The following is a 72,089-nucleotide window of genomic DNA, read 5'->3' as shown; positions in this document are numbered from 1 at the left end:
GATTACTGCACAACGCATAAATAATGCTGCCATATAGTGCTCAAATAAAACACTGCCTAAATAATGCTATCCAGCAGAGCCGATGTAATACAGTGCTTGCGTAATACCATCCATGACACTAGAATAGAGTGCTGAGCACATAATACCGCCATACAGGGAACACACAACTGTTATCAGTGCTATCAGCGTCCCGAGTAATACCGCAGAACTGCTCAGTTTGGTTGGGGCTCTGTATCTGTTTAGGGGGTCTGGGTTTATATTAGTTCTGGGGGGGTCTGTATTTATTTAGGGGTCTTGCTTGGGGTTCTTCATTAGTTTCAGGGGTCTATGTATTTAGGGGGGTTGATATGATATTTGTATCAGTATAGGGGGTCTGGTCTGAGGTCTGTATTGGTTTAGGGATCTGTATTTATTAAGGGCGGTCTGGTTTGGGCTTTGTTGTTACTTAGGGGGGGGGGGTCTCATCTTTGGTCTGTATTAGTTTAAGGGGTCTGTATTTATGGAGCAGCTTTGATCTGGTATTAGTTAAGGGGGTCTGGTCTGGGATTTGTATTAATGTAGGGGGTTCTTTTTATTTAGGGGGTCAGTATTTATGTAGGGTGTGAGTTGGGATACAAATCAGTTTACGGGGTCTGTATTAGTTTAAGGAGTCCATTTATTTAGGTGGTCTAATCTGGGATCTGTGTTAGCTTGGGGGTCTGCATTTTGTTAGGGGTCCGAGTCTGTATTAGTTTAGCTGGCTGCCTTTTATTTAGGGGATCTGTATCAGTTTAGGGGGTCATTAATGCTTCTGGTGTTTTTTTTAGGTGTCTTCAGTTGGGGGGGGTGTCCTATATAAATAAATAGGGGAATGCTGATAAATTTTGCGCACAGCGCTCCTCGCACCGCTCCGTTCATCATTTATTGGACTCTCCCGGATGTCACTTCTCAGAAGTAGACAAGTAAGGCCGGCCTCACACGAACAGGTTGTATTCAGCATTGCATACGGATTTCTGCAGTGAAGACCTGCTATACATTGCGGAAAGTAATTGCGAATGATTGTGGAAGATCGTGGCTGTTAGTGTTTTCCCGTGCGGATGTACGCGTATGCGCAGCATATCGTCCACGTGGAAAAAGATCGTATGTAGGGAAACACCAGAGAGTAGTAGAACATCCCTCAGGTGAGCTCCCGCTCTCTCTCTCTCTCTCTCGTTCTCTCTCTCTCTCATTCTCGCTCTCTCTCTCCTAGTTTTAAGCGATTCCGCCACTTCTACGCAACGTTAATTGTGTATGGGTGATGTAATGCATGGAGGCTGCCTGCACGAAATCTGCGCTAAAATACAGTGTGCTGCCATTTTTTTTTCGTTCACAGAATATGCGATTCGTACCCGCGAGTGTGAGCGAAAATGCGAAAATACATGCCTCTCAATGCCCACATTTTACCGCAGTACTTCAGTGCGAAAGGCAACCACGAAATCCGCAATTCAAATCCGTCCGTGTGAGCCCGGCTGACGTTCTGCATTCATTACATGTCCACCCCGTGGGTCGCTGTCCGGCAGTCCTCGCCGTCCTCAGGTGTACGCAGCAGACACGCCATATACCTGCACTCAGCTCCTATATCTTATACCTCATCTGAGGAATTTCGCAGGTTAGAGAGGCGTGAAGACTTCTTCTCCAGAGGCGGATAAATCTTCCGCAGCCGGATAATCATACTAATAAGTTAGTTAAGGCCGCAGTCGTCGCTCTTCACTGCGATGGGAAACGGTGTTACGGGATGCGCAGAATGAGGACGCCATAAACTTGACATACAAGATGTCAGCTTGAATCAGGGCTCCCACCTCGGGAGGACTTCTTTCCTGCGCTGTGGGGCGTGCGCACCATTCTTGCTGCTCAGCTGTTCCCCTATTTAGTTCTGCATAAATGCCCAATCACTGTGCCCGCAGGGCATCGCCCGTAGCTGTGCGCTGTAAGCCTTCAGGCAGATGTCTTGGTGGATTGCACATCTCATAGCAAGCGCCCCGAACAACATCGCATTTTCCACTGCTGCAAAGCCATTATGAGAGAGCAATTCTGTGTGAGAGTCTTTCAGTGCTCAGTCATTACGAGTAATGGGCAGCGAAGCGGGAGAAAAAGCAAGAAAAACTCACTTTGATGCCCAGAGAACACAACGCCCGACGCCTGATACTCCCACCGCTAATCAGCCGAGCCGAGAACGAAGCGCCCTGTACAATTATATACTGGAGTCATTATATATCACCTATCATATATCACATACCGTATATTACATATCACACAGGAATGATAACAGTTACTATAAGTAATGATACATTGTTAGAAAACACACTCATTGTGAGAAACCCTCCGCCCGCAGAAGAAGTTGTAGTTTTGCTGCAGACCCCGTCCTGTGGTTTGCATCCCAGTCTGATCTGTAATGATGGGAGTTGTGGTGATTAGATGGACGGTCTTGTCACCGGAGGCCCTAACAGTGGTTCCCCCCTTGGCCTATAAGAGGCTCTCGGAGGCTCCTTGTGTGTAGTGACCTATTCTGCTTGTGTAGAGCTTGTTGGCCACTAGACGCCTCTACGACACAGAGAACAGATTTCACCCCCATACCAGAGGGGGGGCGCATTATTGGGATGTGAGAAGCTAGAGGGTCGTATCGAGAAATGTCCCCCACCGGCTCTTCTGACCAGACTGTTAGGAGGTGTTGGGACCAGTGGATGTGTGGGGGCACACAAGGTGACCGGGCTCAGGACCCCCTGACAGACCACCAGTAGAGAGGATCATCTGACCAGACTGTTAGGAGGTGTTGGGACCAGTGGATGGGGGCACACAAGATGACCAGGCTCAGGACGCCCCCTGCAGACCACCAGTAGAGAGGAGCGTCTGACCAGATTGTTAGGAGGTGTTGGGACCAGTGGATAGGGGCACACAGGGCTACCAGGTTCAGGACGCCCCCTACAGACCACCAGTAGAGAGGAGCCTCTGACCAGACTGTTAGGAGGTGTTGGGACCAGTGGATGGAGGCACACAAGGCTACCAGGTTCAGGACGCCCCCTACAGACCACCAGTAGAGAGGAGCATCTGACCAGACTGTTAGGAAATGTTGGAACCAGTGGATGTGTGAAAGCACGCAAGGTGACCAGGCTCAGGACGCCCCCTACAGACCACCAGTAGAGAGAAGCATTTGGCCAGACTGTTAGGAGGTGTTGGGACCAGTGGATGTGTGAGGGCACGCAAGGCGACCGGGCTCAGGACCCCCCCTACAGACCACCAGTAGAGAGGAGCGTCTGATTGTCCAACAAGCACCAGCAGCTCCAACTGTTTCATTGTCCTCCATCCAGAGACAGGGGGTGCTATTGTTACACCCTTGTGTCTGTCAGAACCATTTCCAGAGGCTTGGCTGAGGGACATTTAGTCTCACGACCCCCATTACACGTACAGCCTCTGACCCCCACCATCGCCTCCATTTGCAGTGATGTTGTGAACGATGAAACTGGACGCTACGGAGGGGAACCGGGTGTCTTCAGCGATGAATCCAGGTTTAGATTGGACGCTGATGACGGGCCGTGTTCGTGTCTGGAGACCTCGGGGTGAGCGCCTCAATCCTGCCTTTGCTGTGGAGCTGCACACTGCCCCCTGCTGGTGTGATGGTCTGGGGGCCATCGCATACGACAGTCTGTCCTCGCTAATAGTGGTACGAGGGACAATGACAGCTCAGCGATATGTTCAGGACATCCTGCAGCCACATGTGTTCCTCTCATGGTGGCTTCCAAGAGGCAGCAGGATGATGCTCAGCCGCATACACACACATTGTCACATTTCCATGGCTGCCCGGTCACCAGATTTATCACCAGTAGAACATGTATGGAACCATCTGGGATGCCAACTTCCACAGCCTACGAGTTTCCACGATCTAGAGGCTCAGAGTCCGACGCCTCTTTCTAGAGGATATGATGTTTTTGACAAGGAGCGCATTAAAGTCTGAGGTTTTGTTCCCACAGCAACTTCTGCCTCGAAAGACCACGACAAAATTTGGAGCTTTCTGCTGCAGATTGGCATGTGGATTTATCGCAGTGTATGCGCAAAATTAGTATTTAGAATTCTAACACGGAAAACCATCTATGTGAGCCCGCATGCATTCACATGGGCTATATTCACGCCATATCTGACCATTTACAATGTCATCACATATCACACATTACAAGAACACATCGCTTTCAGCCGATGGTCCAAGATTGAAAAAAATCGCCACATGTCCTATTTTGGGCCAATTCTGTGTCAGATTCCATTATTTCACTCACATGTAGATGCGATTTTCATGGATTTTTCTGTTTTCCTATTAAAGTCACATGATGCAGAGGGGCGATATGTTTTTCTTGGAAAACGCATCACAATCGCAGTAGAAATTGAAAGTTTCATAAGCGCGATATCCGTCCGATTTTCCCACACTCGCCCATGTGAACACACCCCAAAGAAGTGACATCACTTCTTGATGTGGAAACGCTCATTTCTGTGTCGGATTTGCACATGTGGAAATTGCTCATTAACCGGTCAAAATCCAAGTGCAGATCTGCGCCAAAACCACAGCAGAAAGCCACCAATTCTGACATGGTTTTTAGAGACGGAATTCCCCACCGCGAACTTACCCTCATATTAAATAGCCGAGGCGATTACTTTCTAGTAGTGTTTCCTCCAGTCCTCAAGGGCCCCAACAGGTCATCTCTCAGGATATCTGGTGGCAACTTCTGAGGACTGACAGTGATTCCATCAGTTGTGTGACACTGAGGAAACCCTGCAAACACGGCCTGTTGGGGGTCCTGAGGAATGGAGTTGGGAAACCCTTATCTAGCTGGGGGGCCCACTGTCAGAGCTGGGATCTGGCAGGGGCCACTCTACCGCCCCCTGTAAAGATTGCCTGTTAAAATTAATATAAGCAGATGTGTAATTGTAGCGTCCCATAGGGTGACTCCGGACACGGGGCATACACTGAGGAGCTGGAAGGGCAGAGTGGTCACTTGTCACGGTGGCACTTACCAGGCTCCCTCTCAGAGGGACACACATAGCCTCCGCCAGAGCAGTGGTGGGCCTCTTCCGGACACCCCTAGGGGAGGGATGGCCAATATAGATGGAACAGGAATACATCTTTGTCACGGGTGAAGCCACTGTTCCATTACCCACCAGAATGACCCTCGGTGGTAATAAAGAGAATTCACACACAATGTAAGGTTGAAGTACCTCAGTCCCCCCTGGGAACGGTCAGGGACTGGCAAAACGTTACTTGGAAAACTTATTATCACACAGATCAGGAACACACAGGTCAGACAGAAGATTCGAGGTCAGGGAGGAAACTCAGGATGACACCAGTCCTGCAGTCTAATTTATCTGTCAGGCACCGCTCCTGGACAGGGGACACTCCGGAGGAGGAAAGGGGTAGGGTCACTCCACAGACTCTCTGACAGAATAGTACCTCTGCACGGTGAACTTGGCCTTCTCTTCCCACATTCGCTCTCAATCTCTCTCTTTCTTTCTCTCCTCACTATTTAGTGGTTCCTGGCATTGGGATCCTCAGGAAACCTTTCCTCTTCCTCCATCACTTCACCACGAGGGTGGAAGGGGTATTAGTGTATCTTGACGCCACCGGAAGCTAGGGGTTTGACAGGAGCAATGCCCCTCTCACACCCCCAGCTACCGATAGGGTCAAGGGACCAAGGTCCTACCAGCACAGTGTGCATGGATTTCTGGCAGCAGTGCTGGCTTAGGCTGAGGCTTACTATTGTTCTTAGACTTACATAATTAGGTATAAATGTAAGGCTAAGAAGAATAGTAACCCTCAGCCTTAGGTAGCACCACTGCCACAAAGCAATGCAGACACTGCAGCGTCTGTGCTCTGTCCCGCACGCTATAAGTTATGCCTCCTAGCTGGCCGACGCCTCACCCCTCCGTCCCTGCCCCCAGCGCATGGATCTGTCCCGGGCGGCGGCTGTTAGCTGTGTTCCGCCGGCGGTAGCAGTAGTCCCTCACAGCCGCTCCCGGGAAAGTAGAGTTACTTTGCTTGTCCGTCCCAGCTCTTGATGTACCGCTGCGCATTCTGAAAGCCTGTCGCTGTGTCCTCCCTGCAGCTGAGTAGTATGTTCAAGACACCTGGGGGATGGGGGGAGCGGCTTCAGCGGCTCCACATGCAAAGCCGCTTCACAGCACTCTGCACTCCCTCATGGCGACCCCGCTGTGCCCTTCCACACACAGCGGGGTGCCGCTTTCTGGCACAGCGGAGGCAAAATGGCTTTCAGCTGCAGCGTGGAGGGAGGCTACGGAGGTGCAGGCTGGGCTGGATTGCAGATAAAACAGCTGTTATCATGCGTCAGTTGCTGGTCCTCCTGGGGCGGCGGTGTGCGGGGTCCCATGGTCGGGGCGCGTCCCCCTGGCTTGTTGTTCGGCTGCCGGGGGCGTGGGTGCCTGGCCGGCGTGCGCACCTGTGAGTGCAGCTGCCTGGGCGGAGGCTTTTGTTTAAAGGTCGGGCAGAGACTTGCAATCACTGCCAGTTATTGGTTTCCCTCAGTGTGCTAGCTAGTCTGCCTCTGTTGGTCTCCTGCTTCTCTCATCTTGTCTGCTATACTTTGCTATTATCTGCCAGGTTTTCCCATCTGCCTCAGTTCTGCTTAGTATTGCTCATGTTGGTTATTTACATCTGCCCTTTCTGTCGGTATTCTACCCTTACCATCCAGGTACGCTAGCGTCCCTTTTTCGGTCCCTAATTAATATAGGGACCGCCACCCAGTTGCCCGCCTGGGGTTAGCCAGGAGTGGAGGCAAGCAGGCAGGGACAGGGGTTGTAGGTGAGATCTAGGGCACCCGGGCTGGCGTATCACGGGTACTATACCGTAACAAGTTAATCTTACTGGGCTGCTAGGACCTGCAGACAACCCCGCTCTCCAGCCAATCAGCATCAGGGGGCGTCACCCTCCTGTCAAACTTGACTCCACCAGGACTTCCTGGTGGCGTCAAGATACAATAATACCAGTTGAAGGTACCCCCATGTGGCTGGCACTCCACTCCGCTCCTGACGGTTGAAGATGATGGACTGGACTCCGTGCCACACCTAAATCACTCATATTTATAGATTCTAGCATACCACATGACAAGACATGAATTGATACATTTGCAGACATCTCCCAGTCTCCTGCAGACATTAACCTCTTGCATGCTGCAGCTGTGCAATACGCACAACAGGAGACTAGGCACTTTGCACAGCGCCTCTACACAAAAGACATTACATGTATGACAATTATGGAGGGGCCAGGAATAGACGTTCTGGGCCACTACATAATCAGCTACCGTCCTGCTCTCCACGGCCCGACGGCCGGCTTACCTCCATTACCATCCCCCAGCACAGCCCCCTCTCTGGTTTCTTCTTTCAAGTGATAGATGGGGACGGTAATGAAGTTGCACCAGCCCCTGGGCTGTGGAGAGCAGGACGGTAGCTGATTACACATCTAATGGCAGACTCGGCGGGAAGACCCCCTTATAAAACTGCAGTATGGCGGTAAGTGGGAGCCGTGGAGGAGCCACAGAGGACACAAATTACTATAGAAAGGGCCACAGAGGGGGACAAATGACCGTGTATTAGAAGGGGGTCTCAGAGGGGACAAATTATTGTGTTGCGGCCCATAGTTAATTTCCCCCATGGGGTTCTATTCACTTCTGGGAGTTCCATGTATTATTTACTTCTGCGGCACAATGTATTATAATTTCTTGTGTCTTACCGCAGAGGGTCCCACTGAGGCTCTATCACCCATGGGACCCCATAAGCCTGGAGCCCTGCCCCTTTGATGGAGCGCCCACCCTTTTATTAGAGACCCAAGCAACCTTCAATAGAGCCCACAGACCTTTATTGGATTGTATGGCCCTTTATTATAGCCCTTGGACTCTTTATTAGAGCCCTAGGCACTGAAATAGGGGCCCCAGGTCTCACAGAATTTACGCTTCCCTGTATGTTAATTTCTCCCCGTGACCCCGGAGCATAAAATCACGTGACAAGTTTTCTGCCGATCAGTTTCAGTGTGAATCCACATTAGATGGGAAATCCAGCGATCGGAGCGACTTCCAACGAGGCCGGTCATCGGTGCTGGACTAGCCGGGGTCTCACCGCCAACCGTAGGCTGTTGTCTCATTTAACGGTGTGGAGAGTATACAGAGAATGGCGCGATCGAGGAAAACATTCAGCAAAAGGGTAATCTGCGGCAACTACAAGAAGCTTCCTGTCCGCAGGGGCCGATATTCCTGCAGGACGATTCCATCATCGAGTGGGATCTACGCCATGATGAACTGCTGGAGATCTGAAGGCCAAAGGAGTCCAACACTACTAGATGGGGGCTGACAAAGGGCCGTTCAGTGTATACCGTACCGCAGTGGTCTCTGACCGGGGACTTTGTTGCTGTTGCAAAGCTAGGATTTTGTTGATCAGTCCAGGCAAATAGTGATATTGATTGTCTGTCTGACCGATACATTGTAGATCATATTCTGTATACATGTATCCAGGCGTAGTTAGACCTCATCATGCGTCCTGCGGACCCATAGAAGTCAATGGAGACTAAATACGACCAGAAATGTGAAAAATTGGGAGAAAGATGTGGAGTCCCGCAGGATGGCAGTGGATTGTCCGAGTGCCACAAGTATAGTCCTATCTGATCACTTCAACCTCACAAATGCAACGGCTCCCATTAACAATAGTCAATAGGCAGATCAATGACCAAAGCAAACGGGTTCCATCAGTCAGCATGGACCATCGTGGCTTCTGGTTGGTCCCAAATATGGCATTCAGTGGCCCGTCTGAAGTCCGGCAGTCTGCCACCTAAGGCAGCAGCTCAAGTTGCCTCATGGAAGGGTCACCCTGTGTGTATGAGCCCTTAGGCCAGCTCAGGTAGCCATGCGTCAGGCTGAAGATACAGATTACGTCAGCATCTAAAACAACATGGCGTAAACCGTTACCCAGAATTCCCTTCATTTTCTAGAAAGCTCAAATGTAAAAAACATTCCTATTGAATATTCCACAAATAAGATGAATGTCCGAAGACGTAACGGCCATAAAACTGGTGTCCAACGTTCTCTGAGAACCTGATATGGAGTTCTTAAAGGCGCAGGCGCCCGAGAATCCTCTGCAGATATGAGGGGATTTTAGCAGAGGGAATATTTGGCTCCCTGTGACAATAGATGACCTAATTTCTACTCAGCGATGTTCAGGAAACTGACTTGATGCAGAGACATCTGTCGGGACGCTCATCTTGGTTAATATTTCCCAGGGTGATAGATGGAGGGTGCTGCGAAGAGACACAAGGTTATTATGGCAGGTTGGGGGTTGTTATATGATAACATACCGGAAAAGGAGTAACAAGGAGAGCGCCGAACCTGCAGAGGGAACAGGACAGGATATAATGTAACACAGTACACAGTGATATAATAGAGCCCCGGCCCTTTAAGAGAGCCCCAGCCCTTTACTAAATCCCTGTCCCTCTCACGATTGGCGCCCCCTGTACGGTAATTCCCCCATGACCCCGGAGTGCAGCATAGAATCACATGACAAGTTTTCCGTGGATCAGCTTCAGTGTGAATCCACCTTAGATGGGAAAATCCAGCGATCCGAGCGACTTCCAACAAGGCAGGTCATCGGTGCTGGACTAGCCGGGATATCACCGCCATGTATCATGTAACGATGTGTAGAGTATACCGAGAATGGCGCGATCGAGGAAAACATCCAGCGAAAGGAGATCCTGTGGACGGAAACAACTCATCACTGAAAGGGGTCGGAGGAGGATGTCAGGAATCGTTCTGCCCAACAGGCTGCACAGTCAGCTGAATACAACGCTGGAGCTCCAACTAACGTGTCCGAACGCACAACTCGCCGTTCCTCCGCACGGATGGTATAACAGCAGGCGACCAGTTCCAGCGCCATTGTGTCTAAGAGAAACAGGAAGACTCCAGCGGGTAAAAGAGTGCAAAACTTGTATCACTGAGCAGCGGGAAAACATCTCCTGGTCAGATGGAGCCAGATGTCTGTTGCAGATGGGAGGGTAGAATTTGCCGCAAGCAGCATGAATCGCTGACCCCTTCCTGTCAGCTGGTCAGAACATGTCAGCACCGCCATCTCAGGTTTTATCCCCACAAGGGCATATACGCCATGTTCTTTTGGCCAATATACACCGGCGGGTCCCATAGACTCCTATGGGAGCAGGGAAAGCGAAGAGAAGGGGAGACATTTATGTAGTGTCCAACGCTGTGAAAAGCTTACAGGTGCCCCTATATAGGCACTGGAAGGCATCCTGAGGATTTTGGCAGAGCGAGGGTTTTCCGGGGTGCGGCGTATTTATTCGCTAAAGACAACGCTCGGGGTCGTGTGAATGGTCGAGAAAACGTTGGATGTGATCGCGTAAAAACACCCATTCAGGCGCTTATACAGAGCGGGCGCGAAAACGTAAAAACGCTGTTGCCATATATTCACTTGTGGGAAAGAGCCCTAATCTGCAGCAACTACAAGAAGCTTCCTGTCCGCAGGGGCCGATATTCCTGCAGAATGATGTCATCATCTAGTGGGATCTACACCGTGACGAGCTGCTGCAGATCTGATACCCAACGCTACTAGATGGGGGTCACAGGGAGGATCGGATAGCACTGTGGTTGGGCATAGGGATGCCATGTTGGAGGGTCCTGTTATGGGGGCACTGGGGATGGTACTGTTACTACAGGAACTTGCTGAGGCCCCTACTGCAACAGCTAGAAGACAGTACAATACAAACCTCAGCTGCTGCAGCGCCTCTTTATAGACACTTCCATCACGAGCCCCCATGCAGGTTCTGCACATTCTTGGTCCAATAACCAGGAAACATTGCAAGAGGGGGAGGGGCGGTTAACGAGGAGCCGGAGAGGAAGGCAAGGATGTGCAATGAGCTAATTAGCAGATTTACATGAATACGTTGTGCCGCACATTAGAGGAAGCTCAAAACTTTCCACACGCTGAATAAATTGTCTATTTTGGAAGGTGACTCGCAGCGCCGATCCTGACAGCGGCTAAAACATTTGAACGTTTTTATCATTTCTTTTTCAGGCGAGAAATCAAGAACCAAAAAACGAACCGCGGACGGAACATCGAGTAACGTGAGGAGCGGAAGGGAGTCAAGAGGGGCTTCAGGACCGAAAACTGGGTGAAAGAAGTGTTAAATAAAGTGCAATAAAAATACTAAAAAAAAAGACAAAAATACATTTCCCCCCACAAAACCCCCTTTTTATAGAAAAAATAAAACCACAACATTAATAGGTTATCGCCGCGGTCATAACGGCCGGCGCTATGAAAACATCCCGCTACCCGTCAGCCACGGTGACCAGCATGAGAGACGAAACAAAACGATGCCAGAATTGCTGTTTTTTGTTCATCTACCTCCCAAAAAAATGCAATAAAGTGCGATCAAAAAGTCCCATGTGCCAACAGAAACTACAAGACGTCCGCAAAGAAGAAGCTGCGCTGACGGAGCGATAACGGGGTCTAGGGGCGCGTCGATGCCAAGACTATGTGTGTTCTAAAAAATGTTTTTCTATTGTACAAAAATTAAAAAATTGGAATCGTTTGACCCCAAGATTCACACTGACACGTGAGAGTCAGACGGAGGGGGAAAGGAAGCTGAGGAAACAATGCCCCCCCCCCCCCTCCAAAAAAAAGAATTAAGGTGAATCCGCCCGTTGTCACCTTCATCTTATGGTTTTTTATTCTGTTACTTTATTTCATGTTTTGGTATTTTTCCGCTTCTGTTGATTTTTTTTTAGCTGCTTTGTCTTCACGTTTTGACGTTTTTATGAATATTTTTGAATTCCTTGTATACAATGATGTTTTCTTCTCTTCTCTCCTTTGTGAGGACTGGAAGGTTCTACTGACGCCCCCCCCCCCAGCCTATATACATGAACCTCTCAGAAGAGGCTTTTCAATGGGAAGCTGGCACCTGGGCAGCGCGGCGGTCACTCACTCGGCAGCGGGGGGCGCTTTCTTTAGGCTGATGACATATGGCTGTTTGTTTTGCATGAGACCAATCATCGCTGCTGAATTCATGGCTGACGGGCGGCGGTTCTCACTTTCATTAGCAGCAGATTAGGGGAAATCTGGTTAGCGATCGTTGCGTCCTCCTCATCAGCCTGTCCCACTGACTTCTTTCTGTATTGTTTGGGGTTTTGTAGATTTTCTTTTTGCTTTTTTGACCTTTTTTAAATGTTTTTGTGTTCTCTTGTTTTTAGATCTTGTTTGCCTCTTTGGAGGTTTTTTTTTTTGTTTTTGTTTTTAACAATCTTATTTTTTTGAGCTTTTTTTTCTTTTTTGAAAATGTCGAGTTTGTCTGGTTTCAGGCGAGCCTCCTAGGGGTGCTGCATCCATAACACGGATGTGTGGCCCGCCTGGGCCCCGTGATGCTCCTGGTTTAGTCAGTCCGGGACACAAGTCCGTATTATGGACGCAGAGCACCGCCGTCATTTGCTCGTCTGCATTCAGTATTTTCCTGATCTTTTTCCTTGCTCGTTGGCGTCCCACCATCAGACCGCGGTGAGCGGCTCTCGTCCTGAATACATGTTTTTAGTGAGTACATTCATGTCCAGATAAGTGAGGGGCCGAATTCTCAGAAATTCCAAATTAAATTAATTAAAATACAAACCTACAAATATTGACGTCTCTATAGCGAAGTCTGCAAAAACATGGCTGCTCTCTTCCAAAAACAGCGCTGCTCCTGTGTGAAGGTTGTGTGTGGTATTACAGCTCTGCCATAATCATAAACGAATATATGGGTCTGTCACTGATACGGGGGCACTCTGGCTGTCACTATTATAGTGGCACTGTAGCTGTCACAGTTATGGGGGCTCTGTGGCTGTCACAGTTATGGGGGCTCTGTGGCTGTCACAGTTATGGGGGCTCTGTGGCTGTCACAGTTATGGGGGTTCTGTGACTGTCACTGTTATGGGGGCTCTGCGGCTGTCACTGTTATGGGGGCTCTGCGGCTGTCACTGTTATGGGGGCTCTGCGGCTGTCACTGTTATGGGGGCTCTGCGGCTGTCACTGTTATGGGGGCTCTGCGGCTGTCACTGTTATGGGGGCTCTGCGGCTGTCACTGTTATGGGGGCTCTGCGGCTGTCACTGTTATGGGGGCTCTGTGGCCGTCACTGTTATGGGGGCTCTGTGGCTGTCTCTGTTAGGGGGGCTCTGTGGCCGTCACTGTTATGGGGGCTCTGTGGCCGTCACTGTTATGGGGGCTCTGCGGCCGTCACTGTTATGGGGGCTCTGCGGCTGTCACTGTTATGGGGGCTCTGTGGCTGTCACTGTTATGGGGGCTCTGTGGCTGTCACTGTTATGGGGGCTCTGTGGCTGTCACTGTTATGGGGGCTCTGTGGCTGTCACTGTTATGGGGGCTCCAAGGTTGTCACTCTTATGGAGGTTCTGTATCTATCACTGTTATGGGGGCTCTGCGGCTGTCACTGTTATGGAGGTTCTGTATCTATTACTGTTATGGGGGCCCTGTGGCTGTCACAGTTATGGGGGCTCTGTGGTTGTCACTGTTATGGGGTCACTGCGGCTGTCACTGTTATGGGGTCTCTGTGGCTGTCACTGATATATGTGTACTATGACTGCCCCTTATGGGGGTACATTGTGGTTGTCCTAGTCCCCCCATGTTTGCAGCAGATACAACCTGTGGACCGCCGTGGTGATGTTTTTGGAAGAGAGCAGACAAGTTTTTCAATCTTGGACAATCCCGTTAAATTATTGACGCTGATGCTGTGAAGACGCCATCGCTGACACCCCGGCTGGACAGGACCCTAGAAGATGACCTATATGGCCTCAGGGATGGTAACCCAGCTGTGGGAACGGTCATATTGGTGGTCACCCAGCGGTAGGAACGGCCATATTGGTAGTCACCCAGCTTTTCCGGGAGCTGCGGGATGTGTGGTAGCGTGCGGGCAGCGCTGGTGCTGGATGGTGCCGAGCCTCGTGGCTTCAGCAGCTCTGAAGGAACGTGTGCGCCTGAAATCGGAGTCAGCAGCCCTGAATGTCACTGCTGGCGGCGCGTGTGCCAGCCATCATCTGTATGTCCTCGTTTCCTCCAACACAAGGACAGACGTTCCACCGCGCCGCGTCTGCCAAGTCAGTCCAGGTCCAAGAGGAACCAACTTGGCCCATGTTGTGGATTTCGAAATGAAGAACAGTCTTTCCCCCCATCTGTTCATTGGTGTGATGTCCAAATATTGGCGCCGGCGCCCGGCACACATGTATCCTCCGCACTATTAACTTTCACTGTGCCAGGCGGTGACCGCGCTCCCTGGAAGAGACAGAAGCACAAATCCCTCTTCAGCTGTTCATTCGTTTTATCTGCTCCAAGGAAAGCTGGGTGCTGGAGATCCGGACGGTGCAGGAAGCGACCAGCGAGCCCACGTAGTGTAGACGTCCCAGCGGGCAGAGAGGACATCCAGGACCCCTGGACAGTCCTGCGGGCGCAGGCCTCCGGCACGGGAACGCATGTTAATTGCAGAGTCCGTGATGGGCACGGAGGATGGGCTGTAATGTTCCCCCATTGGAGGCAGTGACGGCCGCAGCTTCTTGTAGATGGGTGGATGCAAAGTGTGTTGTGTTTTTTTTGCACAGACGTGCTCCATTGATCTCTATGGGAGCGTTCGAAACGCAGAGCATCCGCAGCGGGCGCGGACCTTACCTTATAAAAGGAAGCAGGGATGCGTCATCACCCGCTGCAAAAATGTGTCCACACAGACGATCCGCTGTGAATCGACGAACATCCACACAAATGGGGGGCCTGGGGCTGTAATAGGGGGGCTGTGCCTGGGGCTGTAATAGGGGGGCTGTGCCTGGGGCTTTTATGGGGGCGCTGTGCCTGGGGCTGTAATAGGGGGGCTGTGCCCGGTACTGTTATGGGGGCGCTGTACCTGGGGCTGTTATGGGGGTGCTGTACCTGGGGCTGTTATGGGGGCGCTGTACCTGGGACTGTTATGGGGCGCTGTACCTGGGACTGTTATGGGGCGCTGGGGGAGGGGCTGTTATGGGGCGCTGTGCCTGGTACTGTTATGGGGGCACTGTACCTGGGGCTGTTATAGGGCGCTGTGCCTGGGGCTGTTATGGGGGCGCTGTGCCTGGGGCTGTTATGGGGGCACTGACCCCGGTACTGTTATGGGGGCGCTGTGCCTGGGGCTGTTATGGGGGCGCTGTGCCTGGGGCTGTTATGGGGGCGCTGTGCCTGGGGCTGTTACGGGGGCGCTGTGCCTGGGGCTGTTATGGGGGCGCTGTGCCTGGGGCTGTTATGGGGCACTGGGGCAGGGGCTGTGTTGGTTGTCCTGTGCCTGGGGCTGTGTTGGGGCGCTGGGGCTGTTATGGGGCGCTGTGCCTGGTACTGTTACGGGGGTTCTGTGCCTGGGGCTGTTATAGGGGGCTGAGCCTGGGGTTGCTATGGACGCGCTCTACCTGGGGCTGTTGTGGGGGCCCTGTGCCTGGGGCTGTGTTGGGTGTCCTGTGCCTGGGGCTGTGTTGAGGCGCTGGGGCTGTTATGGGGGTTCTGTGCCTGGGGCTGTTATAGGGGGCTGAGCCTGGGGCTGTTATGGGGGTGCTCTGCCTGGGGCTGCTATGGACGCGCTCTACCTGGGGCTGTTGTGGGGGCCCTGTGCCTGGGGCTGTTGTGGGGGCCCTGTGCCTGGGGCTGTGTTGGGGATGGGGGGGCTGTGCCTGGGGCTGCTATGGGGGCGCTCTGCCTGGGGCTGTTATGGGGGCCCTGTGCTTGGGGCTGTTATGGGGGCCCTGTGCTTGGGGCTGTTATAGGGGCCCTGTGCTTGGGGCTGTTATAGGGGCCCTGTGCCTGGTACTGTTATAGGGGCCCTGTGCCTGGTACTGTTATAGGGGTCCTGTGCCTGGTACTGTTATAGGGGTCCTGTGCCTGGGGCTGTTATGGGGGGGGGGGCTGTGGATGTCACAGCCTGTCACCAGAAAAGTTACCTTAACCCCTTAGTGGCCACCTATCTTCTGCCTTGATTTTTATAGTTGCATTGCCGGAGCCACAACTCCCTGACCCCCATATGAGGACTTGTGTTTGTGGGAGGAGTTGTATACTTTACTGTCGGCCCCCCGGGGTCTGTATATCGTGTTGCAGGACTTGTATTACATTTACTGGGGAAGGGGGGAACCCCCAGAAATTCCACCATTTTTTTAGTTTTCCTCTTCACGGCAGTAAAGTTATCCTGATGACCTTCTTATCTGATCGGCGCGGTTCCTGCGGTACGTTTCCTGTTTATAGAAATGGTTTATTTTTTGCTACTATTGCACAAAAAAAAGTTTTTAAAGGAAAACCCCTTCTGCGCCGCGTTCCCAGAGGAGAACATTGTTATTTCTCCGTCAGCGGAGCTCGTTGTAGTTTTGCCGGCACCAGTTTGGGGGACGTGCGGCTCCTGATTCGCCTTTTATTACATTTTTGTGGGGAAGGTAAGGCAGCGATTCTGGCGTTACGTTTTAAAATTATTTTTACAGCGTTCATCGCGTGCCATAATAAAACTTTTCCTTGCGTTACACATGCAGGATTCCTCGGATGCGCTGAGCATTTTTTTAAATGGTATTTTATCCACTGAAAAAGTTTTTTTTGTGGGGAAAAATGTGTGTTTTTTTAAAACGGGACTTTTTTCTTGAAACTAAACTTTATTGAAATCTTATTTTACACTGTTTTCCCTTTTTTTTCCCTGAAGGGGAATCATAGTTGTGATCATTTGAGCGCAAGGATAGTACACCGCAGTACTTATGTAGTGCATTCTACTAAGCCAATGACAGCCTATTAGACTCTGCAGGAGGCGGGGCTTATAGATTGAGTTACAAGGCCGACATGGAGGCCTTTTTTAGGCTTCCCACTGTGATAGGAATCAGTTGGCACCTTGCAATCGCACTGCAGGGTGCCGATGGGTGACAGAAGGAGCCCCCCACCCACTCCCCTCCTCCCCCCTCCTCCCCGTCATCTGCTTATCTGCCAAAGTTGCTATTGATTGTGGCACATAAGGGGTTAAACTGACAGGTTATGAGGTTCCTCCATTCCTGGCAGTTAGAGCAGGAGCCCTGCTGTCAGTAGTCAACCAAGCCACCGCTTTAAAAAGATGTGCAGGTTTAAAGCCCATGACCCGGGTATGCCAGGCTCACCCAGCAACTCACTATTTAACATCCGAAGAATCAGTCAGGGCCAATTCTTAGTTGGAAATTTTTTGGCCACAGCAGCCATTTATTAAAAATAGAATAAAATAAACAGACATTACCAGTTAACATATGCGGGGAGGAGGCCCTGGGAGACCCAACCAAGAACTAAGGGTCTGGCGCAGAACATGTAACCAACCGTACCTGGCCTCCAACCGTACCTGGCCTCCAACCGTACCCGGCCTCCAACCGTACTCCCGGCTCGGAGACCCTACAAGCCCCTCTGGGAGCTGTAAACACATATTACAGGCCACCCGGGATCCCTTCCCTGGCCTCCGCCACTGCACCAGACCCAACCAAAATACCAGTAGGGGGATAATTGCTCCAGGTGAGGCCGCCCCCACCATAACTCCTTCCACCCAAGATAAAACCAGCCTCCAAGGACCCCCAATATAAGACCAGCCTCCAAGGACCCCCCCGCCCGCCAAGCTGCCATGACATCGTCAACATCTTATACAGTCCATAAAACAGGAAAAACAAAATAACAAAAACTTTTTTGTTTCCTACCTGCCATTGACTAGCCCCCTTACTGTAGTTATGTATAGGAGGGAGGGTGGGACTCTCTAATTTCTTTTCAAATATGGCGCTCCCGCCCAAATTACTCCCCTTTATGCTCTCCCCCCCACTAACCCCCCCTTCCTTTCTGCTAACCAATCCCTCGGCTACCCAATCCAACAGCCACTCCCCCTGCCTCACCCAAGTATTAACCCTTCCTATGCCTCTTTGCTTTCACTGTCAACCCTGTCATGCAGGGCCGACATCTATGTGCCCTTCGTGGCACGGTCCGGCCCTTTTCTTTAGTGACGTCAGTAAAAAGCGTATTGGCCGTCACCAAGGGGATAACAGTAGGGATTGTTATGGGGGGGATGTGTTTAGTACTGTTATTGGGGTCCTATTATGGAGGCACTCTGGCAGTCACTATTATCAGGACCCAGTGGTTCTCACTGTTATGGGGGCACTCTCATAGTCACTGTTATGGGGGCTCTGTGGATATCACTATTAAGAAGGCTCTGTGGCTGCTACTTACGGGGGCTTTGTGGCTGCTAGTTATGGGGGCTTACACTGTGGCTGTTGCAGATATGGGGGCTCTGTATTTTCTCCCTGATGGTGTGCAGGCGGGGTGGCACTCCCCTCTCCCGCCGCTCGGCTTCTGCATATGGCGCTCTCCCCGAGACACAAAACAGAGCATTGATCAGCTGCGCGGCGTCATCTGCATCCTCCGCAGCGTCTCCCAGAAATAAATATGTTCATCCCCACCGTAAACATATGACACAACAAACGGTTCCTGACTGGAGGCGAATGCTGGAGGTAACCCCTTCACTGCCGGGAGGCGCAAACTGCGCAAACATCCACCGGGGAATGCTGGGAAATCTCTACGTTTGCCAGATCGCTTCCAGAGCAGCATTCAGAGTTCAGCTGGTTTCCTATTACCTGGGTGGAATCCAAAATGACCATCATGCCTTCTACTCCAGTCACAACCAGAGCTGCTGGCTTACTGATAGCAGGATGCATTGTGGGAGCTCCGCTGACAGCAGCCTACAGGCACGGCGGGAGCCGAGCGGCTGAATGGTGATTGTGACCAGAGACAACCATGTCAGTAAAGCCTTATTTCCACGGGCGAGAGACTCCCACGAGTTCTGTGCGTTTGCGCCATGTGATGTGTAAGCCCGTTGGGTCCGTGGGCGTTCTTCATGCAGCGACGCTGCGAGATGGAAAAACTGCGGTTTGTGCCATTTTTCTGCGATATCGCTCAAAACTCGCTAATTATAGCTATGGAAGATTTAAAAACCCCTCGCGCGCGCATGAAGCCTGCGGTCACATACGAGCGCCATTTTTTTTAAACTCATCCGGAGTTGCGGTTTAGTACAGAGTTTGGACTGCGTGTGAAGGGGGCGGGCCCTATTCATGTGTATCTACGCTCCGTAGCGGCGAGCATAGTTGCGCATACGGCCGTGTGAAGCCGCCCGCAGGGTTTATTCCTATTAACGATTTTTCATTCCGACTTTTTGTTTTGCCACTTTGGCCTCGAGTGAAGCCGGTCGTCCCAAATATCGCTATTCACACGATTTTTTAAACTTAACCAACAATCTGAGCAAAAATCCCCCTAATCGTCCGATTGGCGCGTCCTATTGGGTTGCGATTTTCAGACAACCATCATGATTTCAGATCTATGGATGCGTCTCTAAAACGCAGATTTCATTTGTTTGATGCAATAGCGATCCATTTTTATCACATGTAACCATGGTAACCGTTAAAAAAAAAGGGTGCGGAACCCATCGTGCGTTTTTTTCACACATGTAAAAATCAAATGCAAAACAGGTGAAAATTGTGCGAAAATTCATAGAAATGCTTAAAAATCGCACAAAGAAATCAGTCTGATTTTTCAGGGCTGAAAAACAAACGCCCATGCGGGGGTCTCACGTGAACGGATTCCAATGGCGGAACGCATGAACTTTCGCTTTTACCTTTCTATTGCGTATTCCATGGCTCTGCCCAGACGGCCCCCATTGACCGGATCACGCGAGGTTCTGTGAGATCCCGCATAGCAGGGCCCAGGAGGGACTTCACGTATGACGGCCATGAGATAATGAACGCTCATCCCGGAGACGCGGAGGGGATCTGTGATACATTCCGCCTATAATTAACATTTCTCAGCAAGTTTCCGCTTGTGGATACTCTTATTAACAACATGTGATGACGAATCATCCAGGGTTATAGAGATGGAGGGACGGCGCACAAGTGGCGCTACGAACAGCGGAGGGCAGTCTATGAGGAGCTCGAAAGTCACCAAAGTAGTTTACAGGGACGGGAAGTATGTGCAAAGAGAGCGAAACAGCGAAGACCACTACGAAACACGGAGAGCCCAGCGTTAACTATAGCTATGGGGGGCACAGACTAAAGACCACCAGCTCTATAGAACTCAATGTCATGTGACCTGTAACTGTACGGCGCCATCAGCTGACCAGCATGTCCGAAATCTGATTCTACCACGGAAACTGGGAACAGGCTATCATATCCCAAGAAAACCTCTGTAGTTACCCCAAGTATCAGCGTGTCATTATCCCGTCCCCCAAGTATCATGTCATTATCCCGTCCCCCAAGTGTCAGCGTGTCATTATCCCGTCCCCCAAATATCAGTGTGTCATTATCCCGTCCCCCAAGTGTCAGTGTGTCATTATCCCGTCCCCAATTGTCAGCGTGTCATTACCCCGTCCCCCAAGTATCAGCGTGTCATTACCCCATCCCCCAAGTATCAGCGTGTCATTATCCCGTCCACCAAATGTCAGTGTGTCATTATCCCGTCCCCTAATTATCAGCGTGTCATTACCCCATCCCCCAAGTATCAGCGTGTCATTATCCCGTCCCCCAAGTGTCAGCGTGTCATTATCCCGTCCCCTAATTATCAGCGTGTCATTATCCCGTCCCCCAAGTGTCAGCCTGTCATTAACCCGTCCACCAAGTATCAGTGTGTCTTTATCCCGTCCCCCAAGTGTCAGCGTGTCACTATCCCGTCCCCCAAGTATCAGCGTGTCACTATCCCGTCCCCCAAGTATCAGCGTGTCATTATCCTGTCCCCCATGTGTCAGCGTGTCATTATCCTGTCCCCCATGTATCAGCGTGTCATTATCCCGTCCCCCAAGTATCAGTGTGTCATTATCCCGTCCCCCAAGTATCAGCATGTCATTACCCCATCCCCCAAGTATCAGCATGTCATTATCCTGTCCCCCCATGTCTCAGCGTGTCATTATCCCGTCCCCCAAGTGTCAGCGTGTCATTATCCTGTCCCCCAAGTATCAGCGTATCATTATCCCGTCGCCCAAGTGTCAGCGTGTCATTATCCCGTCCCCCAAGTATCAGTGTGTCATTATCCCGTCCCCCAAGTGTCAGCGTGTCATTATCCCGTCCCCCAAGTGTCAGCGTGTCATTATCCCGTCCCCCAAGTCTCAGCGTGTCATTATTCTGTCCCCCAAGTATCAGTGTGTCATTATCCCGTCCCCCAAGTGTCAGTGTGTCATTATCCTGCACCCCAAGTGTCAGCGTGTCATTATCCCGTCCCCCAAGTATCAGAGTGTCATTACCCCATCCCCCAAGTATCAGCATGTCATTATCCTGTCCCCCCAAGTGTCAGCGTGTCATTATCCTGTCACCCAAGTGTCAGCGTGTCATTATCCCGTCCCCCAAGTATCAGCCTGTCATTATCCCATCCCCCAAGTATCAGCGTGTCATTATCCTGTCCCCCAAGTATCAGCGTGTCATTACCCCATCCCCCAAGTGTCAGCGTGTCATTATCCTGTCCCCCAAGTGTCAGCCTGTCATTAACCCGTCCACCAAGTATCAGTGTGTCATTATCCCGTCCCCCAAGTGTCAGCGTGTCATTATCCCGTCCCCCAAGTGTCAGCGTGTCATTATCCCGTCCCCCAAGTCTCAGCGTGTCATTATCCTGTCCCCCAAGTATCAGTGTGTCATTATCCCGTCCCCCAAGTGTCAGTGTGTCATTATCCTGCACCCCAAGTGTCAGCGTGTCATTATCCCGTCCCCCAAGTATCAGAGTGTCATTACCCCATCCCCCAAGTATCAGCATGTCATTATCCTGTCCCCCCAAGTGTCAGCGTGTCATTATCCCGTCCCCCAAGTATCAGCCTGTCATTATCCCGTCCCCCAAGTGTCAGCATGTCACTATCCCGTCCGCCAGGTGTCAGCGTGTCATTATCCTGTCCCCCAAGTGTCAGCGTGTCATTATCCCATCCCCCAAGTATCAGCGTGTCATTATCCCGTCCCCTAAATGTCAGCCTGTCATTATCCCATCCCCCAAGTGTCAGCGTTTCATTACCCCGTCGCCCAAGTGTCAGCGTGTCATTATCCCGTCCCCCAGGTGTCAGCGTGTCATTATCCCATCCCCCAAGTGTCAGCGTGTCATTATCCCGTCCCCCAAGTGTCAGTGTGTTATTATCCCGTCCCCCAAGTGTCAGCGTGTCATTATCCCGTCCCCCAAGTGTCAGCGTGTCATTATCCCGTCCACCAAGTATCAGCGTGTCATTATCCCGTCCCCCAAGTGTCAGTGTGTCATTATCCTGTCCCCCAAGTGTCAGCCTGTCATTATCCCATCCCCCAAGTGTCAGCGTGTCATTATCCCGTCCCCCAAGTGTCAGCGTGTCATTATCTTGTCCCACAAGTGTCAGCGTGTCATTATCCTGTCCCCCAAGTGTCAGCGTGTCATTATCCCGTCCCCCAAGTGTCAGTGTGTCATTATCCCGTCCCCCAAGTGTCAGCGTGTCATTATCCCGTCCCCCAAGTGTCAGCCTGTCATTATCCCGTCCCCCAAGTGTCAGCATGTCATTATCCCGTCCCCCAAGTGTCAGCGTGTCATTATCCTGTCCCCCAAGTGTCAGCGTGTCATTATCACATCCCCAAGTGTCAGCGTGTCATTATCCCGCCCCCCAAGTATCAACGTGTCATTATCCTGTCCCCCAAGTATCAGCGTGTCATTATCCCGTCCACCAAGTGTCGGCGTGTCATTATCCCGTCCCCCAAGTATCAGCGTGTCATTATCCCGTCCCCCTAAGTATCAGCCTGTCATTATCCCGTCCCCTAAGTATCAGCGTGTCATTATCCTGTCCCCCAAGTATCAGCGTGTCATTATCCCGTCCCCCAAGTGTCAGCGTGTCATTATCCCGTCCCCCAAGTGTCAGCATGTCATTACCCTTTCCCCCCAAATGTCAGCGTGTTATTATCCCATCCCCCAAGGATCAGCCTATCATTATCCCGTCCCCCAAGTATCAGTGTGTCATTATCCTGTTCCCCCAAGTATCAGCGTGTCATTATCCCGTCCCCCAAGTATCAACGTGTCATTATCCTGTCCCCCAAGTATCAGCGTGTCATTATCCCGTCCACCAAGTGTCGGCGTGTCATTATCTCATCCCCCTAAGTATCAGCCTGTCATTATCCCGTCCCCTAAGTATCAGCGTGTCATTATCCTGTCCCCCAAGTATCAGCGTGTCATTATCCCGTCCCCCAAGTGTCAGCGTGTCATTATCCCGTCCCCCAAGTGTCAGCATGTCATTACCCTTTCCCCCCAAATGTCAGCGTGTTATTATCCCATCCCCCAAGGATCAGCCTATCATTATCCCGTCCCCCAAGTGTCAGCGTGTTATTATCCTGTACCCCAAGTATCAGCGTGTCATTATCCTGTTCCCCCAAGTATCAGCGTGTCATTATCCCGTCCCCCAAGTATCAGTGTGTCATTATCCTGTTCCCCCAAGTATCAGCGTGTCATTATCCCGTCCCCCAAGTGTCAGCATGTCATTATCCTGTCCCCCAAGTGTCAGCGTGTCATTATCCCGTCCCCCAAGTATCAGCGTGTCATTATCCCGTCCCCAAAGTGTCAGAGTGTCATTATCCCGTCCCCCAAGTATCATCATGTCATTATCCCGTCCCCCAAGTGTCAGCCTGTCATTATCCCGTCCCCCAAGTATCAGCCTGTCATTATCCCGTCCCCCAACTTTCAGCGTGTCATTATCCTGTCCCCCAAGTATCAGCGTGTCATTATCCCGTCCCCCAAGTGTCAGCGTGTCATTATCCCGTCCCCCAAGTATCAGTGTGTCATTATCCTGTCCCCCAAGTGTCAGCCTGTCATTATCCCGTCCCCCAAGTATCAGTGTGTCATTATCCTGTCCCCCAAGTGTCAGCCTGTCATTATCCCGTCCCCCAAGTATCAGCGTGTCATTATCCCGTCCCCCAAGTGTCAGCCTGTCATTATCCCGTCCCCCAAGTCTCAGCGTGTCATTATCCTGTCCCCCAAGTGTCAGCGTGTCATTATCCCGTCCCCCAAGTGTCAGCGTGTCATTATCCCATCCCCCCAGCGTCAGTTTCTCATAGACCAGCCGCTCCTCTCTGCCCCCCGTTTCCTGTGACTGCTCCTTACTGCTGTTTCCCTGACTTTATACATTGTATCTTTAGCTACAGTTTGTGTTTCCTCCTTACATTCTGCGTATCGCTACTTTCCACAATGGGGCAATCTCGGGCTGCTGCGAGCGCTGTGGGTACTGGTGTCCCGTTTGGCATCGGCACGGTAACCACATCCTTTATAATTAGAAGTTTGGGAAGTACAGATTTGCATTTTTATTGTACACAATACTTCAAGATGTGGCGTTGTTGTGCAGCTTCCTACCACCCATCAGCCTCATCTGGCCCGTGTGTTTGAAAGCTGACACAGTACAAATTAGAGGGGCAATCATCGAGCCTTGATGGGCGGATGATCAAACACTCCGAGCCGTGGAGGATTTGGTATAAAAATATACAAGAGCCCCAGCCATGTGTAACTACAAATCCGCAGACTAAAATATTAACATATGTTATCCTGTCATCCCGGGAACAGACTGCAGCAAGACATGAGCCCCGGCCCGTAGACGGAGCGATGCAGGGAGCGTATAGCCCTTATACTGAAGGCTCTAATGAGGAGTCCCTCATCAGAAGAACTCAACCCAGATTGTTGGGAAAGTAAGGTGACAACCAATATGGCCGCCACTAAGAGCTTGAATAAGGGGCGTCACTCAGGTGTTCTGGGGTGCAAGATGGCAGATCATCAAGGAGATTATGGAAGTTGACCCCTTCCCACTCAAATAGTAACACACCTGAAGAGGGCTCTCAGCTCCAGGCTGCCCCCTCATAAGTCTTTTGGTTCTAACTAAGGTAGTTGTGGTAGTTCTTCCTTATTGAACAGAGTTTTAAAAAAACAATTCCATTTATTACCAAGCTCTGATATGTCCTTCTTGAGTACCGGTGCCCAAAACTGTCCACAATAATCCATGTGTGGTCTGACCAGTGACTTGTAAAGAGGAAGAACAATGTTCTCGTCATGCACCCCTAGACCTCTGTTGATGCCCCCCATGATTCTTTCAGCCTTGGCAGCAGCTGCCTGACACTGGCTGCTCCAGTTAAGCTTACAGTTAATTAAAACCCCCAAGTCCTTTTCCATGTCGGTGTTCCCAAGTGGTTTCCCATTTAGTGTGTAATGGTGATGTAGTGGACCGAAGTCTATATTTCTGGCCCCTCCATAATTGTCATACATGTTATGTCTACAATGTAGATGCACTGTGCAAAGTGTCTTGTCTGCTGTTATGTGTATTGCACAGCTGCAGCATGTGAGAGGTTAATGTCTGAAAGTGGCTGGGATATGTCTGGGAAAGTATCAATATCTGTCTGGTCACGTGATGTCTGCACCCTAGAAATGTGAGTGATTGGGGTGTGGTAGAGGGTCTTTCATCATCTTCTACGGTTGAGTGTGGAGTGGAGTACCGGCCACATGGGGGTACCTTCAACCCTCATATGGTGAAGTGATGGAAGAAGGGGAGAGGTATCCTGAAGTCTTCCATGCCAGGAACCACCTCTGAAGAACAAGTGAAGTGAGGAGTTCACCGTGCAGAGCTCCCTGCAAATACTGAGTGTCTGTGGAGTGATCCTACCCCCATCCTCCTCTGGAGTGTTCCTTCCAGGAGCGGTACCTTACAGGTAACGTCGCCTGTAGACCCGGTGTCATCCGGTGTCTCCTCCCTGACCTCACATTCTCTGTCTTTCCTGCACTGGCGTGTGTAGCGTTGTACATGACAAGCTTCCAGTAAAGTTCCCCGGTCATTGCCCGTTCCCAGTGACTGAGTTATCAAGATTCAACTGTGTGTGTGGACTCTTCATTTATCTGCCGGGTACAAGCTATGGTGAGCAGGAACGGTGGCGTCACACGTGACAAATCTAAAGTCTACCACACTTATACGGGTAATGGCTAGTTTGTATCATCTGAAAATATTGATATGCTACTGCGCAATCTTTCTACCAGGTCATTAAGAAATATACAGTAAACCCTTGAGTAGCATTGCTCTTAAGTAAAGCTGTTTTCAACTAAAGTCGATGTGTCAGGGCAGCGGCGGTCCCTCAAATAAAGTTGCATTCCTCAAATAAGGGCGCCGACCGCTCCATGCCCCCAGGCACCGCTCAGTGAGCTGGTACTCAGCTGATGCCGGTCACTTCCTACTCCTCCCCTCTCCACAGTGCACAGTGGCGGCTGAACGTTGCTGTGTCTGCCTGCCTCCTGACACAGTACAGCAGCTGAATCCCCAAAGTGCCGGCTGAACGCTGCCTGCCTCCTGAATCCCCACTGTACTGCAAAATGTAAGTACTGTACAGATGAGTACAGTACAGTAAAGAAACGTTTGCAAATAAATACTGCAGTCCTATGTCAAACCACAGATAACACAGTGATACGTACTACTCATAATGTTCCTGCAGTCCTATGTCAAAGCACAGATAGCACAATGATACGTACTGCTATGATGTCCCTGCAGTCCTATGTCAAACCACAGATAACACAATGATATGTACTGCTATAATGATGTCCCTGCAGTCCTATGTCAAACCACAGATAACACAATGATACGTACTGCTATAATGATGTCCCTGCAGTCCTATGTCAAAGCACTGTATGCTAAATGTCCAAAAACCTGTTAAATGTTAATTTATTCTTTACAGTTGTGTTTTATATTCATTCAGTATTGTTATTGTTTTTAGTATTAAAGACCAGAGTTATTCTCTATTAAATGGGGTTTGGTGTGTTTTTTGGAACATCTAGAACCAATTAATTGGATTTACATTAATTCCTATGGAAATAATGTCCTCAACTAACATTGATTTCCACTAAAGTCCATTGCTTCCGGACGGATTAATGACGTTAGTTGAGGTTCTACTGTATTAAGAAGAATAGAGACCAATACTGCCCCCTGTGGTACCCTACTAGTAACTGTGATCCAATCAGAGTATATACCATTTATAACCATCTCTGCTTTCTATCACTGACCACTTACTTACCCTCTTACACACATTCTCGCTCAGATCAAGCATCTCATGTTATAGACCAACCTTTTATGCGGCACAGTATCAAATGCTTTGGAAAAGTCCAGATACAGAAGATCCAGTGACTCCCCGGTCCGGTCTACAACTTACCTCCTTGTAGAAGCAATCTCTCATAAGCCCATGCTGATATGGAGTTATTCAGCTATTTTCCTTAAGGGTCCTCCAGGATGGCATCTCTAAAAGCCTATTTACATGAAAAGACAATCTTTCAAATGATTGAAAGATTGACAGTTTTAGCAATCATTTTGCAAGAAGTGTTAATGGACACTAATGTTCATGAACACTTTATCAGCTTCCTTTGCATGTAAAAGGGCCTCCTGGAGCTGTTTGCAGAGCACACCATGTGGTCTGAGCTCTGCACACATCTCCATTGTTCTCGCACGGACTGTCGGCAGAATAAAATTTAATTTCTGACTCACGCTGAGAACACAGCGTGCGGTCCCCGTTATCTCTTTCCAGCTGAATAATGGATTTTAAGCTCACCTTAAAATCATCGTTCAGCCAAAGAGTGAATGATGGCAGCATTTACACGCAATGATTATCGCTTATATGCCATCGTTTGAACGAATTTTGAGCAATAAACTTTGCATGTAAATGGGCCTATAGAAACCCTTCAAACATTTTACACACAATAGAAGTAAGACTTACCGGCCTGTAGTTTCCAGGTTTGCTCTTTGACCCCTTTCTGAATATCGGCACCACACAGGCTATGTACCAACCCTGTGGAACAGAACCCATCACTAGAGAGTTCTTAAATATAAGAAACAAGAGTCTGTCTATCATGTTACTTAATTCCCTTAGAACCCGGGGGTGTATGGCATCAGGACTGGAGATTTGTCTATTTAAATCTTACCTTTAGGAGATCAGCAGGTTTCGGCTTCCCAGTTCATATCGGGATAGTTAATGCCCCCCATAATAATTACCTTTTTTGTGATTTGCTGCTTCAATAATAGATTTTCAGTATCTTCTGCTATATTTGGTGTCTATAGGAAACCCCTCTGAGGATTGTGTTGTTTTTACCTCCATGTATTTTCACCCACAGAGACTCCACAGGTTCGTCTCCCTCACATTTTCCTGGAATGTGGGCCTCAAAGAGGATTGTACATAAAGACAAACCCCTTTCGGTTTTTACAATCCTTTCTGAACAGACTACGGGTCTTTACATATAACTCGTCCCTGCTGCACTCGCTCTGCACAGGAGCGAGCATCGCTCACAGTATGGCCAGCAGGTAGGCAGGGCGGCTGGAGGAGAGTTCCCTCCCCGCCCTTCTCCATTCACTGTAAGCAGCGGCCGTTCAGTACTGAACAGCTGCTGTTTACACCAAACAATGAGTCGTTTGGATTTTAAGCTGCTTAATAGTGAATGACTGGACGATTCTCATCCAATTTCTGCCATCACAGGGGACAGCGATTGTCTCGTGTAAAAGGGCCTTAACCCTGTAAATTCACCACCCAGTCACAGCTTTCTTCCAACCAGGTCTCTGTTATTCCCACTGTCAGTTTTCCTCAGACATTACTTTTAGTTTGACTACTTCATTGATCAGACTTCTTGCATTAGTCACCATACAGTTTAGAAGGTTTTGGTTATTTATATTAAATATATCTCTAGTAGCCCCTCCCACTGCTCCACCCTCATTCCCATTACATAGTCCCAGGTCACTGTCTTCCCCTCTTTCTCTGGTTGCCTCCAGTTCCTTCAACCTTCTAGCCATCTTCTCCCTCGGCACAGCTGCACCCTCCCCATTGAGATGCCGACCGTCCCTACGGTAGAACCTGTAGCCAACAGCAAAGTTAGCTCAGTGCTCAAGGAACCAAAACCCCTCCTCCTTACACCAACTCTGGGGCCACTTGTTCACCTCCCTAATCTCCTGCTGCCTTTCTGGTGTGGTACAAGTAATATTTCAGAAAATTCTGAACCTGCCCCAATCTTACATCCTAGTTCCCTGAAATCATTTTTAAAGGCCCTCTCCTCTACCTCTAACTTTGTCGGCATCGGTGCCAATGTGTACTATTACCACTGGATCCTTACCAGCCCCTCCCAGTAATCGTGGATCAGATTGACAGATGTGTGGAACTTAAGCACCAGGAAGGCAACACACTGTTCGACGATTGTGGTCTTTGTGCAGATTGCCCTGTCTGCCCCCATAATGGAGTCCCCCACCACTAGGGCCTGTCTAGCCTGCCAGATACTTCCCCCATTCCCTTCTCACTGGAGCAGACATGCCCTGGTAGTCAGAGGGCATATAGTGCTGCAGCAGTGCTAAACCTGTAATGGCATCCCCCTCATCTGCCAACTTTGCAGACTTGAGTTGTGCCAGTTTAGGACTAGCCTCCCTGGCTCTCTTCACTCTATCCCTCCTCCTGTCACCCAGCTGGCTGCCTGCTTATCCTGCTCTCCCAAACTACCCTCCACCCCCACATCCACCCCAGTGAGTGCCCGCTCTGTGAGCAGCAAACTCCTTCCCTTGATGCCAATGGCCCTCGGCGTTGCAAGCTGCTCATTTAGATCCAGGCTCACATCTTACAGCAGTATGCAGCCTCGGACGGCTGTACAAGGATGGCATACATGGCACAAGATGCACACTGGATGGCATTGACAGTCATTGAGCTCATTCTGAATGGGGGTCATACAGATAGATTAAAGTAGTATATGGGAAAATGACTACAGTTAAGCAGTAAATGTACAAGAGCCTCTTACAAAGTCCCTGAATCCCAAGTCACAGAATCAATAGGAGAGCGCCCAGGCTGAAGATATCCGTCCTCTAAATATGATATATGTAATAAATATTACACCCTCAGGGTTATCCACTGGGCATTGGAGAGCTGCAGGAACCCAAACGAAAAGCCACTGGACACTAAATAGTCCAAGAGTAGGTGAGGGTAACAAAACATACATTGGGCCTGCGCTGCACCACGCCTGAGGGCGAGATGCTGGATGCCAAGAAAGGATTTTGCTTACTTGAGGGATCCCCCTTCTAGGAGACCTCATAGATGTAAAAGGCCTGTAGCTAGAGATCTAGAGAATCTTCTATCCGCTTGGATCCTCCCAAAGATTTCTCCAGGCTTACCAAATCTTGTACAAACTAGACATATACTGTTGTAAAGTGCAGGTGAAAGTGGACGGGCTATCTGCAACGCGTTTCGGCCTAAGAGGCCTTTTTGAAAAAACGAAACACAACCTGCACTTTACAACAGTATATGTCTAGTTTGTACAAGATTTGGCAAGCCTGGAGAAATCTTTGGGAGGATCCAATCGGATAGAAGATTCTCTAGATCTCTATCTACAGGCCTTTTACATCTATGAGGTCTCCTGGAAGGGGGATCCCTCCTCAAGTAAGCAGAATCCTTTCTTGGCATCCAGCATCTCGCCCTCAGGCGTGGTGCAGGGCAGGCCCAATGTATGTTTTCTAAGTTACCCTCATCTACTCTTGTGGGACTAACCGTGAAGTCACACAATCACTTATGTTTGCTTTATACAGCCCTTCTCTATAATGCTCCTGCTCGTTTGGAAAGGACACACAAAGCGCCACAGATTCAGTCACAACCTCTTCTGCCCTATTAAGTTGATAGACCACAAACTAAGTGCTACCTCTTCTGCCCCCTTTCTACTGGTTTAAGGGAGGGGGGGGGGGGGGGGGGGGGGACAAAAAAAACAAAAAAACACCCCTGTCTACTCAGCTGTCGCGCTCCCTCCAGCCGCTGCAGATTGCTTTTCTTGTCTTTTGGGTCAGTGCAGGTTCGTGGCATGTCCTGAAAATACCTTACCAGCATTGGCCAACCACTGGCCTCCAACTTCAAGACCCAGGATTGGATAGTACTGGTCATGTACCATGGCATATAGATGTACCACTAACCCAGAAAACCAGTGGAGCATAAGAGAGCAGACCTTTATAGAACAATTCTTTTTTTCACCCCACACAATTGGCCACCACAGTTGCTCACCGGTTCTGCCTTATGGATGAGAAGATGCAGGTGGGTAAAGAGGGGGCCCTCAGCTTGCCATTGAGCAGGCAGCCGGAGGCCCCCCTGAATGATGGATATCACAGACCAGTGCGCCATTGATATTCCGCCCCTGGTGCTCGGCTACATGGTACCTTTGCCCACGCAGTCAGTCAGCATAACCCCTCAACACTGTAAAGTAGTGGAGGGTAATGTGGTCGCAAGTTACTGCGGCCTCAACCCAACGATCAAGAAATCCAAACTCTACTTATCCTGTTATCTGGTCACTGCATTGACTTTCAGCTGTTGCAGTAAAACCTTTGTAGTTGACAAGGTTACTACATTCCCTTTCAGGCTAGCGCTACAAAGTATCACTTTTTTACTAATTAAAACCAGATAATATAAAGATGCCAACAATTGTAGACCAAGGGCCATAGACATAAGATCTAGTAGTGCACCCATTGCAGCCTAAGAATGGAGACCGCCCAGATCTTTTCAGGGGAGGAGGTGAGCTGTAACATCACCTACTGTGAATAGTGGATCGTCCATCCACCCATCCACCTCCTCAGTGTAATCCTGCCTGTGATGATGATAGCTGAAAAGTTCTCAGCTGTCCACCAGAGTTATCAGAAGGGTTAGACTATTTGGATTAGTGGGAAATGCAGGATTTTAAAGGATATAGATTGTGACCAAAGATTTATTAAACGTTGTTTTTATGCAAGAAGTTGTTTCCTGAGGACTTTCCTTTAAAAGTGGAAGAGAATGGATTGAGAGAAATATGTATTAATTTAAAATGAATGGGGTTGTCCAGTTGTAAACTATCAATTGCCTATTTGCAGGGTAGGTCATCAATAGTAGATCGCCAGAGACACCCTTCCACCCCACCCATACCAATGAGCCACTTTCTGGCCTGAGGCACAGAGCTGCTTTTTGCAGGTAACAGGCAGCACTGGTTCTCTGTGTTCATTTGAATGGCGACTTTGCCGGCAGTACCAAGTCTGGCCACCTCTGTGAGAATGGAGCTGTTCACTTCCTGCAGAAATCAGCTTGATGCACAACCACACAGGTGTGGTAAATAGCTAATAGGTGGGGTTCCCAGGAGACAGACCCCACCCAATCTATTGATGACCTGTCCTGAAGTTAGGCCAGTGAGAGTTTACAAATGGACAATCCCTTTAAGTTCATTGCCTATATATATGGTAAATAGAACAAAGATCCCATGATTTTATTATAGGCTTATAATAAACAGTTTATTTTAAAGGTTTACAAATATGTAAAAGCTGTTGAACACAAAAATGCAACATGGCACTCACACCTTAGAAGGAAGAAAAAAAAGAAGTCACTTCCCCTCCCACGCAGGTTCACACGTATTGCTTCTGCAAGGCACCTTTAGCGCCATCTGTTAAATATCCCAAATTAGATCTGTATACAAAGACTATCAACCGTCCCGTAACCTCAGTTGTATAAAAAAGTTTCACCGTTATGTACAAAGCCCCTTAAATTACATATAAATAAATATGTACAAACACCTCCGGACCTCAGAGCCGCCCGAGAGCGGCACAAGCTTCACAGAACTCAAGGTTTGACTTAAAAGAAGCAAAATAGATCAACGACTCCTAAAGAATTATACTAAAAAGGGTAAAGAAATGCTGCCATTCTGTGAAGGCGGAGTCCCACTTAACCCTTTGCAATCCAATTTTGGATTCAGGGTTTTCCTAGGGGGTTTTCTCTTTCTGCCATTATACAATGGTGCCATCTGCTGGCTAGAGCCAGTACTGTAGTATAGGACATGCTGGAGAGGCCCCCCCCCAGCAACAGAGCGGCCAGTAATATACAGTAAGAATACCCTGCTGGACGTCTTCTAACATCGGAGCTGTACAGCCTTCAATCAGAAATGTCTTTAGACGTCAGACAGTGGATTGGAAAGGGTTAATAGGTTTACGAAGAGTCTAGTGATTGGACACAAAGTCATGTCTTATAAGAGGGGCGAGAGAAGGACAAAGGCCGATTGGATTTTATAAAATTTCTCTTTACTACAGCAGGTAGAAAAGTGCCGGAGTGACTGGCAAGACGGTTCAATGAGCGCAGGATCTTCAATGTCTGTACCTAGTTGTAAGAGGATCTGCAACTCATTGTTTAGGAACCCTATAGAGAATGCACAAGGAAACCAAAAATACCTTAAAAAATGCAGAACGCGGCTAAAGAGACAAATTATTGCAGGTTTGAAATCAGAGAATTTTACGAAAATTTTAAAAAATTCACACATTTAAAATACGAGGAGCGGAATTAAAATGAAATGTGCTACAAGTGGCGGCAGTCACACAGAGTACATGCATACGGGCCAAATCTCAAGTCCAGGGTCTGTTTACTAAAGTCTACAACCTCTGGTGAACAGTTTTATTTCATATTAGGGAGAAAGGGGGTAAAAAATATAATCCGTTCAAGATCCGAATGGTCCAAGAGTGAAATGTGTGAGGGAAGCGAAGAGGCTGAAGCCAAGTGCAAAAGGACTTTCTGGAAGAAAACTCACGCTTGTATTCAAAGTTCCCGCTCGGTCAAGACATTGGGCAGTGGCGATAAGAAGTTGCACTGTCCCATAATATTCCATAGAGTCTCGGGGCCACCAGCCCGATCGTGGATCCAGAGGGGAGCGGTAGGTCCCAGCCTCATATGTGCCTTTAGTCGAACACTGAACGTTGTCCATACTACATCGCCATCATTTCCGGTGTTTGTCCATCTTGTCCAAGCCCTTGTTGCCTTCTCCTGGGCTCTGGTCTCCTGCATTCATGTACATTTTGTCTGCAATCTTTAACGCCTCATTTAAGTAGTTTTGTACAGAGGTCATAGCAGCACAAATGGCGGCACTCCCAAAACCGTGAGTGATGAGGCTGAAGTGAGCCAAACAACTTTGGATTCCAGGTTCCAAGATGGGATTTGGTCTTGCGTTGCCTAAAGGTGTCCTGTCCTGCGTGAGGAGGTCTGTGAACTCTTTACAGATTTGCCTAGGAAGAGGGAAAACTCATGTTAAGAAAGTTCTGTAAAGTTGGAAATTGATTAATGCGTCTTTAAGGAATGGAGGACATTTGTTTCCCATCTGCTTTGCCTCAAGACAAATTTTGAACAAACTTAAAATTTGGCAAATCCAATTCCATGCCAAAAATGAGCAAAAGCCATTAAAAAGGTTTCCCTTAAGTTTTTTTTTTCCTTCTCCTACACAACATGGAATTTTAGTGCAGTGAATTCAGAGCTCCTGGGGAGACGCCTCCTCAGGCCGGATGTACATGTAGTAACAAGACTACAGACTTGTACAGATGGGGCAGAAATAGGCAAATCGGCTCGTCATCGGGAAAACTCTACAAGATATTGAATACCCAGTTATTACAAAATAGGTTTATAGTGGAGATTGTACATTTTTCATTTTTGCCCTTTACTTGCATTTGGAAATATTATCTGAGAAGCCAAAGGACTATAAAACGTAAGTTGAAGCCCCCTGAAAGAACTCCATGCAGAAGACAAACTATTGGGTTGTCTCTTCCTAAAAAACTACTACCGTGTTTCCCCGAAAATAAGAGTGTCTTATATTAATTTTTGTTCAAAAAGGTTTAACTTTTTTACATGAATAGCTGCCTGGACACTATTTAAATTGACTTTTTTAATTAACTGTTAGCAGGGCTTAATTTTGGAGTAGGGCTTATATTTCAAGCATCCTCAAAAAGCCTGAAAAATCATTTTGCATCCTCAAAAATTCTGGAAAATCATGCTATGTCTTATTTTCAGGGAATGTCTTATTTTCAGGGAAACAGGGTAAGAGGCAGTTCACAGGGTGGGGCACGGTCAGCCATGGCTCTTTGGCATCTCCTACATGCTGTAAGCTTTAAACATTTGCAATAAAGCAAAGTTTTGTACATAAACAAATTGTTACAAAAGCGAGGGCTTCCCGTTACTCCTCTTTCTATGAGAAGCCACTTAGGTTTTTTTTTTATAAAGAGAACACCCCTAAAATACCCTAAACCCAGGAGGAGGGAGAAGCAAAATTTATGTGAGAAGTTCATTAAGTCTTGACCAGAAAGGACAGAAAGGAGACCCTGGAATTCTATGATTTGGCCAATTCCTAGAGCCTTTTGGAGTACACTTCATGCCCTTGTGAAGTTCCCAAATTAACTAAAGTGGGAAACTTTGAAGATCCTTAAAATTCATGAGCTCCCCCCATATGGAGAACCCAAGGATCTTTCAACAGGGAATCATGCAATTTCTAACTTTAGACATTCCTGCTTGTCCCAAGTTTTTTTTCCCCCTTCCTCTGACTCAAGTCTGATCACAAGTGATCCAACTCAGCCAGCCAGGGGTGTTTGTATCTGCAGGTGTAAATAGAAGGCTGCCTGAGCAAGCTCTCATTTACCCCAATTCACAAGCTTTGACCCATTGACATGGAGCGATCCTACAGCCTTGCAGATACAAATAAGCTCCCCACAGACACCCAGTGGTCTTTGTTTGTGAACCCCGGCAGGACAGGCAAAGATTCAACAAGGGAAATTCGGTTTGGAATGGCTCGATTGTGACCATGCATTAGTCACGAAATAACTAGGCTGCAGAGGTGAACGAGGGGCAGTGAAGACTTCTTGGTAGGTCAAGACTAAATAGTATTAGGCAACCCTGCTTTTTGATTGGAAAGGTTCCAAGCGCAGCATTAAGTTGCAAACTAACAAAGCTGGAGAATCGTAACTCCACCCGCGTCACACGGACTCCTAGCGGCTACTTACTTTGCTGCAAGCAGCATGTTCTTGCGATTTGCCATCTCGTTGCGTTCCATGTGTGGCCGGCTCAGGTATTCTGCCACTGCCTTGGAGGGGAATTCGGTTTCACACACATAGCCAAAGTCACGAGCGAGGTGTACGGCTTCACCTGCAAGGAGAGGAAACTGGTCAGGGCTGAGGGCCACAGGGTTCCTTGTTTGACTACAAAACTCCAAGAAACAAGTTTAAAGCAAGAAAACCTGGATAATGTCAGTTACAAGTCAGCATCTCAAACGGCGGTCAAAGCGAACCCACAACCAGACTAACCCTTTAAAAAAATGGCCACAGGAGGTTCTCTGACTCCAAGACAAGGGTAAGAGGTTTGGTGCCACACCAGACAGTCCCAACCAAGAACAGGTAGCACCACTGAGCCCCTCCCACAGTCAAACAGAAAAAAAAAAAAATTGCAAAACTTATCAAGTTCACCCAATTTTACCCATTGTGCAAGAATTTTAGTCAACTAACATGGAGTCACAAGTTCATCTTTGCTTTAGCTAGATTAGACACATTTCAACCAATGAGGTCTTTTAACCCTTGCCGTGAACCCTACTATGACACCAACCTTCTACAAGTGAAGTCAGCAGGGTCACGTTGGCCGCTTTCCTCCTTCCAGCTGGCAAGTTCAGGCCAATTTTTTCAAGTTTCTCTCGCAACGACCTTCCTCCATTTTTAGATTTGGCTCTGATGAAAGACATAGGACAGGCATTTAACATTTCAACGTAGCCATGAAGGTGTTTAACCAACAAGCCAGCTTTGATGAGGGCGTCACTCGAGAGAAGGAGAACAAGACTTACAAGAAAGAGCCACCGTGACGGGGCAGGATTCCCTCACAGCGAATCTAAAAACTTATCACACAATGGATCAGAGCGGATTAAGTTTCAGAAGACGAGGCTCCCTGGAGAGGTCTGTGGGAACTTGTATGGGAATTCCCTTCCGTATAGACACTAGAACTTAATAGTCACAGCGCCCCCCCCCCACCCCCACCCCCAATAAATTAACTAAATTCCACCTTTTTACAAATATTCACTTAAGTTGTGCAACATCAGCCCATAACAGATGTTTTTGCACTTTTCAGTCTCTAACCCCTCGCGCTCGTTAGCATGCGCTATTTATAGATGGAAGGTAGCCATATGTTAATGTTACGCTCCGAACCCCAGCCTCCCCGTCACGTATACATTACTACAACAATATGGCGTCACCGACGGAGTCCAGATCACACGCATCAGTGAAGGAAATACAAACATTCCTTATAAATTAACATTCAGAAGGCCAATTAGAGACATGCAGATTTTCGAATCCAATACATTAATAATGTAGATCGGCAGCAGTCAGGGGGGGGGGGGGGGGGGGGGGGGTCACCCCTTTAAGGTGTTGTACCTGCATGTTTGTTCTAGAACAACGATAGCATGAAATCTGAAATGTCGTTTTATATAAAAGTATTTTTTCTTATTTCCTAATTAACTTTCACTATTATAAAGACCTGGCAATGCTGCCCCCAGTGGCCACAACAGAAAGTGCATGATCAAAAAACCAAGAGAAAACTAAAGATTGAAGAAAAAAAAAAAATTTATAAAAAACACTTGAAATCTAGAAATTGACTTCGAGAAGCTCTACTGGTTACACGCGCCCCCCCCCCCCCCCCCAAAAAAAAAAAAAGCACAGCAGAGGCTTTTCTTAACCAAAAAGGCAGAACAGTCGCTTTATAAAAAAAGAAAAAAAATCCAAGAACCAAAACAGGTTTATTACATTTGAATACAATTATTCAAATTAGCTGAACAGTCAGGAGTGGGTTGAAAAATGTGGTCTAACGATTTTTCTCATCTCCTACGTTGGATTCCATAAGGCTCCCTTTTAGGAGGGCTTTATGACAAAGCGCCCCATTGTTCTGAAGGAGCCACAACTGAAAACTACGGAAAGAAAAAGTTTTGTAGCGCTCCAACTGTTGAGGATTCTAGACACCCGTGTCCCATCATTAAATAAAAAAGGAGTTGGGAGAGTCAATGGCCAGGAGAGATTATACCCATTAACTATTTAGAGACCACGGAAGCATCCACCATCTGCTGCGAGACTACAAAGCCCAACAGGCCTTACCACAGTTACGAGCTTCATACAGCAGTTGTAACCTGGATTGGTAGACAGACGATTTGAGAGGTCATGATGATTCCAACTGGCCATGGAGAGGGAGACTTGCACTACATACAATATTCTGAGCTGGGGACTCTTAAAGGCCATTCGCTCAAAATAGAGAAAGAAATGTGGTTCTTTTTCCTCTAGATACCCCCCAGGTGCACCGTTATACATGTATTGCCCTATAAGATACTTTGGAGGTCATGAAATACCTCTATAAACCCATTTGTGGGAGCTTCTCCCTCAATACCAGTGTAAGCCAACTTTTGTCATCAAGTCATGTCCACTGCCAGTTGGCAAACAGACTCTTAATACCTCCAAACTCCCTACAGCAGTTTGCTCAAGCCAAAGTGCCATCGATTCCAGTGGCACCTTTGTGCCTAGGGGTTAATCACCCAACTACTATACACAAAGACCAAGACGTTTCCAGATTTCCATCTGCCATAACTCCCACCCCGCTGGTACATGCACATTATTTTGGTAGATGTGTTGAAGCCTCTAGAACTACTCTAGGATGTAGCAGCCATTAAAGCATTTACCTTCTAAGTACTCCTCCAAGTAAGGATGCGTTTAGGCATTCAGGGGGCGACAGCCGCCGCTGGACTTCTGCTACAGTAACTTTGTACTTTGAGGTGGAACTCAAAAGAGATAGTCTTCCCGGAACAGAGCAGAAGACCTCATTTGGATTAATGACGATTCCCATCAGCGAGTCTTTAGGGTAGGGCATGTTCAGAGTGTTTTTGCCTGTGGAGAAGATATTCATACTTAAGGATCATTTGGGGCAAGTTTCTTACAAGGCATTTAACTTCAAGGGTGACAGTTTTAGGTCAACTAGAATTATCTGATCAGTGTTGCTTCCTCCAATATAACCTAATGGTATATTAACTCTAAAAGCCATAAAAAGGTCTTGTTGGACAAGCACTATATTAGCTGGTACCAGACATCTCAATGGAGTTTGTTAGTCCCCCCCCCACCATGTTCATGTAAAATTCTTCATCCTTGTGACCCGATTACGCCATTCCAAAAACATACTAGAAGGTCTACTAGAATGATGAATCCAGCCCGGACAAGTCAAGTTTTTTGCAGCCTTATGCCAGAATGGATCTTCAAAAGAAACCCTATCCTTGCCACAATTAGGATATTATAGGGGGCAACTGACTGACTATGGGATTGGCCCCAGCATGCTTCATAATTAAAGAGGAGGTCTTATTCGAGTCCCACTGAGAACATGGAGGAACCATCAACTATTCTGTAAGAGAAACCAGTCTTTCAACAAGGTATTTGAACAACCTGACAAAGGGCCAAGTGCCCCTTAGAGGCAGCATATAATGTGTATTGACCTATATACAAGGGCGTGGAGGAACACAAGGGCGCACGTTCCAGAGGCTCAGACCATTTACAATTTGTGTGTAATTCAGGTTTTTAAGCGGAGCACAGAGGGTTTTACAGGAGACTTAACAATACAAAAGAGTTAAGTCAACACTGAGCAACTGTACATGACACGCATCTCAAAGGACCGGGATCTCATGGAGGGGGAGGAGGTGGGGTTTTTTTTTTTTGGGGGGGGGGGGGGGGGAATCTTAAGAAAACCTAACTAAGCTATTGAGCTATTGACATTCGTTGTCCTTTCTAATATACATTTTCGATCGCTTCCTTTTAACCCTTCGGAGCGCAAAGTTAGATTTCTAAATACTTTTCTTTCCTGGTTAAAATAAGTGTCTTTGTTTACAATCACGGCAACAAGAGAAAAAAAAAAGCCAGCGATTACACAATCCAGATTCCAGCTCTATGCCCAACCTGAAAGAAAGCGAAGCAATCGACTCCCTCCGAAAAAAAAAGCAAGTATGAACAGAGCAGGAGCGCGGTGTAATGCCAACGCTGTCAGCAATCTGCTCCAATGTTTAGGTTCTCTGTGACGGATCAGTCGGCAGAGCGGCTCGAGCATCTCTAATAGAGTCTATGGAATAAGGAGGCACCCGGCAGCTTCTGTGCATCAGAATCGGCTTAGAAAGAAAATTACAATTGTGCCATCGTTTAACGTTCAGCTAAAATGCTGAAAAATTTAATTTTTTTACCCCATACTATATTTTTAATGAAACCACAACAGACCGTTACAAAAATGATGTTTGTGATATCGAAGCCTCATCGCCCCACATAAAAACTCAACAACTAAATATTTTTGACATGACACAATCTTTGTAATCAGGATGGTTTATAAATAAGATGTTCTGTTTTCACTCAATTCGCAAGTCTTCACGCAATTTGGATGAAACTGATTGAGGGAGGAAAAAAAAAAATAGTTTTGTTTCAAAAACAAGTCAAGAAAAAGTTTAAATTCGATTGTTACATTTTCTCTTCAGCCGATCTTTGGAGTTTAGATTTTTTTTAGCCAAGCAAATTCACAAAAATTGGTGGGTTTTTTTTTTTAGGAACAGAAGATACTGAAATCTGTTTGAAATCTAAAAAAAAAAGGAGAATAAGAAAAAGTTGAACGAACCTTTTTTGATGACTGTCTGGTCATGCATGATTAAGCCGTGCTCCTCTAAACTCTGTATGGAGAGAAACACAGAAAAACGTCAGTATAAAGCGTCATTTAAGTTATTTTCTTTAGTTTTTCGATTTTAATTCAAGGGTTAATCACAAAATTATCCCACAGAAGTAAGCAGAAACTTTAAATTAATACATTCATTAGGAACGCGAAATTCGCTTTCACTGCAGGTGAATTACGTTTTTTGAAGGCGCATGGATTCACACATGGCTTATAAAAAGACATTAGTTAGGAAGTAATGAAGGTTCCACTGATGGAAGCTTCCCCCCCACCCTTTTTTTTTTTTTAAAAACCCTCCACAAATTTAAAGTGCCGATTAAATGCCGACCTTATACATAGTTACCCTCAAAAACAACAACATGGGCCCCAAAATACCACCATCTACTGATGTTAGGCTGGCAGCCAGCAGATCTTTGCAAACAGAGCATGGAAAATTATACAATGATGAATCCAGCCCGGACAAGTCAAGTTTTCTGCAGCCTTATGCCAGGATGGATCTTCACAAGAAACCCTATCCTTGCCACAATTAGGATATTATAGGAGACATTACCGCAACGTCATCCATCTGCTGCCCAATGTCTGGTAGACCAAGGTTATCTGCAAGGCTTGAGGAGTCTAGACCATGTCCGTGCTGCAGAAGTATATCAGGTCTTCTTTGGAAGTCTCTTCCCAACCTTCCTGAACTGGGATCCAAAGACGGGATGTGATGAACCAACCCTGGTCTGTTGTGGTGGGAAATTCCACTGTGCTCTTGGCTTTGACGGCTTGGCCATGCCTGCTGTTGACTGGAAGGAGGGTGAGAAGTGTGGATAGAGTTGAGGGAGAAGGGGTCTCCAAGGTGAGAGTAAGGGTCAGACTGGGAATACGGCAGAGGCTGGTATGGAGGTGGAAAATACGGTGGCTGGAAGTCAGAAGACCCTGAATGAGAAAGTGGGGGAGCTGGGCTGTACAAGTGCTGGCTGACTGACGACAGATGGGGTAACCTAGGATTACCATTGCTGCCTCCATCATGTCTGTCCTGCAGAGGAAAAAAAAAGAGGAAAATTAGTGCTACGTCTGTTGAAGCAAAAAATAAATAAAATAAATTTTAAAAAAAGTTCTCAAAAAGTTTAACACAAGTATATTTTTTTAGTTGGAAGCCCTTGAAGTCAGGCAACAAATATTCAATTAGGCTAAATGAGCGTGAACTAGATTTTGACTTTAAAGCCTCACGTGCATCAAAAACATTAACAATGTAGCCGTTTCCCCTCTAATAAAATGTGATGGTTCGCAGTACGAGAAACCAAGAATTCCAGTAGATATGAGACCTTTTAATGGCCATTAAACATATCTACAAGATTACTTGGTTCCTCTTACTGGGATCAGTCAGTCACATTTTGCTCCTTTGGCTAACACAGTACTAAACGCTTTTCATTAAACTAAATCAGAAACGCCGAGGTTCTGGCAGCTGTGAATATTCTACATTTTCTGGTAGCAGCGGCGGACATTACTATAATGCAGCCCTACAAGAAGCGATACTTTCTGGGTCTCTTAAGTCAGAGCTGCAATGTTAATTCATAGGCTGATTCCTGGTTTTAGCAGATTACAACTTCACGCTTATTAAAATAACAGGGTGAACTAATCAGTAGAGAAAGGAGCCCCAACAGGCTTCTCCGTGACCCGTCCTCTCTGCTAAATACCTCCTGTTGATTTCAAAATCACTGAGTCTAATCAACAGGAGCCGAAACAACCGCAGCCAACAGACCGTGACCAACGGGGAAAAATGAATGACCAACCAAGGGGAAAAAGAAAAATGCCGAAGTGTGAGTCAACGCCGATCCATGACCAAACGGTATGTAGGTGTACAACACACTATAGCGTGGTCATTGCGAACAGTGGCACTTCCAACAACACTACTCTATAAACAGGCAATTCATACATTAATCGTTGCTCTAAATTCTCCATAAAAGTGGCACAAATTGAAACTTTCAACCCAAAACCTCTTCCCAGGACTTTCGGTGATAGCATGCCCTTGTCTCTGGTGCCCACTAGTGTCCAACACCAATACTGCACTATACACTTCTAAGAGGACTGAAGCAGCAAAGTCTTCACAGGGATTGAGGATATAATCAGGGCAAGTCACGAAGATATAATACACAATAGAAAAACGTGTAGATGATGCAAGCCAAAAAAAAAGTATATGACGCACCAACAGACGAACTATAAACACACACTTAGTGCCCTTAGCCAAAATTACATACACCCCAAACAATGCGAAGCACACATATGTAGCAGGTTTGTGCTCACCTCACACTCCTCCTCATACTTGACATTATCTGCCAGCTTCCACAGCATGATGGCGCTCACTCAGTATCCACACAGAGCAAATAGTATCCCAGGTTCGGCGCTGTATTCCCAGGTGCCAGCAGTTAGGGAACAGGCATGGAAGCTGCTTCACTACTGACTATTTCCCTCTATCTCCCTGTCCTCCCTTAATGCTCCTATTATGCGAACTCCTCCCTAGGGAGGAGGCTGAACCTTTAATTACAAAAAAGGGATAAGCTGGACCAATCAGAGGCCCAGGCCTCGCCCACATGGCCATTACCGCCTCAGACTCTGCTCAGTGGCTTTATAATCACAATATTGTCAGTGATACTTTATCTGCAGAGGAAATGTTACAATCCAGCAGCCTCAGCCTCAGTGTTTTCCTTCACACTCTCTTATCTAAACATTTACAGGAGGCGATGATTGAGGAGCGCGCAAAAGAGGAGAAAGGCGACTAAAATTAGAGAAAAATACTAATAAAGCAGAACGATAGGAGAGAGATCCCAGAAGGAGAATGCCTTTGCATTTTGCAGCCATCCAATGCCCAATGCTGTGTAGTGTGGATATAAAAAAAAACAAAAAAAAAAAAAACTAACAGACATCCTGCAATAAATATAATATTTTAGTACTTTTATATTATAGGTCACAAGGCACAGAATATACTGGATGCACCCATTAATATTCTGAAGATGATAGAAAAACCATCGTGAAATTTAGTCATTTTATGGACCCGTTTATGATCCAAACACTTCAGGTGGAGCGACAGAAACTTTATTTTTTTTTTTTTAAAGCAGAAAAACAAAAAACAAACAAACATGTTTTGGTATTTGGAGTCTTTTCTGGCAAAAACACAAACAAAAATCAGATGCCTGCTGCTGCTGCTGCTGTGTTTTTAGTCCCTTTTTTCCTATAGAAAAGCTTATTTAAAAAAAAACAAAAAAAACTGCAGAGTGAAAACATCTTGTGATAGGCAAAAAAAATAATAAAATAATTTATATATATAGTTTCATATTTTTCTATTGATCTCCAGCTAAGCGGATGCAGCTTTTTGCCTGCAGACCCAACACTGTTATAATGCAAAACTAAAAAAAAAAAAATTGTGACATTTTTTTCTAGATTTTCTTTCTGACAAAACAAGAAGTATCCGATCGCTCGACGCGAGTCAACAGGGAAGCATTAAACTTGCTGCAGCCTCCCCTCCCCCGTCATACTTTCTTTTTGCAGTCGTAGTACGTTTCAGGTATTTTGCGCTTTTAGGGTTTATTCACACAAACATTTGCCAATTTGGACTGTATAAAGCGGTTACGTTTTGCTACCAATTTTCTTGCGCATTTCCCGTTTTCCATGTGATTGTTTCTGCTTTGGCGCGTATATTTTTCACATATTAAAAGACAAACAAAAAACACACGTTTGTCCTTTTTTGTCCTGTTTCCATGGTTAAAGTTGGATCCCACTCCCATCATGCTAATTAATGCAAACCATTTTATTTCATTTCTTCTCTAACTCAGCCAGAGACTTAATTGGACAATTTTCATTCAAAATTCACACCAAAAATAGGACATACTGCAACTTTACAGACTGTTCAGCCGAGTACAAAGAGCTCAATATAAGCATTGTTCAAACGGATTGGGTCTATTTCCATCCACTTTTGGACAATTTTTACGGTCTGTAAATTAGACAGAAATATTGTTTGTGTGAAATAAAAAATACCTTGAAGCAATGGTGGGGGGGGGGGGGGGCAAACAAAATGTATGTATTATGAAAAAAATGCAATTTTTCTTTTTGGGGGGTGGGCTTGTTAGAGAAAAAAAGAAAACCAGTGAAAAATAATAGTGCATGGAAACAGCTGGCAGCTTGTAGCTGGTGCAGTCCTGCAGGCTGGCAGAGCACCTCTCAGCCTCTTGTGCCTCCTGCAGGTTGTTGGTAGAAGGTTTAGGCGGCACTCCATGCTTGTTGGGGTTGGCACAGATAATAAGCAGGAGAGGGAAATAAAATACTTAAGTGTCCATTTAAATAAACACTTGACAAGTTCTCCTGTATCTCGCCTCAGGGGGAAATGTGATAAGCTCTCATCCTCTGCCAGCCTCTTACATATGGGCAGTGCCAGCCTAGCAGGAGGTGGTGGGCACCACAAGTCTTCGGGAAAATAATGGGGCAAGTATGCCAATTGCTAAATATTTACACAAATGTTACTGTCCCTGTGTGTTACATCATAGCATTAGAAGGGCACATTTATAATCCCACATTCTGATGCCTAGGAGAAGGCAGAATATTGCGCCCATTATCAGACTGATGCCTTGTGTGCTGCGCCTTAAAGCAGACCATGCATCAGAACAAGTGCAAATAGCACATCTATTCCATGCACACACACAAAAAAAAATGTACATTTGCAGCACATGGCATTCATTTAATTAGCAGTTTATTAGGGATGAACAACTATATCCTGTGGCACTTGGAGTTTTCATTTAGGGGATGGTTTTAAAATGTATTTAATTTAAATCTTATTTTAATAAAAGTTTTATAGAATATATTGAAAGATGGCCATATACAATTTTTCGTGAGATTTGCACACAATTTTTTGCAATTTTCATCTGCTTTGCATCAGATTTTTACCCAGGGGAAAAACCAAAAATCACAATGGGCCAAATTATGTAATTGAAGGTTCTGTACACTTTATGGTTACCATGGTTGCATGCAATAAAAACGGATTGAAACCCATTTTTTTAATTGCATACATAGGTTATTCGTTCAAAGACTGCTACAAAATACAACATGCTGCAATTTATTTTTTTCCCAGATTGTTCATCAGATTAAAAAAAAAAAAAAAAACACGCATATAACCCTTTGAAATAATATGTTCTAATTCCATCCAATATTTTTGGTCTGAAAATAGGATGAGAAAGATAGTTTGCCCGACTGTACTCTTTGCCTGATATACGGCAGAAGAGGAATCAGCTATTTCATCTGCAGATCTAGTTAGGAGCACAACTAGCAGTACTGTCCCTTTAAGACAGGATTGTACTATTAAAAAAATATTTGTTACCATGTATCTAGTATTTACAAATACAGGATAATTTGAAGCCGTAGAATATATCGGATTGTATGTATTATGGGGACATTGATGTTAACCCTTTAAGACCCTCTTAGATTGAGCAAGAAGAGAGTCATATTATATGATAGAAGGACAATTTCCTATACAAAACTCTTGTTTCCGAACTTTATTCTTGTCCCCATTATACAATACTGAGGGTTATAGTGTGGAGTAGAACTCCATAAAATAACCTTTGTGTCCCTCCATTAGCGGCCCGCTATTACAGCTTGTAATCAGCAGCTAATCTTCATTAGCATTTTTGGTGGGGCTGAAGATGATGAGGAGGATGGGTAAATTCCCTTGAAAATGCCGTTTCTCATAGAAAATGCCTTTGAAATGCAGCTTTGAGCTGCTGGTAACAGCAAGTGCCGGCGCCATAAATATACGGGAATATCCAGGAGCGGAGAGGAAGAAGGACTACTACCCCCATCCTCCATATAAGGTGGGCAGGGAAGTTCCAGGAGATGTAGTGATACACACATACGCCAACTCTATTACTACTACCCCTATTTACTATTTTTATTTTTAACTCTTGCTATCCTTCTATATTTGTATTATGGCATCTGCAGACCTGAAGTTAGATTTGCATTTTATGCTTTTCCTTTTCTTCGCCCGACTTTCTGATCCACAAAAAAACCCGCAAATTGAGACGTTATAAAGTTATAGGAAAGCGATAAAGCAAAAAGTCACACAATTTGTAAGAAGTTCTAATTCTGATGACTTTAGCCCTCGCCCGCCGGGGTCATTACATCGCAACTTGAGGTTTTTAATAATTAGGCTATTAGCGCATGTTTGGTAGTTTGCGCACATTTTGTTTTTGCGCCCGTTACTAGTAGAATTAGAGCATCGGGCGCTGTCTGCACGTCCCTCCAAGTTATTATATTATTTACAATTATAAAAGTCATTTGTGGGAAGGAGAGTAATCTGAGGATCAGGGAAGGAATAGCAGCTGTGAAGGAAGATTACCGCAAAGGCTTCTCATTGTGGATCTGATGCCTCCTCTATGCAGGCAGGATTAGTCCTACACCGACACTTGCATTGCCAGCAGCCTTCTTGCAAGGTGAGCTTTTTTTTTTTAATTTTGTAACTTTGTATTTTAACTTTTTCTCCCGGGTTTTAGTAATTAATTACGTCTTGGATATTAATATGCGGGACAATAAGGAGAGCAGAATAAAGTGTCTCCAAAAGTGGCAAGTTATAAGAGGGGGGAAAAAAAATAAAAATATTGCAACTGTAAAGATTTAATTGGTAAGCTAAGCTCCTATTAAGGCGACACCTCAACCCTTCTGTCTCCATTCTTTTACCAACACTACAGACCCCCCACTTACTTCATGGGCTCAGAGTTACCCGTGAAAGGGGTCACAGGAATAAAGGGTTAATACTTTGCTAGGTGTTCTCCTAGAATGGATCCTGCAGTCTCCTTCCAGGTAATGAGGCGTCTTCCCCGGAGACGTAAGACTTTTACTGTGCCAAAATTCCCCCAGGAGTTGCAGCTTCTTCAGGGAGGCTCCATATAAAGTGCACCCAGCAGATCAATGCAGAGTCCTAATAAAGTTAGAACAGTCCTCTTACCTGCCACTCTGACCTCCCCAGCAGAGACATCACTTCTGGGATTTGGGGAGATTTAAGCAGTAACAGTTGCAAACCTGAATGCTACCTGCAGTCATCCAGCACCTACAGACTATGTCCCTGCTGCGCATGCGCGCTTACTGCTGCCACCCAGCCAAAAACTCACCTTAGGCATCTTCCAGCCCCCTCACAGTGCACCTCCTCCCCCTGTTCCACAGTCACCTCTCCCCCTCATGTGCAGAGCAGGAATATATAAGTGTGACTTCTAATCACAGGGATTGGGGCATTTACTTGTAATTAGACAAATCTGTGCAGGGGATTATATTCAGGGGATTATATTCAGGGGATGGGGGGGCTTTTTTGGCAAAAACAATATAACTTTAAGAATAAAATATTATTTATGATCATACAAACTTTCCCAGTCGTGGAAGCAGTTATTACTGGTTGTGCAATAATGTAGTGATCAAAAGAATTGGGATTTAGTGAGCTCTTATATGGAAACGTTACCACACTTCAGTGTATCTAAGCTTACCATGTGTGATACTGTCTGCTGAGATGCTGTATTTAATCCTATCATGTGTGATACTGTCTTATGTGCTGTTGTATCTAAGCTTATCATGTGTGATACTGTCTGCTGAGATGCCATATTTAATCCCATCATGTGTGATACTGTCTTATGTGCTGCTGTATCTAAGCTTATCATGTGTGATACTGTCTGCTGAGATGCTGTATTTAATCCCATCATGTGTGATACTGTCTTATGTGCTGCTGTATCTAATCTTACCATGTGTGATACTGTCTGCTGAGATGCTGTATTTAATCCTATCATGTGTGATACTGTCTTATGTGCTGCTGTATCTAAGCTTATCATGTGTGATATTATCTGTTTAGCCACTGAATTTATTGGGGCTGTACCACAATTATAAATTCTCCCCTATCCACAGGATATCCATAAAATAGAGGATACTTTGCAAATCGGTGGGTGTCTTAGCAGTGAGACCCCTACAAATCTGGAAAATGGAGGTCCCCTGCCCCCTGTCCTCACTATGGGTTACTGCACCTCCTGACATGAGGGATTGACTGAATGGAGCGCTAGTTTGAGGCTGTGGGTGACCCAAGTGGGTGCCACTCAGCTATTTTTGTCAGCCCTATTGACATGAATGGAGCACTCACCCCGCCTGCTCAGCCAGCGCTCCATTCATTCTGATGTCACTGCGGGGAAGTGAGTGACCTCCGCGGTGACAGTAGAGCGGGGTGCGGAAGTCCTGTTCTGTAGATCAGCGGGGGTCTTAGCAGCTAGTGCCCCACCGATAGGATAGGGGAAAACGTATAATTATGGTACGGCCCCTTTAAGCCTATCATATGGTGGTGATGGCAAAATTGATAGAGAAGGTTAAGAGGGACTAGACGTCTCTTTAGAGCGCTACTGCACTGCAGGATATGGACATTAAATAGCCAGAAGGGTTGTTGATTCGGGGATCTCTTGATTGCCGGACTTGAAGTCGGGTAGGAACTTTTCAAATGTTGATCCGGGGATTATTCTGACTGCCATTATATAGTGGCAAGGGGCGGAGAGGGGGCGGGAGCGCAGTTCCTGCTCCTTGCTCCTCCACCCCCCCCTGCAGACAAGGACACTGTATATCATCTCAGCGTGAAAACCGCGCCGATATACGGTCGTCTGAATCCACCCTAACATACTATGTTATATGTGATGACTGTATCTAAGGGGTTCATGTCTGCTCACTCCCGTGTCAGGGGTTCCATTCGCTCCATTTCCGAATTCCGTTAACAGGACACAATATGGCCGCCCACAACGCTATTTCTTGCTGTAAAATTCCAGATGGAAGCTGAACCGACCGCTTTATAATTATGGCTTCCGCTCGGCGCTGTCATGTGCCCATTCCGCTGGGTGCTGTTTCTTTGCTCCCGTAACAGAGCAGGTAAATGGAACCCCTGGCACCAGTGTGAATGAGCGCTGGCACCGCTGCGTCTGAGGGACCTTCCGTACTGCACACTGCGAGTCGCGGTAAATTCTGCACCAAAATCACACGGCTCCATGTAAATGTGGAATGCCAATGGATTAACTCCGCCTGCCATTCAGCACCAAAATCCATGATTTGCCCTGCAGGTTTTGATGCGCAATTCAGCTGCGACAAATTCTACTGCGTCCTGGCGGGAATATTCTGCCCGTGTGAAAGGTCCATAAACCTACTAGAGCAAGCGGTATCTAATGTGGAGCTGCTGTATCTAAGCCTGTCATGTGTGGGGGGCATTGTCTACTGAGTTGATGTATCTAATCTTATTACGGCCGCCTGCACACGGGCATGCATGCGGAATCCGTCCCTGGCAGCATTGGCGCCCGCGCGTACCTGCCTTTTGTTTTCCGTTCTCTGTACTGCGGATGGTTCGCACGGCTCGCCGTCAGACAGGCGCAGTACAGGTTTTTTTTTAAACTCCTGCTTTTCCTGCAACCTTTCTGCAATGTCACCCAGGAGGGCCGCGAATCGGACGGTATTTGCTGTGGAACTAGGAGGCGGGCGCACGCCCTAGATTCCGCAATGCCAATCCGCCCGTGTGCAGGCCGCCTACTGCGTGTAAGCCATCAGGGATGATATTGTGTGCTCATCCGTGTATCTAAGCCTGTCATATGCTATACCGTCCGCGGAGCCGCTGTATCTGCAGCTGGCCGTACACATTAGGCAGGGTTCACGCTGCGGTTCAGTGAGCGCCCGACCCTTCCGTTCTGCGGTGCCATCTGGATCGCCAAAAACAGCATTCAGACAGAACCCAGTACAGAAGTCTGGGCCTCCATTAGTCAATCGGAGACCAAAGCTGCAGCGCCAGCCTCATGGGGTTTCCATTCCTTTTGACGCATCTGATGTGAGAGCGATGAGACTTTGTGGGCGGCGTGTGAGCTGCGAGACGCACAAAACGCACACGGAAATACGACCAAGTATTTGTAATGGCCGATCGTCTCGCGCAGCGATTCTGTGCGATCGCACAATCCCAGCAAGCTCTAGTTTTCTGCAGAAATCTCACCAATTATATTTCTAATGGGTAAGAAAAAAACGTGTCGCGCTCCCAAGTACCCGCCAGCGCCATGCGATTATTAGTTTCCATTGTGGAAATACGAGCAATGTGACTTTCTCGCTAATCGCATCGCACTCACATAGAAAATTGCATTTTTACTCATGCCATATTGCCCCCAGTTTTGCGCGATATCGCGCTCGCCGCTGTATGTAAAGCCTAGGGGTAGACGCGCACAAACGTTTTTTCTGATTTTCTGCCTGAAGTGGCCCTCATTACCTGAATGGTTGTCTGCACACGGGCTTGTCTTACTATTCTGAGTCCGATATCGCGCTCGCGAACGTGTGATGTCCCTGGGAAACCTCGCAAACACATCTCACGCCATGCAATGTGTTTACCCGTCCCATTGAAAACAAGTGGTGAGGTCCAAGGAACGCGCAAAGAAAGAGAATGGCGCCATTTTTTCCCCCGCACCATGCTACAAGAAGAAATCGCTCGTGTCTATGAATCCATTTAAAAGAATGGGCTTCCTATTCGTGCGAGATTTATGCGACTTCCACAATTCTCTCGCCTAGGGCTGCGTTCGCTCGGTCCGATATCGCACTTGTCAAAGTTTGTTTTACGTATTGCTTCTGTGACACGCCAATCCTCACGCGGACGCTTTACGCCGGATTTCAATATGAAACCTCACATCGCAGTCGCGTGCGCATTGTGCGGAATGCGAGAACCATGGCCAAAACGCCCGAAGATAGAACGGGCTGCGCTTTTTATCCTCACCGCGTCGACTCCATTCAAAAGAATAGAATTCCTATTTGTGCGAGCTTTGAGCGTCTCGCAGCGCACAGAACTCGCGCGAGTTTCACTCCCGTCCGCACGCAGCCTAATAGTCCAAAAATACTAAACATGGCAGCGTGTCCTGCCGTCGCCCGATGGGAGTTTCGCTCCAGAACCTCGCGCACATTTATTTATCAGTCTGTGAGCGCGTACCCTGAGGCCGGTGTCACACGGCAGTAAGCGTATTTACACGCACATTTGCGCCACACATTTGCACAATGGGCGTTGCGTATTTGCAAGCTTGAGGCCACTTTCACAGGCTGAGAAATCTCGCACGAATATGGACGGCGTTCTTATGAATGAGGTCATACATGAGCTAAAACAACGTGCGGCACGCCCCGTCTGTGGGCGGCCCTCGGAACGCATCGCCCATTGCTTTCAATGGGGTGGCCAAAAACGTTGCACGGCCTGCGAGGCGAATGCGATGCGCGGTTTCCCATTGAAAGCAATGAGAAGCACTTGCCGAAGAGGACGCTGCTTCCCCGCAGGGATGTGATGCAGTTTTTTTTCCACGCACAATCTCTGTTTGTTGTGACACGCACGAGAAAAAGAAGCCGTTATTTTCCACGGGTCCAGATACACATATGGTTTTTCTCTTGCAGGGTTTCCTATTTTTGGGTGATTCTGTGTAAAAATCGCCAATTCTTCACTATGGGAGCAAAAAAATAACTAAATAGCATCGTGTCGGCATATAAATACAGGTTTCACGTGAGCGCAATGCATTTTCGCTCTCATTAGGAATAATGGGGATTTTTCACGTGTTTTTCACATGCATGAAAGTGGAGCAGATGTGAAAAATCACTCATGTAAATGAACACATTGAAAGTAATGGGTTGTTTTCCGGCGTGAGCGCTGTGCGTCTCACAATCACGCTGGACGTAGGCGTAAGGCTCGCCCATGTAAATACAGATTATTTATGGGCAGGCTGGCACTTGCGGGGTTAATGCCGTTTCTCGTGATCTGTCGCTGGCACATTTCTCCATTACTTATCCTGTGTAAATACAGCAGCCGGGAGTCTGACACGCCACCACAGATACACGCCAGACAATTCCAATAGTCCAACACCGGATTATCAGACCATCCCGAATCCATTCAGGAGTTCCAATAATCTGGAAAATTAAGGAATAATTCTGGAGAAAAAGCCTTGATTCAGATTGCTGTTGGATCCAGTCCGCTCCGCACTGTCAGCACTGAGTGATCAGCTCCGCTCCGCACTGTCAGCACTGAGTGATCAGCTCCGCTCCGCACTGTCAGCACTGAGTGATCGGCTCCGCTCCGCACTGTCAGCACTGAGTGATCGGCTCCGCTCCGCACTGTCAGCACTGAGTGATCGGCTCCGCTCCGCACTGTCAGCACTGAGTGATCGGCTCCGCTCCGCACTGTCAGCACTGAGTGATCGGCTCCGCTCCGCACTGTCAGCACTGAGTGATCGGCTCCGCTCCGCACTGTCAGCACTGAGTGATCGGCTCCGCTCCGCACTGTCAGCACTGAGTGATCGGCTCCGCTCCGCACTGTCAGCACTGAGTGATCGGCTCCGCTCCGCACTGTCAGCACTGAGTGATCGGCTCCGCTCCGCACTGTCAGCACTGAGTGATCGGCTCCGCTCCGCACTGTCAGCACTGAGTGATCGGCTCCGCTCCGCACTGTCAGCACTGAGTGATCGGCTCCGCTCCGCACTGTCAGCACTGAGTGATCGGCTCCGCTCCGCACTGTCAGCACTGAGTGATCGGCTCCGCTCCGCACTGTCAGCACTGAGTGATCGGCTCCGCTCCGCACTGTCAGCACTGAGTGATCGGCTCCGCTCCGCACTGTCAGCACTGAGTGATCGGCTCCGCTCCGCACTGTCAGCACTGAGTGATCGGCTCCGCTCCGCACTGTCAGCACTGAGTGATCGGCTCCGCTCCGCACTGTCAGCACTGAGTGATCGGCTCCGCTCCGCACTGTCAGCACTGAGTGATCGGCTCCGCTCCGCACTGTCAGCACTGAGTGATCGGCTCCGCACTGTCAGCACTGAGTGATCGGCTCCGCTCCGCACTGTCAGCACTGAGTGATCGGCTCCGCACTGTCAGCACTGAGTGATCGGCTCCGCTCCGCACTGTCAGCACTGAGTGATCGGCTCCGCTCCGCACTGTCAGCACTGAGTGATCGGCTCCGCTCCGCACTGTCAGCACTGAGTGATCGGCTCCGCTCCGCACTGTCAGCACTGAGTGATCGGCTCCGCTCCGCACTGTCAGCACTGAGTGATCGGCTCCGCTCCGCACTGTCAGCACTGAGTGATCGGCTCCGCTCCGCACTGTCAGCACTGAGTGATCGGCTCCGCTCCGCACTGTCAGCACTGAGTGATCGGCTCCGCTCCGCACTGTCAGCACTGAGTGATCGGCTCCGCTCCGCACTGTCAGCACTGAGTGATCGGCTCCGCTCCGCACTGTCAGCACTGAGTGATCGGCTCCGCTCCGCACTGTCAGCACTGAGTGATCGGCTCCGCTCCGCACTGTCAGCACTGAGTGATCGGCTCCGCTCCGCACTGTCAGCACCGAGTGATCGGCTCCGCTCCGCACTGTCAGCACCGGGTGATCGGCTCCGCTCCGCACTGTCAGCACCGGGTGATCGGCTCCGCTCCGCACTGTCAGCACCGGGTGATCGGCTCCGCTCCGCACTGTCAGCACCGGGTGATCGGCTCCGCTCCGCACTGTCAGCACCGGGTGATCAGCTCCGCTCCGCACTGTCAGCACCGGGTGATCAGCTCCGCTCCGCACTGTCAGCACCGGGTGATCAGCTCCGCTCCGCACTGTCAGCACCGGGTGATCAGCTCCGCTCCGCACTGTCAGCACCGAGTGATCAGCTCCGCTCCGCACTGTCAGCACCGAGTGATCAGCTCCGCTCAGCACTGTCAGCACCGGGTGATCAGCTCCGCTCCGCACTGTCAGCACCGAGTGATCAGCTCCGCTCGGCACTGTCAGCACTGGGTGATCCGGTCCATTCTGCACTGTCAGCACTGGGTGATCAGAAAGAATTGTTACATTTCTGACGCCCGTCATTACCATCAGGCTCCCGGACCGCAGTGATGTTTTGTGTCACATTTTATGTCTTTTTTATAACCTAAATTTACGGCATAAAATGAATTTTGTGAAAATTGGGTTTCATTTTGACCCCTTTGAAGTTACTTTGTCTTTGCCAAATTCCATATTTTTTCTATAAATGTCCAGTTTATACCCCGCATCCTACCATGACTGGAGGGATGTAAAGGATTGTTCATAGAGCGTCCTATTATATCTCTGCCAGCCTACCTGTGCATGTAGCGTTAGAGTAGCAAGGTATACACAGACCGCCCCTTTAAGAGACCCCCATCTAGTAGCGTTGGACTCCTCTGGCCTTCAGATCCGCAGTAGTTCATCATGGTGTAGATTCCACTAGATTATGAAATCATTCTGCAGGAATATCGGCCCCTGCGGACAGGAAGCTTCTTGTAGTTGCTGCAGATTAGATGGCGGTGCTGACATGTTCTGACTAGCTGACAGGAAGGGGTCAGCGATTCATGCTGCTTGCACCAAATTCTGACCTCCCATCAGCAACATATACCTGGACCCATCTGACCAGGGGATGTTTTTCCGCTGCTCAGTGATACAAGTTTTGCGCTCTTTTGCCCGCTGGAGTCTGTTCCTCTTAGACACAATGGCGCTGGAACTGGTCGCCTGCTGTTATACCATCCGTGCGGAGGAACGGCGAGTTGTGCGTTCGGACACGTTAGTTGGAGCTCCAGCGTTGTATTCTGCTGACTGTGCAGCCTGTTGGTCAGAACGATTCCTGACATCCTCCTCCGACCCCTTTCAGGGATGAGTTATTTCCACAGGATCCCCTTTCGCTGGATGTTTTCCTCGATCGCCCCATTCTCTGTATACTCTCCACCAGTTACATGAGAAACCCCCTGCGGTTGGCAGTGAGACCCCGGCTAGTCCAGCACCATGACCGCCCTCGTTGGAAGTCGCTCTGATCGCTGGATCTTCCCATATAATCGCGATTCACACTGAAGCTGATCCACGAAAAACTTGTCACGTGATTTTATGCGGCACTCCGGGGTCACGGCGGGAATTACCATAAAGGGAAGCGCCAATCATGAGAGGATCGGGGGCAGGGGCTCTTATAAATGGGAGCCATTCAGTGTTCCCACTGTAGAATGTAGCAGATTTCGGATTCTACTGCAGCGGAGGAACAACAACCCCCAGCAGTGTCATAAGTCTGCAGGGCTGTAGTGGCCACAACCATATTTGGGCTCTAGTCCCCCCAAGAGGTGTACTGCCCCTCTACCACATAGGACCGTTGGCTTTGTGTAATGGCGGCCATATTAGTTGTCACCCAGCTTTTTAGAAATGAATAAAAGTATGTTTCTTCAGTTGACAGAAGCGATGACCCCGTTTACCGGGACCGTCTGATTTGGGGGGTCGGCGCTCGGTACTCTTGGTGTCATGTAAACACTAGTTTGCAGGATAATGGGGGACATTAGCTTGTGTCTAGTTAATTAGCCGCATGTACGATGTGTGAATGTCCTCGCTCAGGCTAAAATAAACCAGATCATCATTAACCCCTAGAGGGGCTCATTTGCGAATGCTAAGTAAATAGGGTCCACTGTGCCGGACCCCCAGAGGGGATTCACACTGAGCCCCTCTTTACTGCAGCTCATAATGAAGCCGTGTCAGGGTGTTAATCTCATTGAACCCCTGCCATTCCCAGCATCCTCGGGGACGGAGTATTCGCCCTCGGGGCGGCCGGCGGTCGGAGGGCTCTCTGTGTCCTGCTGGGTTTAAAGCTTCTGTCTTGCTCAGGCTTTTGTAATGTCCGACTTCTATTACAGGGACTCATCGGATCCCTGCAGACCCCGGCAATGGCCTCCGAGACACAAACCCCTCCCACGGACACCGTGACATTCTGTTTCTGGGAAAGCTGGGCAACAATATGGCTGCTCTTACAGGGGTTGCCAGGGGAACGGTCACACGGACTGATTGTGATGCGTAGCTACCTTACTTTACGACCAGTCGCATATCACCCAACGTATGATATACGAATAGAGGGACAACCGTAGCAGCACGCCGCGCAAATTATATGACAGGCCCTTTTATGTGCAGCGTCCAAGGAGCGGGTCTGGGCCTAGGGGATAGGGAAGATGAGACGCAGGCCTTGTCATGGTGGCGCTACCATCTGCCACCCGGAGGGTAACCTGAGGACACGTCCCAGGGGCTGAGGGCAGGCTATTAAATGGGGAGGACTTCAGCTTACTTGTTTTGTCACGGGTGACGCCACCATTTCTTTCTCCGCGGTGAAGATGAAGATGGAATAAAGTCTACATACACGGAGAGTAGTTGCATCAACAGTATATAATCCTAAATATAGTCCTCAGTAGACTGAAGTAGGCTCAGAAAACACACCGATGGAGGCAGAATTAGCAGTGAGGACAGGGAGGCAGGCACAGGATGACACCGAGCCCACAGTCCAAGTTATCTGTGCGGCACTGCTCCTGGAAAATACACCCTGGAAAGGCACGGACTCTCGGTCACTCTCTCCCGACGTTCATCACTCCAGTCATACGGCATAATGCTTGCAGGAAGTGGTCCTAGGAAAAACTTCTAGGCCACCTCTCCTTCTCCTCCATCTTCACCCCACGCAGATTAAAGGTACCTGCATTTGGGCAGCGCTTCAACACAACGGGACACATTTTTTCGAGCTCTACACCAAACACTGTCTAAGGGCTGACACCCACTGGCTTTTCTTTCTCTCTTGCGTTGCAAGAGCAAGTGAAAACACTCAACTCACAGCGCGAGAAAAAAGACGGGATGACGCCGGGATATCGCCAGTCTTTTCAATGGGGCCAACGGCAGCAGCTCTAGCCCTACTGAAAAGATAGGGAGAATACCGCGGACTTCTGCCACAGCTGTGAGAGCTGTGGCAGAAGTGCACCTTGCTATCCCAGTGCTTTCAATGTGATCCGCGCTGCTGCCGGTCCCATTGAAAGCAGTGGTTTGTGGCAAACCCTGCAGTATGATTTTCGAGGAAGGGCTTGAAATATAAGCCCTCCCCAGAAAATCATCAATAACCGGTTAAAAAAAAAAAAAAAAAATTTACTCCCCTCTCCATCGCTCAGGCGCGTCCTCCGGCTGGCTCCAATGCACTGCTGTCCAGCACTTTCAGCTGGCGGGGACCTAAAAATCCCCGCCTCCTGAAAGGGCTGTGCTAATTGGCTGAGGGCTCAGCCAATAGCAGCTAGTGCTTAGCTATTCATTCATGCTGCCAATCCCATTGAAAGCAATGGGATAGCATGCTGCACTTCTGCCACAGCTGTGACAGCTGTGGTAGAGGATTCTTTCATCTCCGCAGTCGCCGCGGGGATGAAGGAAACTCCTGCCACCGCTGTCACAGTCGGCGGTATTCTCCCTTTTTTTCAATGGGGCTAGCGGTGCTGCCTCTGGCCCCATTGAATAGACTGGCGATATCCCGGTGTCATCCCGGCTTTTTTCTCGCGCTGCGAGGCGAGTGTTAACTTGATCTCGCAGCGCAAGAGAGAAAAAAACACCAGTGGGTGTCAGTCCTAAGGCTGCATGTCCACAGGCGATGATCAGCCGGGGATAAATCGCTGGCGGATCACGATGTGTGAAGCTTTCTATAGCGTTGCTATGGAAAGCGCAGCGCCGGCGATCACGAGCGGAGAATCATAGCGGTTCTTTGCTCGCAGGTTATCACGGTATGCCTCGATTTGCCGTGATTCTCCGCGGTGAGCCTATCTAATAGATGGCACTCCTGCCTCATCCCCCGCGGCAGAATATCGCTAGTGATACTCCACCTGCGCCATGGACAGGGGGCCTAACTGAAAAAGACCCAATCATCCACCTTGCAAATACATACATGAAACATGGTCACATGACTTACAAAAGATACATTTCCAGACATGACCCAGACATTAACCTATTCAGTGCTGCAGCTAGGCAATTCACTTCATATTCAAGCAACATAAAACGTACTGACAATACACATACGCACGAGACTACATAGAGCAATCAGAACCTTCCAGAAACGTCAGTACATAACCTTCAGTACACTACGTATGTATCCCATAACAATGCCCTTCAGTGACCCTTGTTATAGTAATAGTGACCCCCTTAATGGCCCCAGTAGTAATAGCGATTCCCCATAGTGGCCCCAGCAGTAATAGTGACCCCCTTAATGGCCCCAGTAGTAATAGCGATTCCCCATAGTGGCCCCAGCAGTAATAGCGATTCCCCATAGTGGCCCCAGTAGTAATAGTGATCCCCATAGTGGCCCCAGTAGTAATAGTGATCCCCATAGTGGTCTCAGTAGTAAAAGAACTCCTGATAGTGGTCTCAGTAGTAATAGTGGTCCCCATAGTGGCCTGAGTAGTAATAATGACCCCCATAGTGGCCCCAGCGGTAAAAGGAACCCCTGATAGTGGCTCCAGTAGTAATAGTGATCCCCATAGTGGCCCCAGTTGTAAAAGGAACCCCTGATACTGTCTAAATTCAGGACTGTTCTGCAGGCATGGAGTCATTGGCATAAACTATACATGCATGGCATGATTGGCTAATGGTGGCTGATGGCATGGTTGTTGCTCTTGTGCCTGCGCCACCCCTCATTGTCTGGGAAGTGCTCCGTGCCCATGAGAAAGGGCTGAGTAAGTGATCAACTTAAGAAATGGCTTCATAGGATGACTGGACAGGGCAACTGGCAGAAAAAAGAGAGAACTCTCAAATACATATAGTCACGTGACTTCATTCAGATGGTGAGAGAATGATTATAATTATTAGTGAAATGTTAGTTAAGTGTCTCACTAAACATCTGTGCAATAAATACATGAAAGTGGACCTGCCCTTTAAGGGGCGGAGCTTGGACAACCTCTTTATAATATTATGTTCCTAGGCTAAGGAGCCACCTCTGAAAGCCACAGGTGGACTTTGGAGGATTCGTTCTACCTCTGCATTACATGGATGCCCATTTGATTCCCAAGTGAACAACCCCTTTAAATCTTAAAAGGCCGGCGGCAGGGAAATACTGCTGGAGTGCGGAGACAACACAGATGGTGCTAATATGATTGCCAGCTGGTTTACAATAATGCATTAGCTGCAGCCCGCTATCACAATGGCCTCATACATGTTTGATGAACTCCACACCTGCCAACACATCATAAAAGTAATGGTTCCTGGGGAGCAGAGTTATAAAACCACCTGCAGGCGGAGATGGTCTGCGCCACGCTGCTCCGGCCTGCAGAGTCACAGGAACAGGAGGTGTATCCGTGTAGATTTAGAGAGCTGGGTGATGTCCTCCGTGGAAGCTCCAGGTGTTTAACTTCATGTCTACAAATCTTAATCCTTGTATAATTTACAATTCCGCCTCTTTCCATTACGTGGTTTGCCACGATTCTGCACCATTTTCAAGATCTCTGCTTGCTTTCAGTGAATATGAACCATCTAATTTGCATGCAGAAGCTGAAACCCAATACAGACCTAATAGTTCTCACAGCCAAGGGCTTCTCCAATTGTCTGCAGTCTGGATAATCCTCTCTGGACACGTTACCTGCACTGATACATTGTAGCAAAAGCTCTGCGCTCACGGTCATGTGAATCCGGTCCTGGCTGTATTTGCACGGACGATTTCCTACAAGTGCAATATCATTGAGTTCCCTGTACCGATATCACGCTCCCCCGCGTACATATTGCTTTACCTCAGAATGGTTTCTCTGAATTTAAATTGAAAGAATGCTTCATTCACTGACAGGAAGCAGTGGTAGTGAGGAACTGAAAGACAAAGTATATTAGAAAGTTGGAGAACTTTCCGTTATTATTACATGATTCTGGACACCACAGGGGGCCTCATCCGTGTGACCCCCAAAGAGATTACCTGTGGTCTCAGGGCCCCAACCCACACTGTCTCCACCTACTACCCCGCCACCCTCTCCACATGGCTCCCACACCCTTGGTTTGTGACTATGCTCACTGCCAGACCCTCCCTGACCTCTGTACCCCCTCAGATAAGCGGAGCCCCTGCTGTCTGGCCACCACTCCTCTCCATTACCGGGGTAGTCGGCCATACTGTCAGCAGATACGACTGTCTTTGTATGTCTCTGACCGATGGTATTGGACCGCGTCTCGCACACCTGTCAGAGGTCGTTCCTCACTTACCCAGGCAGCTCATTATCATTGGGCCCCGGGGGCGATGATGAAGAGGTTTGAACGGATTCCAGCAGCTCTGCTATATGTTAGATTATCCCTAAACTAGTCACCGCCTGGGGCCGCACGGACCAAATTATATTGTGTTCCCCCCTTCAGGGCACCCATGACAGTGACTGGCCGTCACTCAGCTTTCTACAGTCTCTGAATGCCATAAAATATCCATTATTTGCATACAGCATGTGTGTCAGTCTTTACTGCAGTTCTTGGATCCTTTTTTTCCATGTATTAAGTGCCTCATCTGAGGCTCTCGTGTCGGGGAGCTGTCAGAATATTTGAGGCATCTGGAGTTTTCTTCTTCTTAACCTTTTTGGAGGAGTCATGATGAAGTGTGAGAACAAACCGAGCCGTCGGCCTCCGTCAGATGTGAGGTCACCCGGCACTGCATGAGGCAGCAAGCTGAGGAGCTCTGAAACAAGACACCTACAGTAGCGAAAATAAGTGTGCGAGCCGCGTCATGTGACCAACCCGAAAAAGGAGGATTTCAAAGCATTCTGACAAGTCAAAAAATGTCCTGACTGATGTCTAATGTAAAATCTCACACTGATGGGCCAGAAGAAGCAGAATAGTGAGCGCAGCTCTGGAGTATAATTCATGATGTAACTCGGGGTCAGTACAGGATAAGTAATGTATGTATACAGTGACTCCACCAGCAGAATAGTGAGTGCAGCTCTGGAGTATAATTCATGATGTAACTCGGGGTCAGTACAGGATAAGTAATGTATGTATACAGTGACTCCACCAGCAGAATAGTGAGTGCAGCTCTGGGGTATAATACAGGATGTAACTCAGGGTCAGTACAGGATAAGTAATGTATGTACACAGTGACTCCACGGGCAGAATAGTGAGTGCAGCTCTGGAGTATAATACGGGATGTGACTCAGGATCAGTACAGGATAAGAAATGTATGTACACAGTGACTCTACCAGCAGAATAGTGAGTGCAGCTCTGGAGTATAACACAGGATGTAACTCAGGATCAGTACAGGATAAGAAATGTATGTACACAGTGACTCTACCAGCAGAATAGTGAGTGCAGCTCTGGGGTATAATACAGGATGTAACTCAGGATCAGTACAGGATAAGTAATGTATGTACACAGTGACTCCACCAGCAGAATAGTGAGTGCAGCTCTGGAGTATAATACAGGATGTAACTCAGGATCAGTACAGGATACGTAATGTATGTACACAGTGACTCCACCAGCAGAATAGTGAGTGCAGCTCTGGGGTATAATACAGCATGTAATTTAGGATCAGTACAGGATAAGTAATGTATGTACACAACGGCCCTCGCAGAAAAGTATGTTCGATATCAATAGTAAGAATTCTAGAATGTTCTGTGTCATCATCAGCCTTTGTGAAAATGGAAACAACAAGATTCGACAATTAAATGAATGCAGAAAACCTGGGGACTGGGGGGAGGGGTGGGGGCTGTAAGCAAAGCGAAACAAACCAACAAGGATCTTAAAGGAATTTTCCATATTAAAATATGTTTTTCTTAAAGGGGAAGTACCCAAAAATTTAAAGAAAATCACCGGTAGATATGCAGCATTATTTAGATCCTTCTGTTTGTTCCTCGTGATACAGTACAACAAATACCATGCAGCTGAGTGCCGTCTTTTGCTCGCTGTTAGCCATTTTAACCAGTTCCTAACTGCCCACAGACTATAAATGTGCCGGCGGCCCATCCTGGTGAGGAAAAGGAGTAAAGCCTCCGGCAGGATCTGGTTCCGCTGGGGGGTAATGGGTGATGAGTGCAGAAGTTTCCATGATAACTACATAAACCATTATATCCATACGTGTGACTGATATCACCGGGCTCATTAACCCCTTCCCAACCCAAACCCTTTTATGTTTTTTTTCATTTTTTTTCTATCTTCACTTTCAAAAAATCATAACTTTTTTATTTTTCCAGTACCCTATCTACATAAAGGCCTTTTTTTGCGGGACGAGTTGTATTTTTCAATGGCGCTATTTAACGTACCATGTAAGGTATTGGAAAACTTGTATAAGTGGAGTAAAATAGAAAAAAAACTGAATCCTGCCTTTTATTTTGGAGGGGGGTTTCTGGCATTCCTTTTGTGGTAAAAATGAAATGTTATCATTATTTTAGGTTTCGGTATAATTATGGAGAAAACAAACATATCGTTTTTTTTTTTGCCGTGCTGCTTAAAAAATAAAAACCTTTGAAAAAAATATTACTTCCGTCAGCGGTGCTGCATGCGGGTTCGTTTTCTGCAGGGTGACCAGTAGTTTTGATTGCTGTCGTTTTGGGGGACTCATGATTTTTTGATAACTTTTTGTTTAATTTTGTTTCTAGGGGACGGATAATCAAAAAAGCACCAATTTGGCATTGCATTACTAGTGAGGTGCTATAGGAAATTCGACCTTTACGGATGCAGCAATGCCAATTTTAAAATTTTTTAAAAACTTTTCTTATTTCTTGATGTGATGACTGGAAAAGTCACCTTTTTAATATTTATTTTTCTCTAATAATTAAAAAAATCTTTATTTTCCTTATTTTTTTTAGTCTCTATAGGGGACTTGAACTTATGATTCTTTAACCACTCACACAGTATAATGTATTGCAATATAGTATTGCATTATACTGTATTCAGACAGGCAGCCTTCTAATCTCTACAACAGGCATGTCTTAATAGGTAATCGTTTATGACCTTCACAAGACCCCAGGCTGCCATGACAGCTGGACGGCCCCCTGCGATCTCATGGCGCGGAGGAGGGTATCATTTTAAAGGTTAACAGTCACAATATCAGTTATTCTGATCCTAGCTGTAGCAGCTCGGTGTTAGCTGTCAAAGATGGCCATCCCCTCCACACAATGGCACCAAACGTACGCCATACATAAACAGCACATGTTGGGAAGGGGTTAAGGTTACTGGCCCTTTAAATTCTCCAGTGACTTCCACGCCCTCTGGTTATACACTGCACATGAAGTATACAGTAGTTGGGCACCACCGGCTACTCCCAAGAGGGCCACTTGGCCAAGCTGACGTCTGTGTACTGAGCCTCCTAGGGTTTAGATTAAGAGTTTGGGGGTCTTTAAGGAGGACTAGCCCCATATTCTCTCCTCTCCCAGCTCTACCCAGGTCAGGATGAGACGACCAAACTAAAAAAAGGTTACAAAAATACTTATTTCATAACTTATGTTCTAGTGTCACCCCTCCCCCACCTCTGAGGATGGGAAGAACACATCACTGTGGCTCAGGGCAAAGCAACCATATTGCTCAGCGATGACCCAAGGCAACGGCTCCTGTCATTCCATCTCTCTGATGACATCTGAACAGTTCGGCAGCTTCTAAGCAACCCCCGCAGGACTCTTGTCTTCAGCAGTCAGACAGGCCGGGGTGGTTTGACTGGACCGTCCTGACAATGTGGGGTAGAAGTAGAAGCTGTCCTGATGGTCTACCTTTGATATTTCCTGAAGGATAGCAAGGGACAAGAAGGCGGAGGTCAACCTAAAAAGCCAGCACTATGTGTTTAGCTCCCTGGTGCTCAAGGGGCTAAGACAATAGCCTTTTGGGTATTAAACAAGTGGTGTAAAAACTACTTACTGAGGGTAGGAAGTGCTGAAATCCAGGGCTTCGGGCAGTAGTATGGCCATCGGGGGTGCAGACGTTGCCATTGAACCTACGTCCTAGTGCTTGAGTAGCCCAAAGGGCCAACACAATGACAGCAGGTCTACAGTATGGGCCAACCTTCTTATAGACTTTGTTTTTTAATTCCTTAACATTTTCAAGATTTCTCCTTGCTGTCATTGAATAGAATGTAGCCTATGATAAACTGTCTCCAAAAAATGGAAGCACCTTCGATCATTCCAAACCCTTTGAGTCAACAGGTCATGCATAGGTGAGGAAAAATTGGTTACCCCTTAGGGTGACTTGTTTGACCCTGGCTCTTGCCTAGACTGCCAGGCAAGCATCCACCAGTAGGCTGAGGGGACTTTGAAGGATCTTTTATACCGCCACATGATTGGGCAAAAACATTAATTTGCCTGTTCATTGGGCCATGTGAAGGAGTCGCCCATCCCCCAATGAATGAGCGAGCAAATGTTCATTTTTCGGATCACCAAAACTTTCGTGTGGCACCAAAAATTGCAGTTGCTGGCGCAGATCTCGGGTGTGAGCTGTGGGTGTGCCGTCGGCCATAATAAAACTTTATAGCGGCATCCTGAATCGTGTGAAGTCTAGTCAAAGAAGCCCCAATCTCGTTGATCGACACTCGTTACACGGATCACATCAAGCCATGTTACAGGACCCTTTAGATTACATGGTGCTCGGGCCGTTGTGAATGAGCAAGGATCGGCACAGTATATCATTGGGACTCATTCTCACTGTTCATATGTGCTCACCTGTAGTTGGCATCCCAACCCCTCCCCATCCCATGACCTATATATATGCCATACTTGTACAGGGTCTAGATGGCGCAGGCTCAGCAGCAGAGTCCACACCAGCCACAGCCGGAGTCCGGAGATAACTTCAATCTTACAAGCCGTGATCTATGTATCCGTGGCATATAAACGGTTAACGGAGGGATGGCGCTCCTTCTGTGACATCCTCTGCCCTGCACCATCCAATCGTGAAGGGCTGACGGGTTGCCATGGCAATATGAAAAATAAGAGATAAAGAACAGAAGTACTGCAGTGTATTTACTGATCGATCATAGGATCAGAGGTTTGAGTCCACTACAGGGGCACAGAAAAGGGAAAAAAAGTCAAAAAACTATCCAAGTAAAATTAAATCCTGTTTTTGCGTACTTGTTTTTGTATTCACGTCCGCTACTGCGGCATCACTAACAACTCTACAATAAATCAAACACACTTTTTTTCCTGCAAACACTAAAGAAAAAGCCAAAATGCCCTTTTGTTGATTTTTTTGCCTCCCAAAAAAACTTAACAAAAGTGATCAAAAAAGTCATATGTACCCCAAAATAATACCTAAAAAAACCTACAACTTGCACAAGACAAGACCTCACAGAGCTCCGTCCATGGAAAAGTAATAAAGTTACGGGGTTTTGAATGCAGCGATGCAAAAAAACAAATTGTTTCCCAAAAAAAAGGGGTTTTCATTGTACAAAAGTGGAAAACGTAAAAAAAACTACATAATTTTGGTATTATTGTAATCGTACCGACCGCAGAAAAAAACGTTATCTTGTCATTTTACTGCATGACTAATGGCGCAACAGAAATGAAAAAAACAACGGTGCAATTGAGGTTTTTTCACCGCGCTTCACCCCAAAACGGTCCCAATTAGAGATGAGCGAACGTACGCGTTTAGGGCAATTTCGCAATCGAGCACCGCTTTTTTCAAGTAACTGACTACTCGGGTGAAATGATTCAGGGGGCGCCGTGGTGGAGCGGGGGGTAGCAGTGGGGAACAGGGGGGAGCGCTCTCTTCCCCCCCCCCCCCACTCCCCTCTGCACCCCCCCCCCCCCCCCCCGCGCTCACCCCTGGCACCCCCCCGAATCTTTTCACCCAAGTAGTCAGTTACTCGAAAATAGCGGTGCTCGATTGCGAAATCACCCTAAACGAGTACGTTCGCTCATCTCTAGTCCCAATATAAAGTACAGCTCCCCCTACAGCCAACAAGCCGGCATACGGGCGAGTGAGGGAATGAAAAGTTATGGCTTTTGTAAAGTGGAGATTAAAATCCCCCCAGGATTGCTGCATCATTAATAACCAAACTAGGCCGTGTCCTTAAGGGGTTAAACACGTCTCGGATGCCAAAGACTTATTCCTCCCACCTCCTGTGTAGATCCATTACACACATTGGCATATAAACCAACAATTAGGACAGATGCTACACTTGACCTTTGTGAAGAGGGCGGCCATATTGTCTCCGAGCCTCCATCCCATTAGTATGCATCATTAAGACTCTCCATGCTGCTCTGATTGGTCAATGCTGCTCACATGGGCAGCACCTGCCAATCAAAGTAGCATGCAGTGTCTTAATGATGCATACTAACGCACAGCGCCATGAGGGAGTCAGAGAAATACGCGGCCATCTTTGTTCCTCCGCTTTAATAGTCCAGGACCGATGGAGGCAACATGTTCTCTGCTGGTCAACAAATACAAATTCCTCCGTCCTTCATTGGCGGAGGCTGCGGCGTCTTACGAGAGCCCCTTAAGGCTCTGATACAATGTTCCTTGCAGACTAATATACAATTACCTAGTGGAATGTACAAAGGGAGCGCAGGGGCAGTCTTATCCCAGCAGGCAGCGCTGCTTAGAAAGGGCCTTCATTGGGATCCGAATGGCAGCTCCTGTACACCGACTCCTCCTGTAAGGGTCTGCACCTCCGCTGATGTCCCCGACCCCTGTATACAGTAAACACACAGCACAGCCGACACCTCTGTCATTGTAAATGGCTTTATTTTGAGTACAGACCCTCCAATCCCCCTTGACAATATATAGTGTTACCATAAAGCAAGGGGCGGCCATTACAGTAAATCACTCTATAGCAGGAGACCCTTCTAAACCACCAGAGCTTTCATCAACACCGAGCTTAGGCCTCATAGTCATAACCGTTGTATCGATTGCTACTTTATGCTACAAGTTCTTACATTTTGGTAACAGTTGGCAATTAGTTGTAGTAAATGATCCTCCTATTAAAGGGAAATAGACATTAAAAATCTTCTCAATCTATTGGCATCAGAACAAGGTTCCTTGGTTCAACTGTAGGACTTAATGGTGGACAATGACATCAGAACAAGGTTCCTTGGGCCAACCGGAGGACTTAATGGTGGACAATGACATCAGAACAAGGTTCCTTGGGCCAACCGGAGGACTTAAAGGTGGACAATGACAACAGAACAAGGTTCCTTGGGCCAACCGGAGGACTTAATGGTGGACAATGACATCAGAACAAGGTTCCTTGGGCCAACCGGAGGACTTAAAGGTGGACAATGACATCAGAACAAGGTTCCTTGGGCCAACTGGAGGACTTAATGGTAGACAATGACATCAGAACAAGGTTCCTCGGGCCAACCGGAGGACTTAATGGTGGACAATGACATCAGAACAAGGTTCCTCGGGCCAACCAGAGGACTTAATGGTGGACAATGACATCAGAACAAGGTTCCTGGGCCAACCGGAGGACTTAATGGTAGACAATGACATCAGAACAAGGTTCCTCGGGCCAACCAGAGGACTTAATGGTGGACAATGACATCAGAACATGTTGGAGTTGTTTGGCTTTAATTGGACCATTGAAACTGGAGGAGCACAAGTGAGCCATTCCTCGCTCAGCGCCCTGTCGGTGGTCGCGGGTACATTTGACGATTATTACCTGAATTTGCAGTTTCCAATGAGAATTCGGCCCCGTGTAAAGTACCCTTTATAGAGTATCTGTGAAATAGATCCTAGGGGCAAACGATGGCCTCCAAGATCGGTTCTAAATAGGATTGTCTTCAGTTAGACCATTGGGAAACTATTGCACTGGGGGCCCATTATTGTGTCAGAGCCAGGGGCCACCAGATGATCCTCTGCGATCCTAGTGGGCTTTGTGACCCTGAATGATGCTTTTCTGATATTAGGTTACCCATAGAGGTGGTGGGTATCTTCATTGCAGAGGTAGCAGTCTAATAGCCTATAGAAGTCTCCAAAGACAGATGATTGATTCACGATGTTAGTGGCCCAATTAAGCTGCTAAAAACAGCCAGTGCAGCTAAAACCGGTTGTCCAGTTATGAACTACTAATGGCTTATCTGCAAGATAGGTCATCAATAGTAGATCAACAGGTGTCTGTTCTCACCGCAGTGGACAGGTTTAGCATTACAGGCCAAGTTGCCATTGAAGTGAACGGGAACTCTGCCTGTAATACCAAACCTGGCCACTGCGGTGAGAACAGCGCTGTCTGCTTCCTGCAGAAATCAGCCCAGTACATGAATGCACCAGTCTAGTGATCAGCTGATCTTTGGGGATCCTGGGCAGCAGAGCCTCGCCAATTTACTATTGATGGCCTATCTTAAACTTAGGCATCAATAGTTTACAACTGGACAACCTCTTTAAACTAAAGCTAGCCATAAACACACAGCCCCAGAATGGCCCCTTTAGTGCCTATCCCTGTGAACCCCCGGGGCGTTCTCATTATCATGGGCTCGGCTACACGCTCTGCACCTATTTTATAACCCCTAGGAGTGTTTTATTTGGAGGAAGTTAAATCCTCTTTAAAGAGCCCAACGGTGTGACTGACGCCGCGCAGAAATCGTCCCCATAGGCTGCATGTTATCATTAGCACCCCCTCAGTATCCAACTACATGTAACACCAGAATGGTGCATCCCAAGACTGTAGGGGTGCTCAGTGACAGGACATGAATTTTCGGGTAATTCTGTCCTCCCAGGTGCACTCCAGGCAAAGTGATCTCTATTGTCAGCTCTAATTACCCACACAGCGGTACGAGGAGCTGACATCAGCAATCAAAGGGGGAGTGTCGGGGTGCATGACACCAGAGAACAAAGTCAGAGCCGAGGCTGAAGGTATATACACCGACCGCCCCTTTATTACCCCCCATCTAGCAGCGTTGGGCTCCTTTGGGCTTCAGATCCGCAGCAGTTCATCGTGGTGTAGATTTCAACAGGTGATGAAACGGTTCTGCAGGAATATCGGCCCCTGCGGACAGGAAGCTTCTTGTAGTTGCTGCAGATTAGATGGCGGTGCTGACGTGTTCTGACCGGCTGACAGGAAGGGGTCAGCAATTCATGCTGCTTGTACCAAATTCTGTCCTCCCTGCAGCACGGAGCAACAGAAATCTGGACCCATCTGACCAGGAGATGTTTTTCCACTGCTCAGTGATACAAGTTTTGCGCTCTTTTGTCCGTTGGAGTCTTTCTGTTTCTCTTAGACATAATGGCGCTGGATCTGGTCGCCTGCTGTTATACCATCCGTGCGGAGGAACGGCGAGTTGTGCGTTTGGACACGTTAGTTGGAGCTCCAGCGTTGTATTCAGCTGACTGTGCAGCCTGTTGGTCAGAACGATTCCTGACATCCTCCTCTGACCCCTTTCAGTGATGAGTTGTTTCCGTCCACAGGATCCCCTTTCTCTGGATGTTTTCCTCGATCGCCCCATTCTCTGTATACTCTCCACACCGTTACATGAGAAACCCCCCCGCGGTTAGTGGTGAGACCCCGGCTAGTCTAGTCCCGATGACCGGCCTCGCTGGAAGTCGCTCCGATCGCTGGATTTTCCATCTAATGTGGATTCAGACTGAAACTGATCCACGGAAAACTTGTCACGTGATTTTATGTCGCACTCCGGGGTCACGGGGAGAATTACCATACAGGGGGCGCCAATCGTGAGAGTAAGGAGGCTCTAATAAAGTGATGGAAACTTTAATAAAGGGCCGGGGGCTCAAGAAAAGAGTCTGTTCGGGGTAAATAACGCAGATTTCCTTTTAAGTTCCGTCCTTTATATTATAAATTAAATTATTCAATGAAACTTCAAAGTCGTCACAAAGTCAGGAATAATCCGGTAATGACTTTAATTTGTGTCCAATTATCAGTGAGCGTTCGGCTTCTCTTCACTCATAAAGATGTTTTGTTACTCTTATTCCGGCAGTTCGCAGTTTACCGGATCACCATCACCTTCCATCTCGTGTACGCCCCCCCCCCCCCCCCCATATCTCCTGGTGGTCGCACTCCGCGGGGCTCTCTGTCTTCCCAACACAAATATCTGCAACATCACTGAGAATGAATTAGGAAAAAATCACAATTTACAGTTCAAAAATACTTTTCAAATAAACACAAAAACTTTTCCTAATCTTTTCTATCTGGCGCCTCGTCTGCGGGGTATTTATGGGGGGCGACCTCAGGGGTGGAAGTGACTTCTACTGTAATGAACTGATACATCTAATGCAAAGGATTCTGGGAAATGTAACTAAACAACATACTGAGCTCATGGCCTGAGGATATCTGTCATCACGTTCAGTAGGTAACCTCATGCTACATCATGGCCCTTTATGTGGCCCCAGGATTGGGCAAGAACTCTAACTTTTTTACCCCGTCATTCTCTATATGAAGGTGCTGGCCCCCCCCCCCCCCCCCCCTCCCCAACCATGAAGGAACAAACGCTCATTCACCGGATGATCACATCTTTTATGGGGGTGAACAATCATATGAATGATCATTCACTCCCTAGTAGACTATGGATTGGCTCGTGTAAAGACCCAGTAGACCAATGTAGATCATGTTGATCAACTTTCATCATCGGCGCTTCACCTTCTAGTGAAACAGAGCCCCACATCCCATCAGAAGGGCCAAGGGAAAAACTGATTGCCCTGAATGATAACCTGTGATGTCCAGAAGGGCCGTCGCTCCGTTTCCCTAATGTAAATCTGTCCAGGGGGCTAATTTATGTCAGACCAAGGAAAATATGATGAATTTCAAATTTTTCTAATGAGTAACGATATATTTTACTTAGATGTTACCAAATGCCCACAATTTCCTTGGCACCGATCACGGCGAAAGTTCCACTATGCAGGAATTACAACAGACCAAGAATAGCGTAAAACCGACTGATGACAAAAAGACAAGCGAGCCCGATCCCCATCTACTAGGAACGCCAACAGGGGGGTAAACTGAAGATGCCAACTGAGGACGTAGTCATCATTCCATGGGTGAAAAGGGTTAAAGAAAAAAAAACTGCAAGAAACTTAGTGCTTGGCCGTTCAAAAAGAGACACTTTTTGCCAAATGTTTTTGGTTTTTCATATACTCCGTTTTCCTTGATATTTCCCAAACCTTCTTTGACCATGGGCCGTGGCTACTCCGAGACAGACGCAGGTCATTGCTGTGTCTATGGGTGGCTTCATGGAGACAGTCCGCAGAAAGGAGTTCTAAAGTCAAAAAAAGTTGGAGATAAAGAGAAGGAACACCTGTAAAGACAAGATGTGTACGATAAGTTATGGGGCAATCACCTGGGGCAAAGGGTTGTACTGTTGACCTCTGATCCCTTTCTTCTGACCTCTTCAGTTTAGCAGATTAACCCCGGAGTGTCAGCGACCAAGAAGACATCGCTTCTCAGAGGTCAGATATCAAAAGCTGTTTTTGGAAAGCCTCACTCTGAAACAATTAAACGCAACCCATAAATCACCTGCTCATTCTCCATGGGTGCGCATGTCCCAACAATGGCCCCATAGATCACATCTACATGCTTTCCACATTATGGAATTATTCAATAAATCACTTTTTTATAAATATATGAGATTTCAGCTTATTTTGTGACTTTGACAAATGATCATTTGTGTCAGCGATGGAGACGTCTGTTCTTATGGGTGAGTAAGATGTTAAAGGGGTCGTTCCAGGTAAGAAAACTCTCCCCCAGGAATCCAGATCGGCCACAGCTGCTGTTTTCTAGTTTAGTCTTTACTGATTCATAGATCCCCGCGATGGTCCCAGTCTGGTCATAACATTTCAGGCACGGACAGCGCCAATGATGGGGGCACAGTAATAGCGACTACACTGGCCTCAAGATGGCCACTTTTGGTTTAGCG

The 72,089-nt window shown here is 47.7% G+C and overlaps 1 protein-coding gene across 2 annotated transcripts; it reads right to left on the bottom strand.

Moving 5' to 3' along the window:
- Positions 1 to 32,272: 32,272 nt before the first annotated feature.
- TFAP2C (transcription factor AP-2 gamma) lies at positions 32,273 to 47,614 on the bottom strand. Of its 2 annotated transcripts, none has more exons than XM_066587281.1 (7): positions 47,498 to 47,614; positions 41,081 to 41,548; positions 40,480 to 40,531; positions 38,522 to 38,726; positions 36,418 to 36,536; positions 35,823 to 35,964; positions 32,273 to 34,064 (listed from the first exon to the last, which is right to left on the bottom strand). In XM_066587281.1, exons 1-7 carry the CDS (start codon positions 47,525 to 47,527, stop codon positions 33,779 to 33,781), a joined length of 1,302 nt encoding a protein of 433 aa, XP_066443378.1. In that variant the 5' UTR covers positions 47,528 to 47,614; the 3' UTR covers positions 32,273 to 33,778. The 2 variants fall into 2 exon arrangements, with proteins under 2 accessions (XP_066443378.1, XP_066443377.1); XM_066587280.1 differs by lacking the exon at positions 47,498 to 47,614 and adding an exon at positions 42,817 to 42,997.
- Positions 47,615 to 72,089: the final 24,475 nt, after the last annotated feature.

The sequence above is a fragment of the Eleutherodactylus coqui genome, chromosome 13 (assembly GCF_035609145.1).
Source record: "Eleutherodactylus coqui strain aEleCoq1 chromosome 13, aEleCoq1.hap1, whole genome shotgun sequence".
Lineage (NCBI taxonomy): Eukaryota > Metazoa > Chordata > Amphibia > Anura > Eleutherodactylidae > Eleutherodactylus > Eleutherodactylus coqui.
This window is presented reverse-complemented; position numbering and strand designations above follow the sequence as displayed.

Excerpts from the sequence above, each read along its gene's own strand:
- TFAP2C (XM_066587280.1), bottom strand. The coding sequence starts at position 42,864 with ATGCTGTGGAAGCTGGCAGATAATGTCAAGTATGAGGAGGAGTGTGAG. Across the intron at positions 38,727-40,479 it reads CCAGACAGTCATCAAAAAAG|GCAAAAACACTCTGAACATG; the intron begins GTTCGTTCAACT and ends TCTTCTCCACAG. Across the intron at positions 36,537-38,521 it reads CTTGGAGGAGTACTTAGAAG|AGCCAAATCTAAAAATGGAG; the intron begins GTAAATGCTTTA and ends GTCTTTCATCAG.